The sequence below is a fragment of the Mustela erminea genome, chromosome 20 (genome assembly GCF_009829155.1).
Source record: "Mustela erminea isolate mMusErm1 chromosome 20, mMusErm1.Pri, whole genome shotgun sequence".
Taxonomy (NCBI): domain Eukaryota; kingdom Metazoa; phylum Chordata; class Mammalia; order Carnivora; family Mustelidae; genus Mustela; species Mustela erminea.
The window spans coordinates 19,793,129-19,865,217 of NC_045633.1; the positions used below are offsets into that span (position 1 = coordinate 19,793,129).

At 43.0% G+C, this 72,089-nt stretch overlaps 1 long non-coding RNA gene across 1 annotated transcript; it reads left to right on the forward strand.

Annotated features, from left to right (window-relative positions):
- The first annotated feature begins 8,557 nt into the window (after nucleotides 1-8,557).
- Nucleotides 8,558-29,567, forward strand: LOC116580475. Its single transcript, XR_004281667.1, has 7 exons — nucleotides 8,558-8,635; nucleotides 9,700-9,753; nucleotides 16,566-16,636; nucleotides 25,175-25,311; nucleotides 25,453-25,665; nucleotides 28,036-28,121; nucleotides 28,796-29,567. It is a non-coding gene; the product is annotated as an uncharacterized LOC116580475 (long non-coding RNA).
- The last annotated feature ends 42,522 nt before the right edge of the window (nucleotides 29,568-72,089 follow it).

A 72,089-nucleotide genomic window follows, 5' to 3' on the forward strand; every position in this document is an offset into this window, starting at 1 on the left:
CTGAGTCCATCTGGAAGAAAGTGATACAGTCTATCAGTCACGGTAGGCTGGATAAATGAAATACTGACAAACGCTCCTCAAATCTTAATAACCATAAAAAAGTATCTACCCTGTGGTACATGTTAATGATGGGTCAGCTGAAGCCACTGGTCCACTCTACCTTCACAGCAGAACTTGGATCTACAAAGCAACCACCATCTTCAACATTGTCACCACTTGCCATGGCAATGGAAACAAAAGATGGCAAACCGTACAAGGTCTCTTGAGTCTTCTGCTCATATTCCACTGGCCAAAGAAAGTCTCTTGGTCTTACCTAAATTCAACAGGGACAAGAAAATTTCAAGCCAACCACAGTCCAAAAAAAGGAGGTAAAGAGAAATCTTGAAGACAAACAGAGAAAAAGGACACATTAAACACAGGGGAAGAATGATAAGCATTACAGGAAACTTAAAATTAGAAGCCACACAATCTAGAAGACAATGGAGTGACCTCTTTAAAATGCTAAAAGAAACTGTCAACTCTGAATTCCATACCTCCATGAAAATATCTTCCAAAAATGAAGGTCTCCAGTCTAGCAAAGAGGAGCTTATAAGTCATCACTTCTGTTCAGACAACATGGGAGGGAAAAAGAACTGAAAATCATCAACTCATCTCAGATCCATCAAAGAACTGAGGTCAAAAGCAGAGAAAATGAGTATGTACAAGCATGTGTAATGACTGACTATAAGATAGAGGGTAAGTGCAGGGTCTATAAATTCAGGCTCCCTGCGAACATGCGTGATGTCAAATGACATCCTTCCAGCATCTCAGTGTCCTCAACTCTAAATTGGGAACCCTAAGTGTCCGGAGATTGTTGTGAAGATTCAGTGAGATGATGAAAAAAAGCAGCTGGCACAACGAAGGCCCCACGTCAGCACTCACTGAAGTAGATCTACAGGTGTTTCCCAGTAAGAATCAAACTTCAGCACTGCCCTCCTTAACCACAGTCAAGCCTCCCTTGTCCAAGATGTTCCAGAGAAATCCCCTTATTTGCCACAGTTAGTGCATTCCAGCTCTCAACTCTGCCAGGGTGGTCTCTAAGTGCCCCCACTGAACACACACACAGGAGCACTTGGCATTTAACTTCCTGAATGCCCAGATGATCCATCTATGACATCCTTTGCCGTCATAACCAACAAATGGCCATGTTTCAGCCTTAATGGAAGATCTGGGGTATGCCCTTGTCACTATTTTTGCCACATCCACACCACCTTCACAATTACTTACTTCAATTTTTATTTAAATAGAATCACTTTTTTTACATAAAGTACGTTTACTTTTAGAGGAAACTTTCATGGCTACTGTAAGTAGAAAACCAATATCATTCCAATTAAAAATAAAAGCAATGAAAGCAGTGATACTGAATGCTGGCTAAGTGCTATTGCCTGGCAAGACTGAGCAAAGGCCTCATCTCTTAGGTCTCTTCTGTTAAAGATATACCACCCTAATGAACAGAGCCAGTTCTAGAGTTGGAGTCCAAGACTGGAATCTCAGCTCTGTTGCTCAGTCACTTTATGACTGCACATTATCTCAAACGTCTGACCTTCCACTTGCTCGTTTGTAAAATGGGCATGATAAATGCGGCCAACCCTACAGGGTTGTTTTAAGGATTGAGATATATACCAGGGCATATGATAAACACACACAAATAAAAGTGATGAGACAGAGGGAATAAAAGTCTCCACCAAGGGTAAAGAACAGGCATGAATTATTGCTGCAGATCCCATAGTCCTGGTGTTCCTGGGTGGCTTGTCGGTTAAACAGTTAAGCATCTGCCTTCAGCTCAGGTCAAGATCTCAAGGTCCTGGGATCAAGCCCTGCATCTGAATTTGAATTTAGATCCCTGCTCAGTGGAGAGTCTGACTATCCCTTTCCCTCTGCCCCTCCCCACCCCTCCCCCACCCTCCCACATTAACACCCCAACTTGTGCAAGTGTGTGTGTGTGTGTGTGCGCACCTCTCTCTTTCTCAAATAAATTAATAAAAGTTTTTAAAAATCTAATTAAAAAAAAGAAGAAGAAGAAGAGGGGCACCTGGGTGGCTTAGAGGTTTAAGCCTCTGCCATCACCTTGGGTCACGGTCTCAGGGTCCTGGGATCGAGTGCTGCATTGAGATCTCTACTCAGCGGGGAGCCTGCTTCCCCACCCCCGCCTGCCTCTCTGCTTACTTGTGATCTCTCTCTCTCTGTGTCAAATAAATAAATAAAATCTTTTTTAAAAAAAGAAGAAGAAGAAGAAGAAGAATCCATGTTCTTTGGCTGAAACCATCTCCCGGCGTTCTGGCTCCATAATCCCCTCCAGCAGAATGTCATCCAGGATTTTGATTGTGATGGGCCACCCTGAGCTCCTTCTGCCATGGTGTGTCCAGCCAGTTACCAACTTCATCCTCAAGATCTAAACAGTAATTCCCTACTTGGACTGATGGTGAATAAGTGGCCAGAAGTCATTTCAAATATCAGTGTCTGGAGATAAGAAAAAATCGACTCAAATGGTAATATTGGGAGAAGACATTGGAATCCATCTGCCCCCTTCATCTAAGTTCTCTGGAAGTTAAACACCAAAACCCATGCAGGAATGATGGGAGACACCATGCCTGGAGCAGCCCCAACAACTCACCAACTCACTTTTGGAGCCCTACCTGAAGGCAGACAGCATTTCCACTATAACCCATCATTCTGTTGGTTAGAGATAAACCTCCTCTCATCAAGGACAAGTCACTGGCATTGCCACTTGTACTTTAGGCAAGCCCATGAAAAGGGAAGTATCAACCCACAATATTAGAGGATAGGAGTAGGTCAAATATAAAACCACTAATTCCTCAGTCACTGAGTTGTTACTGGGAGAAAAGCCTGTGGTTTGGAATAGAAACCCCTTCATGGCAATGCTCTCTCTTCCCCCACAGAGAAGTACCACCCTATGTTCACCAGCCTGTGGCCAACCAAGGGATCACCCTAGCTTTTTTGTTCTCTGAAGTTCTCTCCGTTTTGTCACCAGGCGTTGCACATCCCCAAACACAGAAGGGTCTGCCATGCTGGGGATGGCCTCCTCATTGCCCTGCATTCAAAGCAGACACAGCCCGAGCCAAGGATTCAGTGAATGGGCTGAAAGCATGAGCTCTTCAGGTCACGGGGCAGGAGGGGAGTTTGAGGGCACCTCATGTGTGCCTTCCCCACAACTGTCTGCCTATGCCCCCCAGTCATTATTGCTCTCCTTTCCTTGACCCGCCCTAGTCTCCTCTGGGACTCTTCACGTTCTACAACTACTATCTCCATGACTGTCTTACCCGTCGCGGAGGTTACTTTATGAGGGAAAAGATTCACTTTTCCCTCTGGCACACAGCAGGTGCTCGGTTAATAAGAGCTAAATGAGTACATGAATGAAAGCTCTAGACCAGGATCATCCACGAAAACTTTTTGCAATGATGGAAATGTTATATATCTGTGTGGTCCAACATACTGGTCACAAGCTCTTTGTCATATTTTAAGTATGGTGGCAAATGAGCATTTGAGATGTGCTACTTCAACTGAGAAGCTGCGTTTTAATTTTATTTTAATTAATTTAAATTTAAAGAGCCACCAGGACCCATATTGGCTGTCACAGGCCCAGACCAAAGCAAAGAAGATGGAGTCCCTTCAATAATCAGGAAAAAGAAGGGAAACAACAAAGCCCTTTCTGGGAGAGAAAAGACAAGAATAAGAAGCATGGCTCTCTCTGGGGAATGCTGTGGATGCCTTGTTAATATTATAAGAAGCTCTAACAGTTGGGGCTGTTGGTAGAAAATGCCAGGTTTTTTTCTTAGTTAAGAGGCACCCCACTTTCTGGAGCATGAAGCAATTTGGCAGCTGCACTGAGGACTCCTGAGGCTCAGAGACCAGAAATGAAGAAACTGTAAGCGTCGTGATGGGAAACATCAATAACACTGCCTTTCTTCTACACACCCCCTAGGGCAGCCTCACTTCAAAACACCCCTGAGTGGCTTTGTCCAGAGCTGTCTCCAGGAAGGGGCTGCCAGCTCCATTCCACCTTCCTTCCGCAGCAAGTGAGTAAGCTGTGTTGTTTCAACCAGAAAGCCTTGTCCTGGGAAGGTAACACCTCTCCCTGCGGTAGGACAGCATTTGCTCCCAGCAGGGCTACTTAGGAGCCAGAATCTTGAATATGAAGAATGTGAAACACTAGAGGCAAAAAGGCTGGGTCGGTACAGCCTCCTTGGCCTTTGATCTCCCCTTTGTCAAATGTGAAATGTTAACTCCCACCCTGCAGAGAGCCATTAGGCATAAGGAGCCAGCAAATCCATACAAATCCCTTAGCAAAGGCAGGCACAGAGTAAGGACTCCATGTTAGTTATTAAATGTTAGTTATTAAATAGAGCACTTCACTGCCCTACTCAGAATCTTCCCAGGGCATCCTCCTGCCCGTCCCACTATAATCTTCTCCTCCATAATGAATCCATCATGTGTGTGCTCTGCGGAACAGTAATCCCTGAGCAATGATGTTCCAGGTTCTTAGAACACAGCAGCCACAGTCCCTGAAAACCCAGGAATCACACTATAACAGGCACAAGTCCATGATCACGATCACATCAGAATAACAATAACAATGGTAATAATAATTACCACCACCATTTGTCCAGTATTTGTGCTGGACATGTGCTGGGAGTTTTATATGTGTTGTTTCATATACCCTTTATGATAACTCTGAAATAGTACTGCTCATTTATAAATGAGGACACTAAAGATTGGAGATACTCAGGTAGTCACTTCCCCATCCTCTCACAGTAACTCAGCAGCCTGTCCGGGATTCAGACCCAGGTCTGTGTAGGTCCAGAGTCCAAGCCTTTGACCTCTAAGTTGTATCAGACTGCCAGTCTGTGTCATCTCTATAATGCAGGCTACCTTAGATAAAGGAAAAGAAAGAATTCCCATGCATCGGGGTGGCAAATGGAATGTAAGGAAAGTGCCTATGGCTTTCATGCTAACCAGAAATATTGAACAGATCATTAATAACCTCAGTGGAATATCTCAAGTGTATCAAAGGAAAAGCATGAATCACTGAAGATGAGTGTGTATTAATTTTCCATTACTGTTATAACCACAAACCCAGTGTTTTTAAACAATACAAGTTTATGATCTTATAGCACTGTAGATCAGAAGTTCTGAAATGAGTCTTACTGGGCTAAAATCAAAGTATTGGCAGGGCTGACTTCTGTAGGCTCTAGGGAAGAATCCGTTCCCTTGATGAAGTTCTAGAACCTAGGTGAGGTTGGGTGGGGCGAGGTCCAGAGCCGATGACCAAGAAAGAATTCTTGAGACATCTTTGGTGCAAAATGGTGGTTTATTAAAGCACGCAGACAGGACCCGTGGGCAGGGAGAGCTGCTGCCCCGCTATCCTGAGGAGTGGCTGATTATATACAAAGGAGTTGGGTAGGTGAGGACAAAGGGGATGTTAAAGAAGGGCTGTCACGGTAAAAAAGACTGTCAGGATATTGGAGGCCTGGTATTTGTCAAGCCAAGGCTGTTTTTCCCTCTAATGAGGCACTAACATGAAGACAATTGGGAGTTTCCTGGTGGAATGTGACATTCCTCCTATCAAACATCCTTGTCAGTGAGTTTTAGGTTTAGAAGAAATTTAACTTTATTTACATTTCCTTCTGCCTCAGCCTCCTTCAGTTTTATGGAGGGGAGGACTACATTAGGGTTTGAGGAACTGAGTTATTTGTCTCTGGAAGTTGGGCCATTGATAAGATACCTTCTTCTTTGTAAATCACTAGGATATTTGTAGACCGAGGGAGACTCCTGTCTTGCAGGATTGTGATCTCTGCAAGTTAACTATTTGTTTTTGTTTTAGGGCAGCCAGGGGTGCCTGAGGAATGTCACACATGTTACCAAGGGGAACGGGTGGAGAGGGGGTGCAAGGTGCCAGCTTTTGCTTTGTCCTCAGCCAGCCTTCTGCTCCCTCATCATCCTCACTTTTTCCAGATTTTTCCAGCCACTTGGAATCCTTGGCTTACTGCCCCTTCTGCCATCTTAAGCCAGAAGTGAAGTATCTTCCAACCAGTCTCTGACACTGACCCTCCTGTCTTTCCTTTATAAAGATTCTGTGACTTCACTGAGCCCACCCAGATTATCAAGATAATCACCATCTCAGGATGTTTAACTCAAACACATCTGCAGAGTCCTTTTGCCATGTAAGACAACATATTCACTTCCCAAGGATTATAGTATTGGCATCTTTGCGTGCCATTTTTCTGCCATCACATTCATGTCGCTGGCCCCAAAACATTCATATCCATCCCATGTGTAATATCCTCCAAAGTCTGCACCCTTCACAGGATAAAATAATGACCACTCACGGTTAACAAATGCTTGCTCTGAAGTAAGCACTTTGCTGCATTAACCCACTTAATTTCATACCAACTCAGTCTGGAGATGAGAAAATCAAGACTTGAAGAGGTCAAGTGATTGACCCAAGTTAATATGTGAGCCAGGATTTGAAACCAGGTATATATCTGACTCACTTTGAACTAGGTTCAAGCACTTTCACTACTTACAGTTGAGTTTTGAAGAGTGGATAGAATTTAGAAAGGCAGGAGAGGGGAGGGCATTCTAGACAGGCAGAAGGGCTGGAGCAAAGACTCAGAGGCAGGAAAGCACACTCCATGTAAGGAAGTCCATAAATAGGCTTGGTTTGACGGGAACATGGAGCTTGCGAAGGGAAGGAGTGGGGATAACAGTTGAACTTGGAAGTCAAGGTCATATTAAAGACCTTTAGTGACAAGCCACAGGAACTGACCTTTCTCCTGCAGAAACATGCAAGAATTGAATTTCAGACTGTGCCGTTTTAGTTATTTTTCAAGAAATATTTCAGTTGAATGAAACAAAGTGGTATCTTAAAAGTAGTCATATTGTGCCTTTCTGTTTCACATCTCCTTATTGAGGACCTGCCCCTGGTCAAGGAGACATCCGCAGTTTTCTATTTCCCCTGATTAGAACATGAACTTCACAAGGGCAGGGATGTCTACTTTACTCCCTGCTATATCCTCAGCACCTAGAACATACCTGGCACATAATATATGCTCAATACCTATTTGTCAGATGAATACAAAGAAAAAAAAATTGTTCTTCTTCTTCTTTTTAACTTTTAAAGAAGTCTTCTGATGCTATATCACAATCATCACTTGGTAGTTGCAGCTTTTGATTTGCAAAAGGGCATCTGGTCAAGACAAGAAAAGTGTCCTGAGACTTAAAAGTCCATAAAAACAAATTGGAAAGGGTTATTTAAGTTGAAAGAGGGTAGAGAAGGGAATGAGATGCCACCTAGAGGGAGCTGAGTAGGTTCTCTGGGAAATCAGACTGGGCAGGAGGGCTTATAAGGGGGAATCTGCATGGAGAGGCAGCCAAACTCCATCCACCAGCCCCGAAGCAAAGGGAAGCCAAGTCAGTGCCTCTTGTCTATCCATGGCCATTTAAATGGACTTGTCACACATCCCTGTGCTAACGGTCACTCTAACCATTGCATGTGCTTCTGTTGAGAGCATTCTTCCTGCTACCTTCTTCTTGCTGCCTGTAGACTGTCCAGCAAAATTACGTTCACCCATCATGACACTTTGCACAACCCCATCCAACAGGTCCAACATTGTGGGACGTTCATAAGTTCTACCTACCCACCCGAAGCCAGAAGACGAATCCCCTATGCCGGAAGAGTGGTCTGTGAGGAAGAGAAATCCCTCAGAAGCCAGACTGGGATAGGATACGCTCCAAACACACTCCATCATAGATTGCAGGCTACAGCTTGAGGCCTATGAATATTTCCAATTCTTTCCACACCCCAGTGACCTGCCATTCCACCCACAGCCCCCTTCGATTTTAGGACACGCATTCAAAATATCGTGAGCAGTGGAAGATACAACACCTCTATCCCCAAATGAAAGCTATAGAGGTGAATAAAGTTGAGAAACAGAAATCTTCGCCAAATCAAAGATAATTCTAAATAAACAACCAACTTAATCACACTAGCCCATTGAGATCCAATCAGGGGCCACAAATGGAGGCAGAAAAGGGCTCACAGCCCTGCAGTGATTTCAGTGTGATCATTGTTTGGCAAAATCCTGTTACAGTTTTTTCAACCCAAATGGTGTTCTGTACAGCGATCTTCCCAAAATGCTGCTTAAATGGTTCCCAGAGGTCTGAGGTAAAGCCCTAAGATCTTGGTATGATACCTAGGACTTCATGTATCTTGCCTGCCTTCCCCCCTCTCTCCCCCATTTTATGTGTCAACTTGACTGGGCTAAGGGATGCCAGATAGCTGGTAAAACATTACTTCTGGAGTATTTGTGAGAATGCTTCTGGAAGAGATTAACACTTGAACCTGTAGACTGAGGAAATAAGATCAATCTCACCATTGTGGGTGAACATCGTTCAATCTGCTGAGGGTCCAAAAAGACAGAGGAAGGGCAAAGGTGCTCTCTTGCTTGCACTGGAACATCCATCTCCTCTGCCTTGGGTTTTCAGGCCAGTGGATTAGGACTGGCACTACACCAGCTCGCCTGAGCCTCTAGCATACAGATGGCTGGTCATGGGACATCTCAGCCTTCATCATTGTGTAAGCCACTCCCCCTACCTAAACCTCTCTCTGTATATCTGTGTTTTCTATTGGTTCTGTTTCTTGGGAGGACTGACCAACTCACCTCAGTGATCCATACTCCACATACCAGGACTTCTTTACCTACCAATATCCCCAATTTCCCTCCCACTGCGTGGACTCTGTCCTTGTTTTTAGTCTCCCTAGAGCACATCCCTTTCATCATCCTCCCTACTAAACAAACGCTTACTCTTCTTTTAGACCACACCTCAAATGTCATTTCCTCAGGGAAATCACCTGACCTCCTTACAGGACTAATCCCCACATCACATGCACTTACATCACCATTTACTCAGCCTACACCACACTTGTCAAGCTGGTGAATACCCACTGACCTATCTACTTGATTGACATCCGCCTCCCCCACCTCTGAAGGGTGTGCTTCTGCCTCATTCCTAATGGAATTCACTATGGCATCCCCAGTGCCCAGCGCAGGACCCATCATGTAGTACATGCACAATAAATATTTACTGGATGAATGAAGGGAGAAAGGAAGGAATGGATTTCAAATACAGATTGTACGTTCAAATGCTTTTAGTTGCAAGGAAAAGAATTCCCATATAAAAATAGCTTCAACAATAGGGGCTCCTTATCTCCTGTAAGAAGTGTGCAGAGAGAGGCAAGTCCACGCATGCCTCTGGGTCTGCCTTATACTATTTCCTCCCCAGTGTCTATGCCCCACTAACTGTCCTCCAGCCTGTGGAGAGAGGACGTGCAACACTCCAGGCCACACTTTCTTACACAGCCATGCTCAAAGATAGGAAAGGAGGAAAACACTCCCCAGAAGCCCAAGCAGATATCCACAAGTCACATGTCCACTCCTAAACTAATCACTTCCCACAAGGAAGTGGGATTATCCTAATTAGCTTGAACCAATCATTCATTCATGCCCTCAAGCCAGCCCCCCCAACCCCGCCGTGAGCACACTGCCACCCACAATAGGAATTAAACCGGGCTTCTATTAGACATGGAAAAGGAGAGAGATGAATTAATTCATTAACTCATTGTTTCACATTTGTTTTCAGCATCTACTATGGCATACTGTAATGTGCAAGGACTCTGGGCAGTATAGCATGGAGGTAAGGAGCCCCAACAGCCCAATTCAAATCCCAATTCAGCCATTTAGTAGCTGTGTTTAGTGAGCAAGCTACTCAACCTCTCTGTGCCTCAGTTTCCATATCTGTAACATTGGGATAATAATAGTCCCTAACTCACAGGATGAATTACTATATTCCAAACAGTCCCTAGTATACAGAAAGCTCTAGAAATGTAGTTCCTATGACAATAAGTCTAAACCCTCCTATGACCCAGAATGTACTCTTCACCATTCTAAAGACTCAGTGGAAAAGCTTTCTCTCCCTGGTTTTTGAGGCGTTGATGGTTTCTCCCTCCATTGGTCCCAGCTCCTTTAGAGTTTATCAAGCACCTGTGACAATTGTCTGGCTCCTCATTTTTCTGAATGTAACCATATCTTGATCTTGGTAGGTTCCAGAGGGCTGAACCATGTAGTAGCCATGCATGAGCACCCCTATACCCCCTCTCAGGTACCCAGGACAGCTGTTAAGCACACAGAAGAGGTTCAGAGATTTCAGATCAACTTGGGGCTAATGTCACCTCTCTGGGAACCATCAAGTGAGGGGACAAGAGCTAATAGATGGGAAACAAGCTCCACAGAGCTCACGGGTCCTCAACCCAGTTACACCCAAAATAAGTTTGCATACAGATAACTTCCTGAGACCTAGCAAGGGGAGGTCAATGGAGATTGCAGCTGGAGGAGTCTCTCAGTTACAGGGAAATGTCAAAGTAATAGCTCTAGGACATGAAGGGAGGCATAAAACCTGTCTCCTCCCCTCCATAACCTTCAGGGGACTCACCATTTGTAGGGACTCCTTCCAACATCCTGCTAATTCAATAAAGTTCTGTGCTCCCCAAGGGCTCTCTCTCCAAATTCAGTGGTAGATGGAGTTCCTCTTGAAATAAAAACTAAAGTAGCAACCCCGTTACTCTTTTCCATTTTACTTCTCAGCACAGTACATTACATTGACTCAGTGTTCTTGAAACTACAAGTTGGGACCCAAGAATGGGTCATGAAATCCTCTGAGTGAGGAATAGCCAGTAGGGTTTTGGGTTTTGATTTGTTTTGGTTTTTTGTTTGTTTGTTTGGTTGGTTGGTTGGTTTTTTCCATGTCTTTCTTTTTAAATAAAGTGAATCAGAACAGAAAACATCAGAGCATGTTCACACATTGCCTTACATACAGTAACGGATAAATGAAACTTCTGTTTCAATGCATATGTGTATGGAGGGCCTGGGACACATTGCCAAATAAATTTCTTGCTGTAGAATTAGTTCAAAAAGCTTGAGAAATGTTTCTCTGTTATTTTTATTGTTAATTTTGTTTGTTTGCTTACTCTCTTTCCTGTTTACCACCACATGGCTCAGGGCTTGAATGTGGTTGGCCTTAATATATGTATAATGGATGGATGGTTGGAGGGAAGAAGAGGAAGAGGAACAGAGAGAAGAGGAAATAGACCAAACCATAAATTTCTCATGACCGTCAAAAGCTGAAATTTAGGCTCTTAAAAAGCCTTTTTTAAAACCACATGTGCTTTTGCGGCAGGCTAAGCTCTTACGATAGGACCAGGAAGTAAAATAAGAAACACAACCATGGGAAGCAGGAAGATAAAATAATTCCTTGTAGATCAGAGGACTACACACTTGCAATACCAAAGGGAATCAACTGGAAAATTCTTAGAATTAGCAAGACAGCAAGTATTTAGAAAAATGTTTGAATAGGAGAATGAAGATATAAGCATCAATTGTTCCTGGATATGCTGACAAATACCAGCTGGCGCATATAAATGGGGGACAAGAATGAGAGAAGGTAGCTGTGTTGGATACCTTTCATCTGTCTCTCTCGCTTCCTCCCCTCTCTTTATGGTCAGTTTTTACATTTTAAATCCTAAATATGTTTGGAATTCATTCTGATGTCTGTATGAGGATCTAATTTGATTATATTCCCACAAATAACCAATTGTCGAGAAGCTGACATTAAAAACCTGAAGAAAATCTAGATTAAATATTAGGTGATGTTAAGATAGGGGAAGGTTTTTCTAAGTACAAGATAAATTGGGTGAAAATCACCAATGAAGAGAATGAGTAAACTCATTACTTCAAAATAAAAAGCATCTCTATTTCAACGTCATCATCAACAAAATTGAGAAGCAAATGACAATCTCGGAAAATATCCACAATTAGGGTAGATTAGGAGTATCTTCCTTAATATATAAAGAACTCTTCCAAATCAACAAGAACATCAATAAAAAAATGAACCCTGAACATGAATGAAGGATTCACAGAAAAATATATAAATAGTCAATAAACACATGAAAATGTTTAATACCATACTTCCCATTACAAATTGGCAATATTTTTAAAAAGATCTGTTAGGGGTAAGGAACACAGGAAGGCAGAGAATGAATTATTTTGCAGCCTTTCTTTAAAGCAGTTTAACAAGTGGTGCCTGGCTGGCTTAGTCAGTTAAGTGTCTGCCTTCTGCTCAGGTCATTATTCCAGGGTCTTGAGATGGAACCTGTGTCAGGCTCCCTACTTAGTGGGGAGTCTGCTTCTCCCCTCTCTTTGCCACTCCTTCCACTTGTGCTCTCTCTCTCTCTCAAATTAAAGGAAAAAAAAAGCTACTTAACAAAATATACTGAGAATCCTTCAAAAGTTTGTACAGTATTATTTGTAAAAGAAAAAAAATCAATCAAAGATGCCTAACTGAAAGGGAAAAGTATATATAAATTATGGTATGGAATATTATGCAAGCATTACATTTTATATTCCTAGAGACTTTTTTTTTTAAGATTTTATATATTTACTTACTTACTTATTTGGGAGAGAGAGCAAGCAGCATGCAAGCAGAGGTGGGGAAGAAGCAGAGGGAGTGAATCTTCAAGCGGAGTCCTCAAGGAGTGCAGGGCATGATCTCAGGGATCATGAGATTGACGACTGGACACTTAACTGACTGAGCCGTCCAGACACCCCTATTTCTACAGATGTTTTAATGAAAAATGGATATGTTCAAGCGATAACATTTTTTAATCCAAACAAAAAAAACTGTGTATAGTACGACTTCAATTTTATTTTGAAAAAAAATTATATGGGCATAAAGAAAACTAGAAAGAAAAACATATGTGCTTTAAAAAACACTGAAAAAATTAAATTAAATTAAATTTTAAATTTAAAAAAAATAAAAATACATATAGATGCAAAAACAGGAAAGCAACTAGTGGGATGGTGAACATTGGTTCCAGGTGATGGGTACCTGGTGGGGAGGAGGACCTGAAGGACAGGATGGGGAGAGGGGTACTACACACACAGTTAGACAGAGATCCTTACCAAGAACATAGCTTTTGTTTGGGGTGGAAGGTTCATGGGTTCTTATTACATTATCAAATATAAAATGAATATTAAGATAAGCCATATAAAATTACAAATAATCAACTGCTTTTAATCTTCCAAAATGGAGATTTTTAAGAGTTCACTTTAATGAATAGATAGATGACAGACAGACAAAACTGGCCATGACTGTACCAGTGCTGAGATTATGTCATGACTAAGGACTGTGATTAATCCGATTTTGAAAGAGAAAGATTCAGGAGACAAATCACTAAAATGTTACTGGTGTTCATCTCCTAGTGGGATGATTAAGAGCAATTACTCTCTTCTCCTTTATGTTCTATGAGGAAAAAGGAATATTTTATAAATGTCAAAATACATGTTAGTCTCCTTGCCTTTCTATTCTACTCTAAGAGCTAATCTTGGCTCAAGAAGACATAAATCTAGGTCCACGTCCTTGACCCACCTATGGCTAAAGTTCAACCCCTGGAGTTGTATAATGACTATTTCTTAAAGATTTATTTATTTATCTTAGAGAGAGAGAGAGAAAGAGCATGAGCAGGGGAAGCAGAGGGAAAGGGAGAGAGAATCTGAAGCAGACTCTATGGTAAGCATGGAGCCAAACGCAGGGTTCGATCCCATGACCCTGTAATCATGACCTGAGCTGAAACCAAGAGTTGGCTGCTTACCTAACAACACCACCCAGATGCCCCTCTAATGACGATTAATAATAAAATAATATTGGCAATAATAGCACATGATTGCTAGACATACCACATGCCCCATTTACCTCATCAGCTCCTCCCCACCACCTATGAGGGAGAGACTGTATTTGTCCCCATTTTACAGATGAGGAAACTGAAGCTCCAATCAGTCAGAGAACCTATCTAAGGTCACAGAAGAAGAAAATGGCATTCCTGGGAGTCTAATCATAGAGTCCAGAAACCACTCTCCCCTGGCACATAGACCTGCTAGTCCTTGAGAATAAATAAAAGACAAAAAGAAGTTTATTCTTGTCAAACACCACAGTAAGAAGATGCTTTGAGGAAGGGGCTTCACTCCTCAAATAGCAGGTGTCATGAGGACCCAGAATGTGGACTAAGAATGAGAAAGCCCAAGAGCAGAGAGCAGGATGCAATGTTAAACACCAATCATAGCAGCCTTTCTGGTTCAGAGACTCCACTGCTGAAATGAAGCATATAATAGGGTCCCTGGACGCTGTGAGTCATGCCTGAAACATTTAACTTATATCGGACTCAATTCAATTCCTCAGAAATGAGCCAGCATTCTCAAGATACTGCTGCTCTCCAGAATTGTACCAAATATCTTCCCTGAAACCCCTGGCATCATCTCTCTAATCAGGAGACCCAGAGCCCTCAGCCTGCTCTCCTTGCCCATCTTCCCCCACTGCCCTTCTGCTGCACCCCCACAACTTTGAACATGTCTCCTACCTTTGCACAGCTGTTATTCTGTCTCCTCACCTTCCTAATACACATAAGCACACATGTGCACAGGTATGCATGCACACACACACGTGTGTACACTCACCTATGTACCCATACAAACATATACATATATTTCTCCAAGCTACCACCCTTCAAGTCTTAGCTCAAATGTCAGCAAAAACAGAAAGCTTTGTGATGCTTTTTGTCTGGGTCTGCATCAAATCTCCCTGTTACAAGCTCTTGCCACACTGTGTGGTTTTCCTTTTAGCACTGACCACAATTTCAATTAAATGCTTCCTTGAGCAATGGTCTATTTAACATCTGTCTTGCCTAGCAGTCCACGAGTTTCATGGGGGAAGGGCCCTTCTGTCTTGCTCAGTAAGCATATAGTACATGGACTTAGGGTACGTGGAAGTCACCAAATAATAGTGGAAGGGAAGGAGTCACACCCATTTTAAAGATGGAGAAATTGATCCCACCATAAACTAGCAGTCACCAGGACTTAGCCTTCTAATCCCTGGAGGGTGACATACATTTAATTCGTTAACACTTTTTTTAAAAAGATTTTATTTATTTGTTGACAGAGTGAGAGAGAGACCACAATTAGGCAGAGAGGCAGGCAGAGAGAGGGGGAGAGCAGGCTTCCCACCGAGCAGAGAGCCCAATGCAGGGCTCCATCCCAGGACCCTGAGATCAAGACCTGAGCTGAAGGCAGAGGCTTAACCCACTGAGCCACCCAGGTGCCCCTTGTTAACATTTCTTATGGCCATTTTCAAATACACCCACAGAAGAGCAAACACTACCAGACCCCACATAGCCATCACCTGGCTTCAGTTGCTACTCATTTCCAATAATTCTTGTTTTATATCCCCACCTTTCCAACATTGGTTGGTTGGTTATGTTCATAGAGTATTTTAAAGCTAATCCCAAACATGATGGCACTTACTCATAAATACTTCAGTGTTTATTCCTAACAAGTAAGAGCTTTTTAATATAGAACCACAATATCATTATTACCCCAACATAATTAACAATGATTGCTTAATAAAAACCAAATACCCAGTTTATCTTCAATGAATTCAGATCTCAAAAATATCTTTTAATGGTTGTTTTGCATGAATCTGTAAGGTTCACACATTACATTTGGGTGATGTGTCTCTGAAGTCTCCTTTAATCCATATTGATTCTCCTTTTCTTCATGCCCTTCATCCACTGAAGAAACTGGGTCATTTGTCCTTCTGTATTTAATTTTCAGAAATGACTTTCCCATCTTGAATCTATGTCTTTAGCAGGGGCCTATGATGGGATGCTACTGACATGGCATTCCCCCCCTGCCTGGACTCCAGGGCACTCCCCTGCCCTCTGAATTCAGCAGGCATCACAGACTTTATATCTATGCATGGTTTCAGTTCAGTTAAATGCAAAGAACACAGACAAATAACTGCTTGATCCTCTCCTAGCAAGGTAGATCCCAACACTCAGAATCTAAGAACTGTCCAGAGCTGGGGACGTAAAGGGGTTCGCAGCTCCAGGAAGAAGATAAAGTATCTGGGGGTACAGAGAACACCATAAAACCAGAATGGAGCAAAACGCCTCAATAAGAAGCCCTTGGAGAATCCTCTCCCTTTCTCTGCCAGGGGTTAGAGAGTTTCCTCCAAGGGTAGATCTACATGATTAGACATCTGAAGATTGACTTTGCCCTGTTGACCCCCCACATGCCCTTACCTACAGCCCTATGTGGCTTTGGAAATGGACAGCCCAGAAAAGCCGCACAACTTGGTTTTCAAAGACAAGAAGCTACTAAAGGCTACAGAAGAGGTGGGAGGTAGGAACATATGCAGGGATGTTTGCTAGCACTCTGGACAAGGTGGCTATCCAAATGGCCTTCCAGCTGAGGATCTCTATAAATCATGGTAGAAGTTTACCTCTTTGAGACAAACAAGCTCAAAAAATCAATCTATTCTCTCCATCTCTCTCCACTGGAGTCTTCAGACTTCTAGGAGATAATAAAATGTTCCAACTAAATAGAAATCACATTTATCTTTAGTTTTTCTAGGTTAATCCAAGACCCAGATGAGCCACTGACTACAGGGGCAGAGGTCCTGAATCTAACATTGGGTGAAGTATATCTGCTCATTTATTCATCTATTCAGTCCCCTACCAACCATCCTGATTGTCTATTATAGGTTTGGGTCTAGTGAATGTAGGGATAATGGTAATCACAATGACATCTAACCTTCATGCATCTTTTACCATTTGGTATCATTCTAAATGCTTCATTTCATTTACCTATCACAGTGAGAACTGCCCACTTAGGGTAGAAACTGATATGACTGTTGTATTAGTCATTTATTGCTACCTCACAGAGTCTCATAAACTTAAAACAACACACATTTATTATCATGTGGTTTCTGTCATAAGACTAGGCACAGCTTAGCTGGGTTCTCTACTTCTGGGTCTCACCAAGCTGCAATTTAGATGTCATTGGGGCTGTGGTCTCATCAGAGACTCAAATGAGGAAAGATCAGCTCCCAGGTTCCTTCCAGTTATTGGTAGAATGTATTTCTTTGTGGCTACAGGACTGAGGGTTTAATCTACTTGATAGAGGCCACCATAAGCTCCTAGAGGCTGCCTGTAAGTCCTTGATATGTGCGTTTCTTCAAGTTGGCCACTTGCTTCACAGCAGCTTGCTTCTTCCAGGCCAGCAATGGAGAAAGAAAATTTGGTAGCAAGCTGGAGTTTTATAGAACATAACCATGGGAATGGTAACTTACCATCTTTGCCACATTATACTCACTGGAAGCAAGTCCGGGGTCCTGTCCACATTCAAGAGAAGGTCATCAAACATCAGGAGACAGGATCATAAGGACCAATGGAAAGTCTGTCTACCACAAGCATTATGCAAATAATAATAATAAAAATCAACTAAGTCTCAAACAGTAGAAGAAACTTCCCCTGTCGCATAGCCAAATGGAAGACCTGGAATTCAAAGCCAAATCTGAAGAACTCTAAGGCCCATGATCTCATCCATAAGTGCATTATTCAAAGAAGCATCACTGCCCTCAAGGAGTCATGGTCTCCCTCACCTAGAATAGAGACAGCAACAAATCCTTCTGATCAAATTTGGCAAGAATCTAATAGATGAATATACAAAAATCCTGGACTGGAAGTAAAGTTCACTCTGCCTGGCAGCCCTTTGTGCCTGGTCTTAAGATGAGTTAGCTGAAAAGAGAAAAGATGTGAGAGAATGCCAGGTGGGAGTGACCACAAGTGCAAAAACAAAGTGGCCAGCATCAGGTGCCAGCATGCTCCAATACCAACAGAATGTTTTGTGGGCTAAAATGAAATGAAGGAGGCTTAACAGGACATAGAGCAGAAAGGGCAGACTGGAAATAAGCTCTACAGGGTGCTGAACACCCAGCATGGGATTTGGGGCTCTGAGCCATGGGAGCTGGTAAAGGGGGCAGGCCATAGGGCAGCACCATTACACTATGAGTGGCTCTGACTGGACTCAAGGTAGCCAATTAGGATGTTACAGCATTTGTTCATGCAAGAGATAGAGTAGAGATGTGCTGACAAGAAAAGGCACATTTGAGGTATGTTTTGGGGGGAAAGTCCCAAAGTGAGAGTTTTGGTAGAAACTAAAACCCAGTTCCCTTAATGGAGGTTGGGGGTGAACAGGGGGAACGCAGTGATTCCTAGAGTGCCAGAGTGCTTAGGGAGGGCAGAGAATGGAATGCTATGGGCTCTCTGGAAATTGTTTAAAACACACTATTAAATGTCTGTACTAATGAAAAGAGCCACCCAAAAAAAGACAACTACTGTGTGATGCCACTGATATGAGGTCCCTATAATAAGCAAATTCACAGACACAGAAAGTGAGTGGTGGTTACCAGGGTCTGGGAGGAGGGGGCAGGAGGAGCTAGTGCTAAATGGGTATGTGGTGTCTGTTTGGTAGTTGAGAAAGTTCTGGAAATAGATGGAGATCGTTACACAGCATTGGAAATGGGTTTAATGCACTAAATTATATGCTTACAAATGGTTAAAATGATGTTTCATGCAACATGTATTTTATCACAACCATTATTTAAAAAAAAAAAAAAAAAAAAAAAAAAAACTCCTTTCTTTGAGAGAGGCAAGAGAGGCACTGAAAGCAATAGCACACCTAAGCATGCCTAAACACCAGTACCCTGGTCTGCTCCACTCCAACAGAAGCCACGTTCACAAAATGAAACCCTCAGGTGCCAGCCCTCAGACAGAGCCATTTATCAAAACTGACAGTCAAATGGAAGTCCCTGGTCATCAGCTCCTTACCCACTCTCTTTAAACTTCATCAAAATCAAAATCAAGATGCATTTGCTTAAGAGACAGGAACAAAAGCAGAAAAAGAGAGGGTCACCTCCTTGCAGGCTCTCTGGCCAGGCTGCGTGGACCCTATAGACACACTTTGGCAGCCAAGTATTGGCCCTGCTCATTGAGGGAGCCAGGTTCAACCCCAAGGCATTCATCAACTGACTGATTCATTGGGTGAATAACTATAGGGCTCTAGGTATATCTGTGTCCTCTGCTGAGGGTCAGCCACAGCTGGGAGCTCACAGACAGGGAGTGGGAAGACAGGAACAGAGCAAGAGGCCCTTTCCATCACTCTGGAAGCCATCTCCATGCCAAGACCTTCAGATTCATGGCCCCACACTGACCACTGTCCTGGACTGTGGGCCCACAGTCCAGCTGACTTTTTGTATCTCTCCTTGAAGTAGTAACTTGCACCTCAGGGTTGCTGCCTCCCAGTCTGTACCTCTAGTGTTCTATTAAATCTGGGAAATGAAAGAATGAGTCAGCCTGGCCCATGTCTTACAAAATGAGTGAAGTACAAGGGTGAAAAGATTCTGGACAACTAACTGTCAGGCAGATGAACATGTGTGGTCCCTAAGGCGCTCCAGCAGTTCGCACAGACTGCAGGACAATTCCCCAGCAAACCCACAACACACAGAAGTTGGGCTTTATTTGCCCATACGGATGCCTCTGTTTCTCTCCCGAAGATAAAATAAATCAAGGAGTGAGGGAGCTTAAGAAACATCCTGAGATATATCCATCCTCAGTGCAGTAGACAGGCCTCCTGCAAAATGTTGTGATAGGTTGAATGGTGTTCCCCCCAAAAAATTCCAAGTTTTAACCTTCCATGCTTGTGAATGTGACCTTATTTAGAAATAAAGTCTTTATGATCAAGTTAAAATGGGGCTATTAAGGGACTCAAATCTGGTATGACTGTACTCTTATAAAAACAAGAAATCTGGAGAAGGAGACAGATACATGCAGGAGAAAAACGATGTGATGGTACAAGGAGATGATCACCTGTAAGCCAAGGAACGCCAGAGGCTCCCAGAAGCTAGGAGAGGAGCATGAAACAGATTCTTCCTCACTGCCCACAGAAGGAACCAATCCTGCCAACACCTTGACTTTGGATTTCTGGCCTCCAGATCTGTGAAGGAATAAATCTCTTTTGTTTAAGCCATACAGTTGATGGTATTTTGTTTCATCAGACCTAGGAAACTAACACAGATGTCCACGTATTAACCCCCAGAGTCTGTGAATACGTTAGGTTATACAGCAAAGGAGAATTTATGGTGCAAATGGAATTAAGGTTGCTAACTGGCTGATCTTGAGATAAGAAAGTTATCCTGGATGATCTGGGTGGGCCCAATGTCACAAGGGTCCTTATGTGTGGAAGAGGGAGGCAAAAAAGAGAGAGATGTGGGAGAAAGACTTAACTGGCCATCACTGGCTTTGAAAATTGACATTGGAGCCATAAGCACAAATGCAGTGAACTCTAAAAGTTGAAAGGACAAGATAGATTCTCCACACTATAGACTGAATATCAGCACCCTCCTCAAATTCAGATACTGAAATCCTAAGGCCCAACGTGCTGGTATTTGGAGGTGGGGCCTTTGGGAGGTGATTAGGTCTTAAGGGGGGGAGCCCTCATGAATGGGACAGGTGCCCTTCCATATAAAAGGAAAAGTGAGATCTAGACATGTCTCACTCCTTCTCCCACACAAAAACACAGCCATCTGTAAGACAGGATATGGGCTCTCACCAGATACTGAATCTGCCAGTAACTTAATCTTGAACTTTCCAGCCTCCAGAACTGTAAGAAACAAATTTGCTTATAAGCCACCCAGTCGATGATATTTTGTTATAATAGCTTGAATGGACTAAGACTAAAAATGGTACTGAGAAGTCAGAGTGCTGCTGTACAAACACCTGAAAATGTGGAAGAGCTTTGGAACTGAGTAATGGGTAGAAGTGGGGAGGGTTTCGAGGTACATGCTTTCACTGTTGTGAACAGACCATTTAGGGCAATTTTGGTGAAAACTCAGAAACAAGAGGAGGGTTTTGGAGAAAGCCTCAATCTTCCTAGGGAATACTCATGTGATCTGGAACAGAACGTTGGTAGAAATATGGGCTGCAGAGGCCATTCTGATGAGGGCTCAGAAGGAAATGAGGAGCGTGTTACTGGAAACTGGAGCAAAGACCAACCTTATTATAAAGCAACCTGGCTGAATTGTGTTCACATCCTAGTGTTTTGTGAAAAGTAGAACTTCCAAGGGGTAAGATTGGTATTTGTCTGAGGAAATCTCCGAGCAAAGTGCTGAAGAAGTGGTCTGGTCCCTCCTGACTGCTTCTAGTAAAATGTGAGAAGAAAGAAATGACGTGAAGATGGAATGGTAGAGCAAAAAGGAACCAGCACTTAAAGATTAGGAAAATTCTCAGCCTATCCACATTGAAAGGAACGGGAAGCAAGCTCAGAGACAGCACCAGGGGTGTGGCAAGTTCCCCTTGGGTAAGAAGACTGGTAGAGAGCAGCTGCCTCAACAGATGCCATACGTTCTCATTCAAGACAATGGAAGGATGACTGCATAGGAAATTCAGAGATCTTTAGAGCTGCCACCCCATAACAGGTTGCCAGTCTGTGGTACACTTGTCCCCCCTTATCCACAGTTCCACTTTCTGAGTTTTCAGAGACCATGGTCAACGATGGGCTGGAAGCAAATGATCCTCCTTCTGACACATCATTAGAAGGGGAAGGTCAGTGGTAGCCTAATGCTAAGTCACAATGCCTACATCATTCACTTCACCTCATCTCCTCACGTTGGCATTTTACCATCTTATATCATCACAAGAAGAAGGGTGAAGACAGGACAACCAGATATTTTGAGAGAGACCACATTCACATAACTTTGAACTGGTATATTGCTATTTGTTCTATTTTATTATTAGTTGTTGTTAATCTTTTACTGTGCCTAATTTATAAGTGACTTCTGACCTCCAGAATAAGAGAATAAATTTGTATTGTTTTAAGCTGCTAAGTTTGGGTAATTTTTTTAAAAGATTTTATTTATTCATTTGACAGAGAGAGACACGGTAAGAGAGGGAACACAAGCAGAGGGAGGGGAGAGGGAGAAGCAGACTTCCTGCTGAGCAGAGAGCTCAATGTGGGGCTCAATCCCAGGACCCTGGGATCATGACCTGAGCTGAAGGCAGATGCTTAATGACTGAGCCCCCCAGGCACCTCCAATTTGGGTAATTGTTTACAGCAGCAATAGAAAATGAATGCACCAAGCATGATACGCTCTAGTTCCATCCATGTTGTCGCAAATGGCAAGATTTCATTTCTTTTGACGGCTGCATAGTATTCCATTGTGTAAAAAATAAAAAATTAAAAATAAATAAATAAAATAAAAAATAAAAAAACCATAAAATAAATATTTAAAAAAAAAAAGAAAATGAATGCACCAAGCTTCTTTAAAACCTCATGTAAACTGGCTTTCCAAAGGGGTAAAAAATATGTATGTATATTTGGTTTTGTAACTAGGAAACATTCCTACAGTCTAATTGGGATGGTATAAGGGGCTAACAAATGGCATTAGTGATACGAGTTTCTCACCAGCCAAAATCCTGGATTGAATGCCCCACGGCAAGTCTAGCTTCAGGAAGAGCTTAATTAGGCCTTAAAGGTGCCACCAGGATCCAGTCTTCTCTCCATGCCTATGCCTTGCTCCTTCTAGGTGGGCCCTAGCTTCCCCTTATAGTGACAAGATGACTGCTTCAGCTCCAGCATCACATGTACTCTCCTTAAAGTCCAGGGAAGAAAAGAGTAAGCATCTCTTTCCAGTCTCCATGGCTTTGTTTGAGCCATGTGTCTATTTGGAACAAGTCATGTGGTCTGGGATATGCTATGTGGTAACTGACTGAGGAGTCAGTCATCCTTGAGGATGCAGGAGTGGCGCCCCATCCCAGCGAACTTCAAGCAAAAATGAGGAAGGATTATATGTGCTAATATAGAAACATACCCACAATTTTGTTAAATTTTAAAATGATATATAAAATACATATTTGTATATTCACATATCATTTTATATATGTTTTAAGATATTAAATAAATAATATCATATACATAACTCATAAACATACACTGTTAAATAAAAAGTTGATGAAGGCTAATTTCTTTTAAATCTGGGTACTAGTTCATAGCTGTGATTAGTTTATTAAAATTCGTAACCAGTCCCCTTGTTATTTGCACACTTTTATGTATATATGTCATACTTTAATAAAAGGGTTTTTTAAAGTAAGTTGCAGAATAAAAATGTGTAATGTATGATGCTATTTTTATTTTTTATTTTTTAAAAAATTTTATTTATTTATTTGACAGAGAGAGAGATCACAAGTAGGCAGAGAGGCAGGCATAGGGGAGGGGAAAGCAGGCCCCCTGCTGAGCAGAGACCTGGATTCCAGGCTCCATCCCAGGATCCCAAGATCATGACCTGAGCCGAGGCAGAGGCTTAACCCACCGAGTCACCCAGGCATCCCATGATGCTATTTTTAAAAAGAAGGAGAGGAGTGGCACCTGGGTGGCTCAGTGGGTTAAGCCTCTGCCTTTGGCTCAGGTCATGACCTCAGGGTCCTGGGATCGAGCCCTGCATCGGGCTCTCTGCCCAGCGGAAAGCCTGCTTCCTCCTCTCTCTCTGCCTGCCTGTCTGTCTACTTTTGATCTTTCTCTCCATCAAGTAAAGAAATAAAATCTTTTTTAAAATAAATAAATAAATAAATAAATAAAAATTAAAACATAAAAAAGAAGGAGAGGAGGAGTAAAGGAGAAAAACATGGCAAGAGGGGGAGAAATTATAAATAAACATAGTGAGAACAAGAGAAATACCCAAAATGATCGCCCCCAACTTTTGAGGGAGAACAGCAGTTTTCAACTAGACATGTGGCAATGTGTGAAGACAGTCGGAGTTTTCACAACTGGGGTGGGGGGTGCCAGTGCTATTGGCACTGAGTGCCAGAGGCAGAAGAAGTCACTATGCATCGTGTAGTGCATGGGACAGCCCCACAACAAAAGAAACAAGGAAAGATCCAGCCCAAAAAGTCAACAGGGCCAAGGTCAAGAAGCCCTGTTACACAGGGACAATGTAAGGAGGGAGAGGAGTAAGAGAGGATTTTCACACTTTTTCCTCTTTAGTGCTACATTCTTTAGAATTTTTACAAAAAGCATGCCTTACCTTTATCATTAAAACAAAAATAAAAACAAAACCACTCCTCGCGGTGACAATGTAGATCAGGGGCCAGCAAGTGAGTCCCACAGGCCAGATCCAGTCCACTGCCGTCTTTGTATAGCCCACCAGCTAAAAGGGTTTTTAGGTGTTTAAATGACTGCATTTTAACTGGCTGAGCACATACCTACAAAACGTGCTTGACTTTGCCCACTGGCCCACAAAGCCTAAAATATTTACTATCTGGCTTTTTACAGAAAAAGATTGCCAACCTCTGACATAGACCATCACTTTAAGTTTCCCATAAAAAGACCCACCCACCCCATCCCAACCTCTGTCCAAACTAAGCATGTGTTAAATCTTTGAGAGACATTCTGTAGAGAAGGAAAGTAGCAGAAACCACTAGGTCCCTATGCTGGTGTATTAATCTCCTATTGCTGCTGTAACAAATTTACAAACTTCGTGGTTTCAAACATGAATTTATTATCTTACATTTCTGGATGTCAGAAGTCTGAAATGGTTCTCACTAGGCTAAAATCAAGGTGTTGGCAGGGCTGGTTCATTTCTGGTGATTCTGGGTGAGAATCCATTTCCTTAACCTTTATCAGCTTCTAGAGTTGAATTCTTTGGCTTGTGGCCCCTTCTCCCATCTTCAAAGCCAGGGATGCCCAGCAGTGTCCTCACATTGTGTCCATCACTCCAACTCTGATTCTCCTGCCTCCTCCTTCCATAGTTAAGGGCCAGTGGGGATTACACTGAGCCCCCTCAAATAATCCAGGATAATTTCCTCATCTCAAAGTCATTAAAAACCTCAATTCCTTCCACAAACCTAATGTCCCTTCTCCATGTAACATAGCATGTTCACAGGTTGCCCAAATTAGGACATGGATATCTTCAGGGGCAATTATTCTGTCTGCCACATCAGACTTCTATTCATCTACCCCTCTAAGAGAACTCTAGCCTCTCCTATAGCTATCTGCAGCTATGAGATTATGTATCAGCCAGTGCGATATAAACGAGTTGTTTGTGCAATTTTCAGAAAGTCTCCTTAAAAGGAGGGGACACCTCCTTAATAATACTTTTCAATTCTACTGCCTAAAATCAGATGTAATGGCTGGAGCTGCAGCAGCCATAGCAGGCCAGGAAAATACCACCTCATAGGGCATGACAGAATGGATAGCTGAAAGGAGCCTGGGTCTGTGACAACTTTATGGAGTCACCATTTGGATCTACTTCTATATGGTAAAATAAAAGTTTGTATGTTTGAGTTTCTATGGGGGTGTGGGGGCAGTTCTGTCACTCACAGCAAAATAAACTTCCTAACAGATTCTGAGGATGAAAGCATTAATTTATTCATTTATTCCTCAACATGCATATACGAAGAGCTTTCAGAGTGCTAGATGACGGATATGCAAACAGAAACCTACCACAGTCCTTGGACACCCAAGAATTCATGGCCTCGTGGGAAGATAGTTCAAGCCTAGACTGCAGTGCAATATGGTGCTTGCTTTCTAGAAGTATGACATTTGGGCTGCAGAGGCATCAGCTCTGCCTGGGGGAAAAGAGAGAATGTGTAGGAGTCTGCAGCTGGTCAAGGTAAGAGAATATTCCAGGTTGCAGGAATATCGTAAACAATGGCAAAAATCACACAAGAGTACAGTCAGGGGAAACAATGAGATAGTCAGTTGATCAACATCCCAATGGGCAAAGTGGGAAGGAAGAGCAGGGGACATAATTTTGGGGAGCTCACATGTGTGAAGCTCGAGAGTTCATCTTATATGCTGGGGGGCAACAGGAAAATCCAGCCGGCCAGCTGAGCAGTGAGGGGTGAGGTGTTGAGTATCTGAGCCCCTTTTCATATGCCCAAGAGCCCTCATGATGCAAATGTACTCAGGACCCTTCCCCAGCCCTCTCACCCCACCCCAGGTCTTTCAGTGAAGGAGGAAGACAGGCCTGGCCCCCTCAGGCTTCCAGAACCTAATTCTTGTCTCTACACCTTGCACATCACTGTGCTAATTTTAGTTACTATTTAATTTTCCTGTTGTTAGCTTTGACCTCTTAGCTGGTGATTATTAATAAACCTAGATAGAGTAAACTACTTTGCACATACCCTCCCAAAAAAGTTGCAGACTTTCAAAGTTCAAAATAAGATCTATAAATTATTCCATCTTGGCAAACACGGTACCTCCCCTAGGCAACGTGAACTGTTGGCAGAAGCTTAAAAGAGGCATTCATTTCCTCCTCTCTTTGCATCTGTGGTTTAGATGTGCAAAAATATGGTTCAGCATTTTTACTCTAACACGGATCTATCCACACTCCTGCCCCCACTTGTCTCCCCAGCAGAGGAGGAGGCCAATCAATCCGGCATTATATCAGTCAGGCTTGCCTCGACAATTTCAATAGTGGTGCTGATTGAGAGATTCACAGAAAACAGACAAGGTCACTGCTGAAGTGCAGGATCAAGGTGACCCTAACAAGCCGCCCATTAAATGGGATGGTACTCACCTCTTTCTTTGAGCAGGGGACCCAAAACTTAGAGAGAAGCTGCAACTGCACAGATAATGGGATATATGGGATCCATGTCACTTTGGCTTGTAAAGGACACTGGCAGCCCTTTAGGCAGTTGATCCAGGTAATTTAAGGCAGGGAAAGCAGTGTGGCTCTTTGAGAGGAATGTCCTCTAAGTTATCTTTGTCCATGCCGTTCTACCGATGAAGACTTTCTCTAATTATCATTCTTGCTGTCAAAGGACACTGTTCAGAGGCTGGTGTTCAAACCTCGTAAGATGTACTAGGGGTGAAGGAGGTTTTAATTCGATATTTTTGGAAATATTGTATATTCTCTTCACTGGGAAAGTGGAAATTTTCAGCACATGTAAAGGCTCTGAGAAGATCTGCAGAAAAGCAATCAGTGAAGCTCAATATCCAGAGTGAGTTTTGATTTTAGCTTTGTCACTTCCTATTGTATAACTATGTAGGGTATTTGTAAGAGTAAAATTAGAGGGGGAAAAGGCAGGTAAAGCACACGGTTAGCACTTAACACAACACATATTTGCTCTTATTATTATTACTATGGAACCCAGCATTTATCAATTTTGACTGTTCTATTCTCTCATGGAAACACCTGTTACATCCTATGAAATAAATGGTTTTCCTCAAAACACTGTTTGGGAAAGATTGCAGTAGATCATTTTGTTTTAATCTGACAAACAGTTATATAGGCCATCTTATGAGCCAGGCACTATTCTAAGTGCTTTATTCATACTAATCCATTTAATCCTTACAACCACCCAATGCAGTGAGACAGGTATGATGAATATACTTATTTATAGATGAGGAAATCAACATGTTGAGGGATTGAATACTACATACCTTACCCAAGGTCTCACAGCCAGTAAGTGGCTGAACTTGAGGGCTCTAATTCATGCCTTTTAGGTGGGAACCAAGAAACCCAACCCCTGGGAACCTACTGAAGCTACTTTCCTATGACCCATCTTCTCTTCTCCCCATATTGTCATAAGACCTCATTTTTACCAGGTTCTTCTTCTGCTCAGTAACCTAGAATGCCTCCTCCTCATCACCACATCAAATTCAAATTCATTCTGACTCTATGCCCAGATGATCCTCAGTGGCCTGGGGTGCAAGTTCCAAATTCATTCTGATTCTAGACACTCAAGTCTGCCCTTCCTTAATTGTTCCTGTGCTTGGCCAATCCCTTTCACTTCCTGGTAAACTTGTATTCATCCTTCAAAACCCAGCCTAAAATTCATTGCTTCTGAAAGCTCTCTCTGAGTGCCTTCACCCAGGACAGAGTGACTATGCCAAGCTTTATATGCTCTTTCAAATTTGGAAGAACCTCTAGTAGTTGGCATTTGGCAGATCTTAGTTCTATCCACTGTAGTGGACAGAAACCCTTCCCTCTTCTGGCACAAGCCCTGACTTTCCTTCACAACTCTCGTCCTTACAGGGGCTAAATTTACTCCACCCCATCCCCTGGAATGAGTCTGTTACCTGTGTGTGGCTACCACCCCTGGCTGCAAGGATTGCTGAGAGGTGATCATCTGACCCAATGCATAAATCCCAAGACTCCTGATGGATTGCCTGGACAAATATACTAGCTTTCTACAGGACATAGGTGCAGGAGATTGAAAGCCTGTTGCCACAGTCTGTCCAGTGGAAAGGCACTCTTGAAAGCAAAGCCAGCAAAGAGGAGAGTGGAAAACAGGAAAGGGGGGAAATAGAGAACAAACATGAGTCCCTATGACATTAGTCAAGCCTCCAGTGTGAGCTGCAGTTCTGTTCTTCAACTTTTCAACTATGTGAACCAATAAATTTCCTTTTCAGCTAAGTCTTCTCAGTTGAGAGGCAGGGCAGTGGTTAGAGTTCGGGTGTTAGGGTTCTGTCACTTATAACCCAAGAAGCCCATCTAGCACAGTCTCTGGACCTTGACTAGAGTTCTCTAACACCAATCCCATCTAAATCCTCTCACCAGGGCCTGACTCATTATCTAAAATATCCTACAAATATGTGTTGCAATGAAATTCTATTTGGGAGTTTCAAAGTGTTTTCTTGAGCACAAGCTTAGTTGATCCAGAGGATTGAGTATACAATCTTAACCCCATTCCACAGATAAGAAAAGTGAGACTCAGAAAATTTAAGAATCTTGCGCCAAATAATAATAGAGCCCACCCATTCCATGTCTTTGATTATTCTAATGTTTTTCACAGTGTACACACAGTCGGTGCTTAATCAGTGCCAGAGGACCAGGCTTAACTGGCCCGAAGATCCTGTGCTGGCATTCTGCTGCCCTGCATTTGAAGAGATCTGGTGGAGGTCCAACAAGGAGGCAGTATGGCTCAAGTCTGGATGGCCATCATCTTCCGGCCTGAGCACCTTTTCCTTCCATCTCACCTCCCTGGCAGACCTACATCCTGGATGAACACAGTCCACTTTTACTTGAAGACCACCAGTCCCCACCCCCAGGGCCTGAGCACACTTGAGAAAGATTCACATCCATGCAGACTGGTGCCACTTACACATCCACGGGTTTCAGATTCTGCCAGACCCTCAAGGTTGCCTTGTAATCTTTCCATTTCCCTAAGAATGAATGGAGACTTGGCTGTGTCTCCATAGTTTTGGAAATCCAGCTATTTCTCAGCATTTGGAGTGTGAAATTAGGCAGATGGAACATCCAGATTACCGACTATACTGCATCTGGAAACCGTGGCATCAAACAGACATTTGGGGCTGGTTGCTATACAGCGTGTGGTCAAAGAAGGCATTAATTCCAGTCCATTCTTGATCCCTAAATGCAGCCCAGCAAACCAGGAAAGAGCATGAACCCTGGGGACTTTCGCCTCAAATCCCACCCCCTCCTCTTACTCTGTGTGATCTTAAATGTAGACTTAAGATTTGGGCTTTCTAACCCATAAAATGGGCATAAAATACCTCCAAGAAATGTTTAAAGGATTCAGAGAAATAAACCACAGAGACACACCATAAGCTCTCAATAAATTATCTGATGTTTGCTCTTTAATTTCCTTAAACATAAAAAGACACCCAAAACCTTGCCAACTGAATCGGAACACAGGTTTTACAAATAATTAAATGAGGTCAGCACAATTTCATTGAAGCTGCTCAGACAGCTTCAGTGATAAATAAGGCAACTTTTTACAAGCGCATCTATTAGAACATTAAATTAGTCAAACATAAGGAAGCGCACAAGAAAAATACAGACTAGGAGGTGACTCCTGTTTGCAAATCAGAACACTATAGAAATGGCCACAGATTGCAAATCATAAATTCCACTTTCCAGAAGCTCTGTTATATGTAGATACCAGAAGGCAAATAAAAGCATACTTAAAGATGGTGTTGGCAACGTCTCTTAAGAAAAAAAAAAAAAAAGACGAAAATGGCATGATTTCACAGCACCAAACTCAAACAAGGGATAATATATAATATCAGACCCAAAATTTTTCAAAGAGCTGAATAATGGTTGAATAACAGCTGAATTGGAACCATTCAAGCATAAAAAAAAAAAAAAAGATAAGAAAAAAAAAAAGATGTGACTCCTTTGGTCATGCATTAGAAATGATTCTTTCAAATACCATTTGAGTTTCAGTTAACTCTTAAATGCCCTGAATGACAATATCACATCTCTAAGACACTTTGGAGAACAGCCTGAATCTTGGCAGGAACACATTTAGTCTAGAGCAAGTCTTCTCAACTGTGGGTAGGGAGCGGGGTGGATTTTGTCACCCCAGGGGCATTTGGCAATGTTGGGAGACATTTTTGTTGTCACAACTGGGAAAGACAGGGACGCTACTTACTGGATAGAGACCAGGGATGCTGCCAAATCTCCTAGGGGCACAGGATAGTCCCCACTACAAAGAATGATTGGGCTCAAGTATCAAGAGCACTGAGGTTAAGAAGACCTGCGCTGAAGTTAACCAGGCTACTTTCTACTTGCATGAGCCTACTGGGGCTCTCCAAGCCTCAGATAAGGGGGGGAAACCATAGGATCTACCTCTTAGGGTTATTGAAGATTTTGATGAGATAGAAATAATAATAATAACACCTACCATTTACCAAGCTCTCATAATGCACCAAGCATTGTGCCAAGAGCCTGGATGTGTATTATTTGAGTCAATATTTATAATAACACTATGAAAGAATAACACAACTAAGATTTCGCTGCTGGAGCGGGAATGGGTTTCAAACCCTGGCAGCCTATGTCTTTACCTCTTCATTCTCCATACTCACAAGTTTGGTCCACAACCTGGTATCATCAGCATCTTGCTAGAGCAAAATCTCAGGCCACATGCTAGACCGAGTCCAAATCTGCATGTTAGCCAGATCCCCAAGGGATTCATGGACATATTAGAGTCTGAGAAGCAATATGCTAAGAACAGTGCCTGGTTCCAAAATATACAATAAATAAAGATTAATTAGGGGCACCTGGGTGTTTCAGTGGGTTAAAGCCTCTGCCTTCAGCTCGGGTCGTGGTCCCAGGGTCCTAGGATATAGGCCTATATCGGGCTCCCTGCTTGGTGGAGATTCTGCTTCCCTCTCTCTCTCTGCCTGCCTTTGCGATCTGCGATCTGCGATCTCTGTCTGTCAAATTTAAAAAAAAAAAGATTAATTATCTGCATTGTCATCACTGCTTTTAGCCTACAGAGAGACTCGTTAGAGTAAAATTCAGACTCCGAGTCATGACATATATGGATGTGGCAAATATTTCATGGAGGAACTTTGTCAACACCAAACATCCCCAAGGGTGTCAGGTCTGCCCTGCCTCTTTGAAGGATTCTATCAAAATTGATAAAAACTAGCTGTCAAAAAAGGAAGAGCCACTACTGCCAATCTAGCTCTTCTGATTCTTCAGCCATTATTCCTCCTGCAGCATCTTCTGTCTCTCTCCGTTGCTTATCTATTTCATACTAGAGTGTGAATGACTCATGGCATGTGCTGCTTCACCCAGGGATGTCTGCATAACTCAAACCATGTTTTCTGTCTCTCTTTGACAGAAGAACCGAGAACTCTGCTGCCAAACCTCAAATGCTGAGTATGTCCTCCCCATATTAGCTGGTCTGGGGACATAAGATGGTGATATCACAAAGCACACTCTGTCTCTCTAGTATTTCCTATTTTTTAAATTATATAAATAATGCATGAGTGCATCCCTGGCATAAAATATTCAAATTATATGGAAGAAGTATATAGAGTACAAAGCAAAAGTCCTTTTCACCACTGAAGCCATAGAGTGTTCAAAGCAGAGACTCTGGACCCAGTCTACACTCCTTAGTAGCTCAGTGTCCTGGAATACCTTAACTTCTCTGTGACTCAGTTTCCTCATATGCATCTCAAATGTTTGAGGATTAAATGTGACAATGCCTAAGAAATGCTTAGCTCGGATCCTGGCACACATTAGGTATTAGCCATGACTGTTGCTTCCATTTCTCTCAAAAGGAAAGCCCTATTATCAGCTTGGTGTGCAGACTTCCAGACCCTCTGTTAAGCACCTGCCTACATATGAACCCTGAAAATACAGGTACGCTATTAGCATGAAGATGACTGCACTTGGCCTTGCTTCTGCAACTTGCTTTACAGTTGAACCAGACCATCCGGATATCTTAATATTAGTCACACAAATGTATCCCCATTCTTTTAACAGCTCTTTTGGATGGGTGTACCTTCGTGTGTGGAACCATCCTCCTGCTGGTGGGCATTTAGGTAGTTCCCACCTTTTTCCCCACTGGAAATAAACTGGATGTGCAGAGGCAGCCAAGCTCCAAGCATGTCAGACTTGGGAAGTGGAGCAGCCAGGAAGCAGAGCCAGGCAGAGGATGGTCTCATCAGAGTCTCTGCCAAGGACGGGAAGGATGACGACAATCTGGGGCACACTCAAAATAAATAATTGTCCTTAACCCTCTCAAAATTGGGAAGTGCATCGTTAGTCACTGGCTTCCTGTCACAGCTGGTAGCTGTGCCCTTTCCCTCCCCACCAGTGCCCTCAAACTGCCCAGTGTGAGGCCATGCCCAGGCCCACAGGTTCACAGAAAACAAGGGCACCTGCTCTGTGGTAATTTCTCCCTCCTCCAAAGCCCTCAATGTTCATTCCCCAGGGAAGAGGCAAAGGAACAGAGCTTCCTCTAGCCAGCAGAGACATGAAAGACAACCCAGTACAGCAGTTCTATGACTTGGTTAAACAGCAGAACACTGAAATCTTACTCAGAATCCCAATTTACAAAGCAGATAAAAGGGATGGCGCTGAATGAACAGAGCTGGGTGGTTGGAGGGGGAAATGTACAGCTTCATCTTCCCCCAAGATGCCCGTGGTCCTCCAGAAAAATTTATAAACCATTCATTCTTCTGATCCTATTTGTTTTTTAGATTTGGTATCTAGACCTCAGAGAGGGGAAGTTACTCACTTAAGGCCACACAGAATGTAAGTAACAGAATCCAGGGGAGGGCTTTGGTCTCCTCATTCCTGACTTCCAGACCACTGTGCTTTCTGCTAATTTCTGCAGCTTCTCTAATACCTCTACTTGTTTAGACTTAAGTGTGAATGACTGTCTCATTCAGAGCCAATTCTCTTTCCATTAGAGCCAGACTTCTCAAACCTATAAAGCCCAAGTATAACTCACAAAGAATAAATAATGCAGATCTTCCTCAATGTTTCACTGACATTTTTGGATGTGGAAAGCTACACAACAACTAGGAAAAAATTATAAACACTGCTACCTATTTTTTTAAAAAATTGACAGAAACTAGGGATGCCCTGCTGGCTCAGTCAGTAGAGCATGCAACTCTTGATCTCAGGGCCATGAGTTCCAGACCCATGTTGGGCATAGAGTTTACTTTTAAAAAATTGGCAGAAATCAGAACTGAGTGTGAAATTTACCCGGGCTTTTTGATTACACTGGAAACTTCAAGTAAATCTTGCCCCTATAGTCAGACTAATCCTCCATGACAGTCCTCCAGCCATGGCCCCTCATGACATGAAGCCACAATCCCCTGCCACTGAGATACTTTGGTGGAAAAGCTGAAGTCTTTAGTTCAAGGAATGACTCATTATTGACAAAACTATAGACAGCAGAGTAAGGGAGAGATTTTCAATGGAAGAAAGGTATTGTCAAGCCCCTGAAATCTCTGCTCTGCCTAACACAGAATTACAAAAGCAACATTTATTGAGCACTTACTGCATGCCCAGCACTATGCTAAATACTTGGTAAGAATGACAGGGACATGGCTCAGTAGGTTAAGGCCTCTGCCTTCGGCTCAGGTCATGATCTCAGGGTCCTGGGATCGAGCCCCGCATCAGGCTCTCTGCTCAGCGGGGAGCCTGCTTCCTCCTCTCTCTCTGCCTGCGTCTCTGCCTACTTATGATCTCTGTCTGTCAAATAAATAAATAAAATCTTAAAAAAAAAAAAGAATGACAGGGACATTACCATTATCTCCCATTTTACAGATGACAAAATTGAGGCTCTGGAAGCACACCTGAGGAAAATAACCCAATTCACTGGTGGCAGAAACAGGATCTGGAAACTTTTCCCTTTTTAGAGGGTGACCAACTGTTCCAGTCTCATCCAGGGCTGTCTTGGTTTCAGTAATGAAAATACTGTGTCTAAAAAACTGGCATTCTCTGGCACAAGTAAGATAGCAGGTCAGGTCACCCTACCAGAGAGCTGGTAGAGGCTATTCAGAGGACACCGATATTTAATACTGATGGTTTTAAGTTCTTTGCTCTGGGATGCCTTTAATAGGGCTAACTAGGGCTTTTTCTGGGGATTTAGAAGAGATGCTATCTCCTCCTTCTGAGTTGGATAAAAATAAAGACTGTGAGTATGGATGCAAGTGTTGGAAAGTGAGGGTCCACTTAGGTGACTGTTCTAGACAGCACATTTCTGATACATTCCATTGTGCTATTTTGACTGGAGTAACTAGTTAGTCCCCTCAGGCCAAGGACGTCCCCAGCTTAAACTCTGCAAGTCCCACAGACTCCCTTAGTATCAGGCATAAAAACAGCTGGTCACCCTACTTCCTTATTAGAAACTATGGCTTAGTGTTTGCTTCGGCAGCACATATACTAAAACTATGGCTGAATATTCCAGAAAATGCAACTTTAGCAACAGCATGCTCCTTGTCTCTTGTCTACTCCCCCTACCCTTTTTTTTTTTTTTTTTTTTAGATTTTTAGTTTTCTCCCCCCTCAAAGTGGCAGGCAACATGACACTGTGCTGTTGTCTTGCCCTCACCATGGAAGATTATAGAAAAAAAAAAAATGTAAAGGTCATTGTGCTTGAAAACGAGTCTTTAAAAAAAAAAGAAAAGAAGAAGAAGAAAAGAAAGGAAGGAAGGAAAATTGCCTGAATGGGTTCCTATTAGTGAGAAGTAAGAAAAGGTTCCAAATGGAAAACTGCTCTCAAGAGAAAGCATGTTGACCCTGTTATTGTGTTTTAAACTTGTATTTAAAATGTTCTCTGAATGTTTCAAAAGTCTCTTTTGCATATTTATTTTCGTTCTGCTGCTAAGAGTCAGAATTAGGAGCACTTGTTGACAAGTTGGAAGACAGAAGGTCCATCCTGTGCCCTCTCTGATGAGTATTATGTCCTCCTTAGGGCGGCAAGCCTCGCCAGAGACTGGGACTAGGACTGGAGAGGCCCCACCATTAACCGCCTCCTCTCTGTTAGAATTCGGTCCCAGGGTCTCCCTCCCTGTCTCCTTCCCTACCCGCCCCCCCCTTCTCTCCTGACTCCTAGTCTTTCCTTCTCCCTCCATTTCCTTCTCCCTCTCTGTAGTCTACACCGGCTTTCTCCCCCTTCCTTCTTCTCACCAAGCTTCCTCTGGCCTTAGCACCTTTGTGCTTTCTGCTCCCTCAGCTCAAAGGCTCTTCCCCTTGCACTTTGCCTGTTTCCTTCTCATCTTTCAGGTCTCAGCCTTGGGAATCCATCCCCAGAAGGCCTCCCTGACCTCTTCAGAAAGAACTCCACCTCCACCATCACTACCCCCCATCCCCCACACTCTGCCCCTTTCTTTAGGCACTTACTCTACTCCTTGTAGCTATTTCATGGGCTTTATGAGTATGTCTCCAACACACCCACTAGTCTTGGGTTCTGGGATTGGTGAGGGTAGGCACCATGACACTTACTCACACTTGTCTCCCCAGGGCCTATCCCTATGATTGACAGACACAAAAGGTACTCGGTCATTATCTGCGACAGCATGGGGCACCTGGGTGGCTCAGTCACTTAAGAGAGGCCTTCAGTTTAGTCATGACCCTGGGGGTCCTGGGATTGAGTCCTGCCTGAGGCTTCCTGCCTCTCTTCTCCCTCACCTTCTGCCCCTGCCCCAACTCATGTGCATGCTCTCTCTCTCTCTCTCTCTCAAATAAACAAAATCTTTTTTTCCCATTTCTTATTGTTCTTTTCAAATAAATAAAATCTTTTAAAAAAAATTGTGACTGCATATTTGAGTGATGGACTCCCAGCCTCTTTCCTGATGTTGTTCTCTAGATGATTACGGGTCCCTTAGCTATGGTTCCTCCAGAAGCCAACTATGAGACAAACATACGAGTGATCCCAGAGTGGAGACGGGAGGCGGGAGAGGGAAAGAAGCCAGTACAGATATGTCATCAAGCAGGCTACCAATGTAGGCTATCAGGACTCAAGCGGGAGAACTCAGGGAGATAATGTAGAACATGTCTCAGAGTTACCTGGTCCCCCTGCCAAGACACAGCACCACTGGCTGAGAGCTGCTCTGGGGACATTATCCCTGGCACTTCCTGTCTACCCTGTACTTGGGATGAAAGAGAGTCTTGGGTGCTGCCAAATAATCCCACTAGAATGGGCCAGAATGGTGAGTACCAAGGGGATGAGAGTGGACCATCTGCTATGTTTGGAAACCCCAAACAGCAAATCCACTAGAGTCTTAGAGATCCTGCTCTTACTGAAAATGTGTTTCTGCAACATTTAGTCTGTAGACCATCTCTTCTTCCTTAAAATGGCTCCCCCCTTCCTCCTTTGGCCTTGCCAACTCTCCTACCACCATCCTGCCTGCTCATCCCTGGGCTCCAGCCCTGATTCCTCTCCCAGCATTCTCATCAATGAAGGCGCCCCATATACGCACCCTCCCCTGGGAAATGAAGCCAAGAATATAGCCACACAGGTAATTCCCAACCCCATGGTCCCCTCATCTAGGCTCCTGCCTAAACTTACAACCACCTGCCAGAAATAACAGCCGCAACAAAACAGTAGCACATAAGACTTTAAGCAAGAGTAATAAATATAGGAGTTAACGGTGTGCTCTTGGTGAAATAGACAATGAAATGTATTATAACCTGGTAGTGGAAAATGATAAGTTGATATTGTTACAACATGCAAAAAATAAACAAATCAACAACAACAATGAAAGACAGCACTCTTGGAGTCGACTTGCCCAGGTTGCCGCCAAGCTGTCACCGCTCCTGGCCAGCTCTGAACTTGGACAAGTCACCTGGCCAGTAGAGGAATTTCCACCCCAAACGGCAGTTGTGGGCTTTGAGGAAGTTCAACCCCAGAACTGCTTAGCATAATGCAGGGGTGTGAAACTACAGCTGGCAGACCAAATTCACAGCTTGTTTTTGTAAATAAGGCTTTAGAACCACCATGCCCCTCAGTTTACAGATTGTCTGTGACTGCCACTGCATTACTATGACAGACGTGAGTAGCTAAGATAAGACCATATGGTCTGCAAAGCTTAAGATATTCACTATCTGGCCCTTTATAGGAAAAGTTTGCTGATCCCTGGAATAGTGCCGAAACATGATTGGTTCTTAATACATAGTGAATATTACCATATTAGTGTTACTATTATTTGTTTGCTTACTAGTATTTGCCTGGCTCTATAAGCTAAGCCGTTACATATGTTGTCTTATTTTTATCCCTCACAACACTGAATGTTGGGAAGACTTGTTACCCATTTCACAGATAAGGACCAATGCAGAGGGCTCCACATATATGCCTCACACAATCCTCTCCTCCCTCTCCCTCCGGCTTCCCTCCAGAGCACCACCTCCCCCATCACTGTCACTGTCAGCAGCCCCAGAATCTCAAGCTGAAAGCCTTGGGTTCCTTCTTGACTCTTGCTCCTTCCATATGTCCTGGCGACTCTACAGCTGCACTCCTTGGCCACATCCACACTCTTCTTTCCACACTTACTGCCTCTCCCTAGACCAACATTTACCAAACTGTGCTCCCCAAAACACTGGTCGCTGGAAAGGGGGCTCCATGGTCAATTAACTTTGGGAAAAACTGCATGCTATATGCTCTTCTCAAATAGTCACAATGAACATATTAACATGGTAAAGGCTCTGAGAAGTCCTGCAGTGAGATCTGCCTCATTCTATGTTAACTGAACATTTAGAAGACACATACTCTACAAAATCCTTTTTTCCCATTTAAAATCTGTTTCCACCACAGGACACAGATTGGGAACCACTGCCTGGGTCTCTCAGAATGGCCACCCCTCTGGAATTCCCGACTGGGCTCTCTGCCCTGTCAACTATTCCAAGAATTTGTAAACTTCTTTTGTAAAGGCCAAATAGTAAATATTTTGGGTTTTGTGGTCCAAGAGGCAAAACTGAGTATATTACATTGATCCTTATGTAACAAGAAAGAAAACACGTTTCCATAAAATTTTTACTGGCAGAATTCAAAACTTCATTTATGGGCACCAAAATTTAAATTTCATATAATTTCCACATGTCACAAGATATCATTCTTTTTTTTTTTTTTTAATTCAACTCTAAAAAAATGTGAAAGCCTTTCTTAGCTCACAGACCATACATAAACAGGCTATGGGCAGGATTCATAGAGCAAGCTATAGTTTGCCAAGCCCTAATCTCACATACAGCACGGATAATTCACATCTCCTAAAGTCTGGTTTTTACCACTCCTATGTTAAAACATGTTCAGAAACTTCCTTTTCCCTTCTGGAGTAGCATCAGATTATCCTCCAGCATTCAAAACCTCTTAGCCTGGGGCACCTGGGTGGCTCAGTCATTGGCTCAGGTCATGAACCCAAGGTCCTGGGATTGGACCCCTGTGTCTTGTTCCCTGCTCAGCAGGGAGCCTACTTCTCCTCCCACTCCCCCAGCTTATGTTCCCTCTCTCACTATGTCTCTCTCCATCAAACAAATAAGTAAAATTTAAAAAACAAAACAAGACCAAAAAAAAAACCTCTTACCCTAACCCCCAGCCAGTCCAAGAGGCTGAATGCTTGCAAGAGTCGTTCATTTTTACTTACCCCTTCACACATACTGTGTTTTATCCAATTCAACTTGTTCTTTGCTCCTCATACAAAACCCTATCCTTCCCCACACTTGCATCTTTGCATACACAGTTCCCTTCACCTGGAATTCCTCCTCACATTTTCTGCACATCCAAACTCTGTCTGTCCTTCAAGGACTGGTTCAAAGGCCACCTCTGCCAGGAAGCCGTCCCTGAACTCCCTAGGTGAAGCTGATATTTCCTTCCTCTCAACTCCAGGCCTCTGTATCTCTGTATCACAGGAGACACAGGTCATTACTGATCTAAAACTGTGGATATATGTCTCTCTGACCCAGTAAACTGTGTATGCCAGGATACCTTGAAGCTGCAAAAAAATAGGCACCCACAAGTAATGCCAAGCCTTATTATGAAGCTTTATCTTGACAGATGTGTCCCGATCTGTGGACAGTTATATATGCTATTTTATCCATTAAAAGCATGCCATGAGAAAGGCCATATCACTGTGCTCAAGGTAGGAAAGAAAATTTTCCTGGTGAGAAGCTTTCCATTTCACCAACCTACTGTGAACTCCAGTTCATACTGAAGGAGGTCACACAGGCCCAAATAACAGTGAATTAAATATAATGGAAGTTTGTCTTTCATATAAGAGCCGGGGCATAAGAGTCCATGACCAATGTGACATAGGGGACATGCTTCTTCCCCAAATTCTAGAAAACCCTTGCCATGTGGCCAAGATGGATCATGAGCAAGCCTACTTTCCATGAGAAGGATGGAGCAAAGGGAGAAGATTGGGATATGCCTTCCTTTTACATAAACCATCTAGAACGTGCACATACTCCCCTGCTTATAACCCCCAACCAGCACTTAGCTGCATGACCACGCTTGGCTGCAGAGGAGACAGTTGTATTTGTTTTCTAGGGTTGCCATAACAAAGTGCCACAGATGGAGTGAATTAAATAACAGAAAGTATTTCCTCACAATTCTGGAGGGCTGAGATCAAGGACCAGCAGGTTTGACTTCTTCTGAGGCCTCTCTCCTTGGCTTGCAGATGGCCACCTTCTCAGTGTGTCCTCATGTTGGCCTTGTTCTTCCACATGCATCCTTGATGTCTCTCTTGCATCCAGATTTCCTCCTCTTATAAGGACACCAGCCATGTTGGATTAGGGTCCATCCTGATGGAAGCCTTAAAGGTCCTATCTCCAAACATAGTCACATACTGAAATGCTAGGAGTAGAGCATCAACTTACGGATTTGGAGAGACAATGCTGTCTACAACAGCAGATAATGAATGTGGTCTTGATCCTGGTAAGTCATGCGCCCACTAAAAATTGGGGGGGCAAGGGGATTTATGAAGGGGAGGATGGACCGGGAGGTCAATTAGCATCTTTGCTCAAGGCAGTGTCTTCTCCTTGTTCATGTCATCCATAATTCATAGCATCTGACACAAAGGAGGGACTCAAATATTTGAATAACTAAGGAAAGGGAAAGGAAATAGAAACTCATGTAAGTGCCTCTCAGTCTTGAGCTCAGGACTTGGTCTGTTGCAGATCTGGTTCTCCATGGTTAGGCTGTGTTGAAAATTGAGAACACAGCTGGGCCATTTCCACATTCTGCAGAAGTGACACTGGGAGCGTGACCGGCAGAGTTTAGATTCTCAAAGTGGGCAGGAGTGTACTGAGCAGTAGTTTCATTGATTGTGTTCTCTGCTGTCTCCTTAGCACATAGAACAGTGCCCAGCCTGTAGTAAGTGTTCAATAAATGGAATGAATGTATAAAATGAAGCCCACAGGAGGAAACCATATCCAAGTTCAGGGCTGCATGGATAGGAAACTATTCCAAACTGCCCAGGATCCTGTCATGCTGTTTTTCCTCATATTTACAGCCATCTATATTCCATTATTTGAAAGAATAGCTTCTATAGAGCAGGACTATCTCCCTAATTAGAAGATAAGGTAAGATATAAGGGAAGGAAAATGGTGACTCCAACCAAACACAATGCTCTGACTGAGACCCACCTGTTAACCTAGGTGTGCTCTGAAAATATCTGTAGCTCTTTTAAAGGGTCCAGAAGTAGTTTCACCCACCTTACAGGGGTGGGGGTTGAGGGAGGGATTTTGCCACAAGGTTAGGAGCATGGATTCTCAGCATTAGCACCTTTTTTTAAAAGTAGGTTCCACACCCAGTATGGAGCCCAAAACAAGGCCTAACCATGACCCTGAGATCAAGACCTGAGTTGAGATCAAGAATCGGACACCCAACCAACTGAACCACACAGGCACCCCTCAGCATTAGCATTTTCTAAAGGTATAAACATGCAGGTGTATTCCGGAACATTCTGTGCCTCAGTTTCCCTCTTTATAAAAGGGAGGATCACAGCATATACCATAAGAGTATCCACAGTGTTGAATAAAGCCATCCATGAGGACACTCTAGCACAGTGTCTGGCACTCTGTTGGTCCTCTGTAAATGCTGTGATCAGGGCAAGTACATTTATCTGTCAGCTGCCTGTCCCCAGTTATTTCCAAGGATCTTTATAGACCTTACGAGGATAAAGAAGGCTGAGATAGAGATGGAAAGGTGGTTCACTTAAAATTGTAAAACCCCTGTGTTCCTTGTTTCTTCAATGCTCTTGAGAATACACAAAAAAACATAAACTGAAGTTACAGCAGAAAGAATTGAGGGTAGAGGCAAAGGAACTCTTCCTGGCACGTATTATGTAAAAACTGGAATGAACTGCCATGGGATGGCCTTTCTTGACAAGACAGCATGTGTGGAGGTCAGGAATGGACGAGAAGAGCCCAGAAGACCCTGGATTGTATTTAAAGGGAAGGAGTCCATGCCGCAGCCTCCTGCTTAGAGAAGTCCCCCATGAAACCATACCACTAAGGGCCAACTTCTCCCGGCCCCCTTCAAAGTCCAGAATTCTTTGAAGGATGGCATTTGTGCTTTCGTCTCTTAAATGGAGTTCAGAAACGTGCATGATGGTGAGAGTTTTACAAAACCAGGTACTGCAGCTCATTAAATCACTGAAGATAAAAGCTAAGCAAGAGCTGCTGAATTAGATTACCCAATACGGAGGAAGCATACTTTCACCTAAAGTTCCCCTAAATAGATGTTATTTTACCTTGCTGTAAAGGTAGGCTATTTGCTTTATTACTCTTTACTCAAGAAAAACAAGGAAGGAAGGGGGGGAGTGCGAGCCCACATCGGTCAGTTGCCTCCACATTGCAAAGCAGTTCTTATCAGCATTAATATTGCAACAGCTAAGGAGAAGAAATTGGGAGGTTCTCCTTGTACAAGAATAGAGCTGAGAGGAAAATGCAGTCGCAAGCGTAAAGAAAGTTATTATGAAATCTGTTCAAGCCTCATGTTTCTCCAATGATTCAAGATAATCACATTAGCAGCTTCAAACATTATGCAGTGACATCATTCAAACAGATAGCTCCCAGAGGTTGGGTATGAGACCAGGGAATTGCCATCTGTCATACGTTTATGACAAATCTAATGGTCTGACCTGATTTGTTACCAGTTGAAGCTCGTGTGGGTCTCTCTGACTGTGGCCAACTTTCTCATTTAATGATCCTCCTTGCTTTAGAAGGACCCTTATGAAACCCATACATTTCATTGGAATAAGAAATGGGGAACTCCTATAAGCCAAGGTCAAATGAGTGAGGTGTGGATCTTCTTGTTGTCCAGGGTTCTATCGAAGAGCATGTGGGGGGGGGGGGCGGAACCCTCTCCTTATTTCAGACTGATTTAAACCTCACTAGACTGGAGGTTGAGTATTACAACTAAGGAAACAAGCAGATCCAAGTTTTAGACCCTGCTGCGCTACTTTCTGTATGTGGGACCCTGCTTATCTGCAACATCAAGATATTAGTCTCTAACTCATGGGGCAGTCAAGAGAATTAACTGAAATAATGTATATAACTATTTAGCATGATGCTTGGCACAGATCAGGCATGTAATAGATGTTAGATAGGCTGTAATTATTCCTTGTATAAGATTTGAAATATTATAGGAGCATCTATCAGGGAGGGTTTACAAAAATCTAATACTCCAAAGATACTATTGATTTCACCCTGGGTTCTTTCTTTCCCCTCCCCATCCCGCCGTCCACATAGCAGATGTGCTTGAAACCCATACCCCTCAGGCAAACTCACCAGTCACCAGAAGCTTCAGGTGACAGCTCCCCCCAACATCAGCAGATCCCTACACCAAGCACCTGCATCTCTCTGCCTGGGAGAATGCTCCAGCCCCAGGAGAATGCTCAGCCTGTGTCCTGGATAGGCTGGGGGTTGCAGAGAATGACACCCTCCCCGGAACGACCCTCAACCAGTGAGAGATAAGAACCAATGGACATCAGATGGGAAAACTCTAAGGGTGTTCTGTGTCACTTGTACCTCCTCCAGAGCCCTACCAATTGAGCACCCTTAGCTTACACCTTCCTTCTTTCCTTCCTTCTTTCCCCATCACTCTTCCCCTCTCCTTCATCATAAGATCACCCCAAATAAACCCTTCCCCTAAACCCTCATCATAGAGAGTCTGCTTTTTGAGGAATCCAAATCAACACAATCCAAATGAAGCTTCCTCTTCCTTGGCATCTCCCCAGATTCTTATATGACTCCATCAGTCAACATGGCATAATGCAGGGACTTCAGGAAATAGCATTGACAGACTGGGTTCAAATCCCAACTCTGCCACTTACCAGTTGTATAAGCAAGTTAATTGCCCTCTCTGGGCCTCCATATTCCCACTGAAAATCAATATCTACCTCATAGGGTTTTTAGTGAGGATGCTAACATGAAGCAGGCTCACTCTTTGGAGTCTTTACTAGTTGGAGTTTCCTAAGGAGAAGTAAGTGCCAAAGGTTTCCAGAGATGCCTGGAGAACATGAATGCTTGGTAGCAAGGGAATGAGTTCCAAAAAGCAGAATTTCAAGGATTTGTTGGGGAGATATTTTTAGATAGAGAATGAAGTGACTATCATCATGTAGAACAAAACCTTCTCTAGGAACATAAAATACTGGTCCTACTGCCAGACCCTTGGCATTGGGGGCCAAAGAAGCTGCTTCCTTGGCCAAGGCCATACTTGCCATTGGCAGCCTATAATTGGAACTAGAATACTTCCTAGGTATTGCCAAGTCAATCAGCGACCAGTTTGGGTTTTTTCCTAGAAAATGAGTGACAGCTGCACAACTTTTCAGTTGTCAAGAGAAGGAAGGAAAAAAGCACAATGGCTCTCTGCTTTCCCTGTTCACCCTAGAGGCTTACTGGTACATTCTCATCTCAAACCAGCACAAATTCAAGTAAAACCTAGCACTCAGTTGGAACTTCTAAAAGGAATTATCCCTAAAAATGTGAAGGAAACTTAAAAATTAATGAAGCTATGGGCGACCTGAGCACTGACATTTTTCAAAACATCCTCCAATGCCTTCCTAATTAAAGGGATCAGGCAGCTGTTTTCCACTTCTGGTATCCTGAGTCGGGGAATTCCTGAGGGAGGGAGGAAAGAGCTACCAGCTCTAAGTTGGTTTTTCCTTCTCTTGGAAAAATCAACAATTCAGTTCTGAGTTCGGTTGTGGATTCTAGATGAAGGCTCCTACCAGGATGGCAAAGGAGACAATTTGAGAGCTGTGATTCCAGGGGAGAGCTCTGTCGGCATTGCGGCCCACTTGAGCAAACACTTTCGAGGAGAAATGAGTGGAGAGACTCATCAAAGCAATCCAGAGATGAAGTACCTTGGGGGCCCCCAGCAGCCAGGGGAGATACCCCTGCTTCTTCTGGTCCTGGTGAAATAGCAGTTAGAGAGACGAGGCCCGTGTATATAAGAAGAGCCACAATTCAGCAATACAATCCTAGTTGTGAGGGTTGGGAAAGGTCAGATCAGCGAAGACCCAAAGAGTGAGGAATTTTCCAGGTAAGGGAGAAAAGGGAAGAATGTTCCAAACAGAAAAAAGAAGCTATGTTAGAAGCCCTGAATTCCATGGTACTTTTAAAGAACTAAAAGGTTCTCATGTCTGAAGTTGGAAAGAGAGGACAAAATGAAACAAGATAAATTTTGAAACATACCTGCACATAGTAGATTCTCAATATTAACTGAGATGTTAACTGTGGTGATGTCTTTAATTTACTAGTTCTGCTAATGAAGTGCTACTCTGCCATTATTCACCTGCTGTTGAAACTACTCTAAGAATGGTCAGGTGATGTCTGTGGTCATTCATGAACTGCGTGTTGTAAAAAGACCCAGCCTTCAGACCCAGAAGCACCTTCTCTGTGCCTTGGTGGCCTCTCTAGCTCTGCGTGAAGACAGGCAGGCTCACCTGAGAGTGACTCACCTGTGTGCAGACTAAGCAAGGAAACAACCTGGCACAAAGCAGAGGAGCCCTGCAGGTAACTAGGATTGTCCTTCTTCGCCAAGAGTCCAGCCACAAAGCAGAGGAGCCCTACAGGTAACTAGGACTGTCCTTCTTGGCCAAGAGTTTGGCCACCATTTACCTTCATTCCAACCCGGGGCCAGCCTTGCTGGTGTGAAACCTGTACAGTCACACAGGGATCCACACTCAGTGCTCTGCTGTTGCCACCTTGGAATTCTTAATTTTTTAAGAAGAGGCCTCACATTTTATTTCACAGGCCCTGCAAATTACTGAGCTTGCCCCTGCCCCACCCCAAGCAGTTATTCAAAGTGTATCCTTTCTAGTAGTCCCTGACAGCCCCTTTTACAAGAGAAATGATGGATAAAAGAACAAAGCTGTTTCCTTCTAGTAATACCTCTGGGGCTGTTTTATAACCTGGCCTTCTGGGCAGCTACCCAGTTGGCCCATTCCTTAACCTATTTCTGGGGCCAAGAACTGCTGGGATCCCTGATCAAACTGTACTCATGTTTATAGCTCTTCTTTTTCACCATGTTGGGCAAACTGGCAGCAACAGAAGACAGGAACACATTACCAAAAAGAGCAATACTGCTGGGACCTAGACAGACTTGGGTTCAAATCCCAACCCTGCCTTTGACCCCCAGGGTGACCTTAAGTAAAACACTTAACCCCTCCCTGAGCTTCCATTTCCTCTAAATCTCTAAACCTAAAAAGATAATAGAGCCACAGTGGTGGAGAACCATGGATAGAGTGTTCTGTATACAGTAAGCACTCTGTTTTAGCTACTGGCCTTTCTCTCCCTGCCCTCTGTGCAGTCTTGGTATGGCTATCAGTCAGAATACACACCTCGGGGCTACAGAAGCCAAAAAGGGCTCTGGATGTTTCTGCAGGTCTCCCCTGTGAAGTGCTTACATTACTGGGAAAGCAGATCCATGATATAAACTCAGCCAATCATACTCTTTCCTAAACTCAGCTGGGACAGGAAAGATGGCAGATTTTCATTCATTTCTGTATCTGTTGATTCCAGACAAGCCTGTTGAACAATATCAGCTGTTGAGATCCTCTGGTTCTCCAGCTTTCCCTTCAACCCTGAGAGTTCCCCTACATCCTCCCAAGCCCCCTTTCTTGCTTACATTAGTCATAGCACCTTCTCTGGTTTGCAGACAGAGATTCTAACTCACCACACCATTCTTGGGGTGGGGGGGAAGTGTGGGCAGATATCCAGATTTTTAACTCATTCAGGTCATCAGACCTAGCCCAGGGCAGCACAAAGTTGATTACTGATGCAAAGAGGGATGCACTCTCTCCTAGCACCTGTGCAGGTGGGAGACGTGTGTGTACCCAACCCAAGGGAAAGCTCCTGGCAAGCCATCTAGCCCAGAGCCTTTCCTCCCACAGGAAAATACTTGTGCATTCAGTCTTGAGCTGCAGAATGCAGAAAACAGACAGAGCTGCCTGGCTGATGTGCTCCCCAAGCACAGGGGCCCTCAAGTCTGTAGCACTGATCTCAGAAGGGGTCTGTCCTCTAATTATCCCTTGCCCTCCGGCCTTCCCACAGCATGTCAGCAGTACATGAGCTGGCCAGGTGGAGCCCTCCCTAGGCCTGCTGTGTCTGCAGATGGAGGAGGCAGCTGCAGATGTGGAATGATTAGGAGGCAATGGGGCATCATCCACAACCGCCCCTGCCCCCACAGGAGCGATTTGTTCTGCGGGACAGTATTTACTTGATCCCTCTGCAGAGTCCTGTAAACAAGCAGAAACCCATGAGAGATCGTCTTACTAACCTTTAATGTAAATTTTAGATTGCTTTCCCACTGGAACAATGACTCTCTAGGAGGAACAGAGAATATTCAAAAAACATCAAATGTGACAATCAAAAACCCTTTAGAGATCATCCATTCCAGCATCCCCATTTTACAGGTGAGGAAACAGGCCCAGAGAGGAAATCATTTACTCAAGATCCCTATTAGGGGTTGAACTGTGTCCCCCCACCTCACAAATTCCTGTTTTGAAATCCTAACCCCCAGTACATCAGAATATAACCTTATTTGAAAATAGGGTCATGACAGACGTAATTAGTTTAGATGGGTCATACTGGAGTAGGGTGGGCTCTAATTAAGTGTGACTGATGTCCTAGTAAGAAGAGGAAACTTGGAGACAGAGAAGCATACAGAGAGAATGACATGTGATGATGAAGGCAGAGATCAGGGTAATGCTTCTACAGTCAATAGATGTCAAAGATGGCCAGCAAACCACCAGAGCTAGGGAGAGGCATGGAACAGATTCTCCCTCATGGCCCTCAGAAGTAACCCACCCTGCCAGCTCTGTGACCTTGGACTTCCAGCATAAATTTCTGTTGTTTCAGTCACGCAGTTTGTGGCTATCCTAGGAAACCAACAAAGTCCTCTAGCAATTTGTAATGTATTCTAAACTCATTATTATTTTTTATTGCCATTTTATGGGGTATATATCCCATTTCATTCCATCAAGGGTTTCAAACAGCATTTAAATAAGAGATAAAAAAAATACATACTAAGTAAAAAACAAGAAAAAAATTTAAAAAGAAGTAAGTCAAGAACAGAGGGTAGAATGAGATCCACAAACTCACACTCAACCACTACATAAACCACAAACTGGGCTGTAAGTTTCCTATAGCCCAATATAAATAGAAATATAATCGAATGAGGAACTTTTTCTTAGTGCTGAACAATAAAGACACAGGATCCTGAGAAATGTAACAGATCAAAGACTCAACAGCAACCCTATAACAAATGGAGTAATAATTTTATAAGGTAAGAAACTCAGCTAGAAAGTCATTGCTGGAGCTGAGGCTTGCCCTCAGGACTAATGCATTCCAAGGATGTTCTTTCTTTTATTCACTCAACAAACCTGTCTTGAATGCCACCTCTATGCAAGGTGCAGGGGACTCAATGATGACCAGGATACAGTCTGGCTGCAAGAGGCCCATGACATGGTCTCTGGAATGTAGTTAGGGAGGCATACATAAAAACAACTATCATGTCCCGAGACAACAGCTGTGGGTCCCTGACCCCAGCACAGAACTCCCACCAACTACCTTGTGGTTAGGAATCTTGACTTCAAGTAATAGAAATTCCCTGTGGTAGCTTAAGGAAAAGTGGCAAGTTCAGCTAAGGATACAGATGGACCCTGTGTCTGACAGAATCCAAGGACAGGGATGCTGCCAGACTGTATGACTGAGCTGGAACAAAAGACTAGGGTGTGGTCCATTTCCACAAGATCCCAGGAGGCTCATATGCACTGCTATGGGGAACCCATAAGTTCTCTCTTAGATCTGAACATGTGCCTCATTCTTCTCTCTCCCTGTAGGCTGCTTTCTTCTGGTATTTTTTTTTTTCCATCTACAACACAGAAACCATGGCTACTCAGCACCTGCCTACATCTCAGAGTAAGATACAGCTCCCTGCTTCTCAGTCCCAATTCTGAATCACTGGTAGAGGCCTTGATTGATCGGTCAGGTGCTCAATCCCTGGATCAATCATCTATGGTCAAGGAACATGACCACATAGAACAGAATTGGCTGCTGGGAAACCAACCACTGTATCTTGTGGCAACTCGGGGAAGGTGAAGTTCCCAGGAAAAGGAAGAGCTTAGATAGCCACCCAAGAGGTACACAATAAATGCTCATCGGTGGTAGCAGGGCATGGTGGTAAAAAGCACAGGCTCTGGGGTCAGACTACCCACATTCCACTACTTTCGAGTTGTGTGGCCTTGGGCAAGTTATTGAAACCACAGCCTCAGTTTCTTCATCTGTTAGATGGCAATAAGTAATAGGATCTACTTCATCGTGTACCAGTGAAGCTTGAATGAGATCATGCAAAGAAGACAGTTAGGCAATGCCTAGTAACAAAGCAATCACTCAATAAATATCAACTATCATTATTACCATTGGTGATGAAGGCAATGATGATGACCTCTAGACAGCATCAGTGTAATCAAGCCACTCAATTTCCTCCTAACAGGTCTGGTGGTTTCTATGGAAATCCAGACCACAGTCTTTGAATTCATCTTACGGTACTTGTTAAGTATGTCATTTTCAACCATAACCAATGGAAATATATTCTCTCGCAGTTCTGAAGAACAGAAATCCAAAATCAAGGTGTCAGCAGGATTTGTTCCCTCTGAAGTCTCTGAGGGAGAATCCATTCTATGTCTCCCCTCCAGCTGCTGGCAGGTTTTGGCATCTCTTTGTTTATAGACAAGTTGATCCACTCTTTGCCTCAGTCTTCACATGGCCTTTCCTTCTGTGTGTCTGTGTCTCAAATACCCATCTCCTTCCTCTTATAAGGACACCGAGCATTGGATTTAGGACCTACACTAAATCAAGATGACCTCATCCAGAATCCTTAACTTAATAACATCTATAAAGAAGACCTTATTTCCAAATAAGGTCATAATCTCAGGTATCCTGGGTTAGGATTTGAACACACCTTCTGGTAGATACTGTTCAATCTACTACAGTGCCTTTCCAACTCCCCTTTCATCTTCCTGATTACATCAAGGAAAAAGTATCTATCTGTGAATGCAATGTCCTTAACATCTCTTTCTGGACAGTTTCCAAGTTTAAGCCCAGCTGAACTCTGGCTCTGATCCTTAAGCTGGCAAAGGTACCTAGCTAGGATTACATATGGCTTTGTTTTTATATTTCTTTTTAGTTACCTTCCATTTATGGCTAATGAAGTTGGTTGAGATCTTTTTGTTGTTTCTTTTGAAATAGATATAATTAAATTTAAAAGAACCATGAGAAACTATGGACTCTGAAAAACAATCTGAGGGTTTTGAAGGGGCTGGGGGTGGGAGGCTGGGGGAGCCTGGTGGTGGGTATTATGGAGGGCATGTATTGCATGGAGCACTGGGTGTGGTGCATAGACAATGAATTCTGTTACACTGAAAAGAAATTAAATTTTTTTTAAAGTACATTGGTTTAAAAAATAGCAAACAATTAATAAGTAGAGGGAATATATCCAACAGAATTTACAGACTTTGTGTGGGGAAAATGACCTATGTCTCCCATTTGTCCCCCAAGATCTACCCTTCATCCTTCTCTATTCTGTCCTCTGGCCCAGAAATGGACCTTAATAAATGCCACCAAGGGGTTCCCTTTCCCCCAGGCTTCATAATAATGCAAACAGAGGGAGAAAGAAGTGAGGTTGGGAAATTATACCCCATTCTCTCTCCAAGCCACCCACATCAATTTCCTTCAGGATTCCACCAACCGTTCCTTCCCTCACATCTCTAGACCCATTTTCCTTATACCCTGCCATACCTGTGTCCCATTATTAAAGCTGCCTTGAATTATCCTAACATGAGTATGTCATCTATTTCCTGCTGGGGCCCTATCTGATATAGAGAATGACTCAAGTGTGAGAAAACTCATGAAAATTCCATATTCTCTAAGTTTGATGTTGTCAAAAGCAATAAGGGCACACCTTTTCTGAGCTGAGAAGATCCTGATACTGAATTAATCTCTCTCTCACACACACACACACTCTCTCTCACACACACATATTCTCTCCCTCTCTCCAACACACACGTGCATGCGCGCACGCACACACACCCACTCACACACATCTTCCAATCTCTACTGATCACAAACAGACCTACAGAGCCCTTAATGACCTTCTGTCTAGGTCAGCAACTGAACAGATAAGACATTCCCAAGAAGGCTGCCAGAACCAACCCAATATTATCCATGGCTGCCTGGCTCACGCTGACAAGTGACTCATGTGACAGGAGTATGAGAAGTTCTCTTGAGATGGGATTGGGGTTTCCACTCCTTCCAACCTGAGCTGGTACTTTCAAAATCAATGACACTGCCAGGGGTTTATCGTATGGGCAGGGCAGCACCTAAGACAGCCCGCTGTAAAAAGAAAATAGATGTCCTACACAAAGGGGGCATCGGAATAAGGGGGATGGACAGTTAACACTTTGTGCAGAGGATAAGGCCTGAAAAGCAGCTTGAGATAAAAATGACAATAGCTCAAATGTAGCGATCCCTCTTCCCCCAGGCCCTGCACTGCACATCCTGTCTCACTAAATGGGTGCAGTGGCCCAGGTTGGGGAGGTACTACTATAAATCCATCACACATGAGGAAACTGGGGTTTGGCCAAGGTCACACAGCCCAAAAGTAGTATAGGCAGGGTTGTAATTAAGTCTATCCCTTTCCAAGATAGGACTGGACTGCAGAAAAAGAGAATGAAAAACAGTGGGGAGAGAGACGGTGGTAGATACAAAGCCAGTCTTAAGGGTCTGACGAAGAAAGAAAGACTCTTCCTCCATTGCCAGTAATCATCAGTAATGCCACCTGGATCAGCACCCGCAACTCCTTCATCCGTCTGACCCTGTGCACACCCTCCGTCTCAGCACTTGTCACGCTGCTCTGGGATTATGTGTCCTGCAATTTCTCCCTCCAGGTGCTAGCCCCTTTGAGAGCAAGGGCCGTGTCTGTTCACCTTAGTGCGCTAGCACCTCACGTAAGCATGCAAGAGTGGGCACAAGCAGGCACTCAGCATCCTCGGATGTCCCCCAGGATACGACAAGGCATTTTATTCGTCAATAGGAAATCCGCTTCCAGGCTGGGTTTCCAGCCATAAGTGACTCTTCTCACCAAAGTGACTTTAAAATGTGTCTCTCCCTTAACATCATGAATGATGGCACAGGCTGACATCACGACATCTTGGTGTGATGACCAAAAAGGACACGGCATCACGTGTATAGCACTCCTGCCAAAAATGGCTGGTCTCAATCAAGTCAGGAGGTGCAATCAGAACAATCCATCTCGCATTTGCATATGGGGTGTTCTGCCAAACATCTGACCTGGACGTTTTAAAAACGTGAAAGGCATAAAACACACACAGTCACACACACACACACATATATGCATATGCAAATGAAGACACCCCCTCATACACATACACACACATACACTTCTTCTCTCTCGCTCTCTCTCTCTCACACACACATAGTCACACATATACATGTGCATATACATGTATACACTCACATAAAGGCTGGGGAATTTCCTTACCATAAAGAAGTCTTTAAAATTGTGACAAATGGGGGTGGCCTGGGTGGCTCAGTGGGTTAAGCCTCTGCCTTCGGCTCAGGTCATGATCTCAGGGTCCTGGGATTGAGTCCCACATCGGGCTCTCTGCTCAGCAGGGAGCCTGCTTCCTCCTCTCTCTACCTGCCTCTCTGCCTACTTGTGATCTCTCTCTCTCTCTGTCAAATAAATAAATAAATAATCTTTTTAAAAAAATGTGACAAACGAATGTAATGTATTGTCTTTGACTGATTGCTAGAATCTTTAAAGCAGCTGTATAGAATATTAGGATAATTGGGGAGTTTGACTATGGAGTGTATATTAACAGGATTATATCATCATTAAATTTCTTTTTTTAAGATTTTATTTATTTATTTGACAGAGAGAGAGAGAAATCACAAGTAGGCAGAGAGGCAGGCAGAGAGAGAGAGGGGGAAGCAGCCTCCCCGCTGAGCAGAGCCCGATGCGGGGCTCAATCCCAGAACCCTGAGATCGTGACCTGAGCTGAAGGCAGAGGCCCAACCCACTGAGCCACCCAGGTGTCCCATCATTAAATTTCTTGAGTGAGATCACTGAATTGTGGTCATGGAGTAAATGCCCTTGATCTTAGGTGATACGTGATCAAGTATTCAAGGGTGAAGTGTCATAGTATCTGCTACTTACTCCCAGTTTAGTTTACTAAAAAGTGCACATGATTGTATGTGTAAAGAGAGAGAGAGAGAAAAATCCAATAAGGGAAAGTATTTAACAATTGATGAAGGGTATATGGATACTCACTGAACTGTGTTTGTAATATTCCTGCAGGTTTGAAATTTTTTGAGAAAGAAAGTTGAGAGAAAGACACCTAGGCATGGAATTGCTAGGTTTTATGGTAAACAGATGCAAAACTTTTCTTTCTTACACCAGACTGTTTTCCACAGCAAGTATGCTATTTTACATTCCCGTCAGTAATGTATGAGGTTTCAGTTTTCCCAAATCCTCACAGTACTTGATGTTGTCCATCTTCTTTATTACAGCCATCCTACTGGTATCTCAGTGCAGTTTTTTTAAGATTTTATTTATTTATTTGTTTGAGAGAGAGAAAGAGTACAAGCAGAGGGAGCAGCAGAGGGAAAGAGACCAGCACAATCCCCGCTGAGCAGAGAGCCTGATGCAGGGACTCAATCCCAGAACCCTGGGATCATGACCTTAGCTGAAGTCATATGCTTAACCCACTGAGCCACCCAGGCACCCCCTCAGTGTGGTTTTGATTTGCATTTGCCTCATGAACTAACAATGTTGAGCAAATTTTCATGCGCGTATTAGCCACAGGTATATCTCAACAGAAATGTCCTAAAATGGGACTGTGGCGATGGTTGCAAAATCCCATAAATTTACTAAAAGTCATTGAACTGTGCACTTACAATGAGTGAATTTTAGAGTATGTAAAGTATACTTCAATAAAGCTACCTTCTTTTTAAGGAGGAAGAAATAAAACAGTTAATACCACTCCTATTGCGGTAGAAGCCTAGGCACTGATAATGACAATGTAATCACGGAAGAGTTCTCAAAAACAACAACGGTGCCACCAAAAGAAATAGTGAGGGTCATGCAAATAGAGTCCCGATAGCCTGGGAGATAAAGGGGTGCAAGCTGACTTCCTCCTTCTACCACATTAGCCGGAGGTTCTCATCAGTTCCTAAGTTCACAGGCATGAAGTAAATTGCACACAAGTCTCCACAGAGGGGAGAGCCTCAACCATGTCAACAAAATCTTTTGTCACCATTATAGCATTCTAGTTGATTATATGCCATCACCCAAAGTCCAGAGGCTGTGAGACCCACCCTGAATCCCACCACTGATGGAAGTTTGACAAGATAGTTGAAATGCTGGTGTCAGACACCCCTAAGTTCAAGTCCTGCCTTTCCCTACCACTAGCCATGTGACCCGAACCACTTAACTTCTCTGAGCCTCACTCTCCTTATCTCTAAAGGGAACATAATAAATGAACATACCTTAGAGGGTTGTTGGAAGATGAAATGACATCATACATGTTAAAGCTCTGGCAGGGGACTTAAAAGATAACAACTATTATCATTTATTGAACTAGTACCTATAAAGTGCTTGGAGCAGTGCCTGGACATAGTAAGGTGAAATAAATCACTTATGAGTAATTGATGCAGTCAAGATCCTGACTCCCATCTGGGCAGAATCAGGGCAGCAGTCTCTCTTTAGAGACTCTCATCTTAACAAGGCTTAGACTTGTCTGGGTCACCTTCTCCCACCAGCAAGGCACCTGGTTCAGGGCTGATGCTTAATAAATGCTGGGTGGGTGAGCAATGGCTTTTGCTACAACCACAAATAATGTTTCTATAGTGCCCACCATGTGTGGGGCAGTCTGCAAAGCTCATTTATTCTTCAAACTCAGTTCTGCAAGGTGGTACATTTTACAGAAGTGGGACTGAGGTGCTGATAGACAGAGAAACTTTCAGAACACACACATCTACCAAATGGTAAAGGTGACATGAAAACCAAATGGTATTAGACTAACACTACATGCTTAACAATCACAGCCAGTCCTGGGAACACCTCACCCCCAATCTTTGGAATGTGTCTGCTTGACACACCCCATGTATCATCGAGAGCAGACAGCATTTACCAGAACATGCCCACGGAGGAAAGAACCCATGTTCTGGCCACCAGACAGCCAACAATATGCTTCGCGCCCCATTTGGCTCCAAAATTATGAGCTTCCTGACAACACTCAGAGTCGGTCTGAGTTTCTCATGACAAAAGGGCTCCCAAATTATTCTCCTGACCAGACAGCTGCTGTTTCCCAGTTAATTCTAACAGCAAGTGCATACATTATGCACATGGAGGGAATCAAAACCCCCTGAAAAAAAAATGATTTTTCTTGAAAGTTAAAAGATCCCACTTCTACCCGGGGCTTTCATTTGCTCTCCCTCAAACGGCAGTTCTATTAAAGCCAAATTACACCACAGAAATGACTGTGGAGTGTACATCAGCAGATCAATTTATTTAATTAGCCTGGGTAATTATAGAGGAATGAAAAATGCCTTGTGGTGGGAACGAACACAGATGAGTGGGGACTGGAGGACGGTGAAAATGCGATCCCCAGTCAGGGAGAAGCGCCACGTGGCACATGGCTGGGCGGCTTCCCGCAGCCTCTGCAGGCACTGAGGGGCATGCGCCAAACTAGCCTGGCTCCTAGGGGTCCCACCAGACCCAGAGATCCACAGCCGTGGTTTTTAGACCATTCTGGCTGGGAGGTTCTCTTTTCTTTCTTTGTATATGTGTTTGTGGGGGAGGGGGAGATAAGAATACATATCATGCAATCAACCCTTTTAAATTTTTGTGTACAATTCAGTATTGTTAACTAAGACACAGTGTGGTCCAGCAGGTCTCTAGAAAATACTCATCTTGCATAACTGACACTTTCTACCCATTGAACAGCAAATTCCCATTTTTCCTTCTCCCAGCCCCTGGCATCCACCATTCTATTATCTGCTCCTAAAAGTCTGACCATTTTGGATTCCACTTATAAGTGGAATCATGGGGCGCCTGGGTGGCTCAGTTGGTTAAGTGTCTGCCTTCGGCTCAGGTCATGATCTCAGGGTCCTGGGATCGAGCCCGCATTGGGCTCCCTAATCAGCAGAGAGCCTGCTTCTCCCTCTCTCTCGTCCTGCCTCTCTGCCTACTTGTGATCTTGTGTCAAATAAATAAATAAAAATATTTATAAATAAATAAATAAATAAATAAATAAAATTTTTAAAAAGTGGAATGATCTGCCATTCATCCTTCTGTGAATCAGTTATTTTACTTAGCATGATGTCCCCCAAGTTCAACCATGTTGTTGCATATCGCAGGACTCCCTTCTTTTTTAAAGCTAAAGAATATTCCACTGTAGATAAGAACTGCTGGAGGATAGAGAGAAATTGGAACCTTTGTACACTGTTGGTAGGAATGTAAAATGGTGGGGCTGCTTGTAAAACACTATGGAAGTTGCTGAAAATTTTACAAATAAAACTACTATATGATCCAGCAATACTGCTTCTGGGTATATATGCCAAAAAACTGAAATCAGGATCTCAGAAAGAGATCTGCACTCCCATGTTCACTGCAGTATTATTCTCAACAACCAATGTATAGAAACAACCTAAGTATCTGTCAACAGATGAATGATAAAGAAGAGGTGATGAGGTTTTTCAAACAGCACTTGGTATAGGTATTTTTACAAACTGGTTCTCCCCTCAGAAAAGGGATCTTCATTCTTAACCAACACTCAGAGAGCACACGTACATTAAATACATTTATTGAGGGCGCCTGGGTGGTTCAGTGGGTTAAGCCACTACCTTCGGCTCAGGTCATGATGTCAGGGTCCTGGGATCGAGTCCCGCATCGGGCTCTCTGCTCCACGGGGAGCCTGCTTCCTCCTCTCTCTCTCTCTGCCTGCCTCTCTGCCTACTTGTGATCTCTCTCTGTCAAATAAATAAATAAATAATCTTTTTAAAAAAATACATTTATTGAGTGCCTACTGTTTTCATAATTACTTGTTCCACATGTGTCTTTGCTGTCAGGCTGTAGCCTCTGTGTGTACAGAGAAAGGCAAGGATCGAAGGCAAGAACAACAGAGATATATGGCCTGAGTCTGAGCCTAAGCTCCACCACTTCCAGGATGTATGAACTTGGGCAAGGTGCTCAACCTCTCAATGCTTCAGTTTCCTCCTCTGTAAACAGATGCAAATGTAGCAACACAGTGTGTGGCACATAGTGAGATCCAATGGTTGGAGATATATATAAATATATATACATACATACATATACTTGTTGGATGGATGGGTGGGTGGATGGATGGGCAGATAGATGACTGGGAGGATAGACGGATGGAAAGATAAGTGGATGGATGGATGGATGGGCAACGAATGGGGCTGCTGGATGGGCTGATAGGTAGACTGATGGGCAACAAATGGGGCTGCTGGATGGGCTGATAGGTAGATTGATGGGTTGATGGAGGGACATGGGAAGAAACAGGATAAAATGAGGGAGATGAGACGATGGATGAGTGGGTGATGGATCAAATAATGGATTGATGGACAGAGAGATGACTGGGAGGATGGACGGATGGATGAGTGGATGGGTGACTACCACTGTGGGTGGGTGAGTGGATGGATGGGTGGATGGATGGATGAATGGGTAGATGGGTAGGTGGGCAGATGAATGATTGGGTGGATAAGTGACAGGAAGTGTGGGTGAATGTGTACGTGGGTGATGAATGAATAATAGTTTCTAGGTGTATGGTGTCGATAAGAAGACATACGACATGATCCTTACCTTCAGTGATGATTATTATCTCTTCTATGTGTCAAGGGTATCTTTTATAAAGAGGTTTCTTTGTACTCCAACAGAGACTAATAGTTCCATTTTATACAAGATGAGAAAACAGCTCAAAAAATATGGGGTTCATGCATTCTTTCATAAGTATTTGTTGAGCCCCTACCATGTATGAGACACTATAGGCACGGATATAGCACCAAAAAACAAACAGAAATCCCTGCCTCCAAGAAGCCTATACTGTAGTTGGGAGAGACAGACAATAAAAGACAATAAGGAAAATATATAATATATAAGACAGTGAGAAATTTTATGAAGAGGCAGGAAGCAAGTAGAGGGAATACAAGGTACCAGAGGCAGATGGAATTGCAGTTTTTAATAGGGCACCCAGGTATGGTCTCACTGCAAAGGTGTTGCTTAAGCAAAGGTCTGAAGGGGGTGAGAGAGCAAGCCAAATGGGTGTCTGGGGAAAGAGCTTTCCAGGCAAAAAGAGCAGCACATGAAATGCCAGATACCAGTGAGAAGGCATGAACTACATGCCAGGTCCTGTTCTAAGTGCTGAACATACAATCAGATATTTAACCCTCACACCAGCTCCTGAGGGAGGTGGTATTCTCATCCCCACCCTGCAGAAGGGAAAACTGAGGAGCAGAATGATAAACAAACTTGATGAAAGAACTGGGATTGGGCCAAGGCAGCTCACCTCCAGAGAACATGTTCACCATTATATCCTTCAACAAGTGAGGGTCAAGCCTTAGAAAACAGCACAACCAGGACTAGATCTAATTCCTCTCCCAAGGTACGTTCCACTCCACTGTGCTGCAGTTAAAACCCAGGAAGAAGGCAAGACATGCACACAGGAAAAAAGCAAATGACAAATGCAAGGGTCAAGCAGGAGCACCAGATGAAGCATGACACGAAGCATGACATTTGTTGAAAAAACAAAAGGCCTTTGCTCTAGTTATCAGCTCTTTCTGCACACCACCCTTCCCTTCTCATCCATCACATGAAATCCTATTCAACCTTTGGGACATGGTTCAAATGTCATCACTTCTTTGTAGTTCTCTACAAATTAATTCTTCCCGCAATTTTTCTCCCACGACAATTTCTATAATGATAATCATTTACATCAGACACTTTTTGGGCGCTAAATATGTGCCAGGCGTGTGCTCACAAATTCTGATCACAACGCGAGAAGACAGGCACTGTTTTATTCCCCATCTCATAGCTGGGCATCCTAAGACCAGAGACTTGGACTGACACAAGGACACACAGACAGTAAGGCAGATTCAGGATTTGAGTTTCCATTTGCCTCCAGAGCCCGTGAGCTTTGCAGAGGTGATGCAGTTTGATAGTTATCGGTGTGCTTGTCTTTTTCGCCATGTTGCCAACTCCTGCAAGGCAAAGAGCCTTTGAGCTTCCAACTCTCAGCACAGATCCCAAAATGCACTAACCAAGCATTTGTTGACTGTCCTCTGCAGCACGCTGCTTCTATGTCTCAGAGGAAGCAAGTTTCCCCAGTATTTTCATATGGGCATAATTAGCAGGATTTCTTCCTCACAATATGGTTGGGGAGCTTCTGGAAGGTCAAACTATCCTAAAATATCACCCTGACAGCCCCCCCAATGTGTCATTAATATCATCCATGAAAGTCTATGCATTATGTTCAGAAGTCCCCTTATTAAAATGTGAATGGAAGTGGGGTGGGAGTGGGGTGTGATATATTAACCCAGTGGCTTCCATGACCATCTCATGCACTGAAGGGAACTCCCTCCACTGAGTGGGTGCCCTAGAAGCCCCATAGGCAGGGGCAAATACAGACTCAGTGGTTACATCGTCTTAATGCTGCTGCTTCAAAAGAACAAAAATCCTCCACTGAGAGTCAGGGACACATAGTTGTGGATTGTGGAACCACAAAATATGATCCGAAGCTCATGGCTTGGTTGTTGGTGAAAGTGGAGGAGGGTTAATCAACCCTGGCAAATTCTGCATGGGTAAATATACATGAGGACTTCAGTTTGGGTCTGAACAGGATGGTTTGTGCTATCTTATTTTGAGGGGCACTGTGGGGAGGAGAGAAATGAGGAGAATAGTGGGGAGGAACTGGGCCTTTTTCTCAAGGAACCCCTGGCCTGTCTTGGATTTGTTAAGACTTAGCCCCAGTGGAGCTGCTGCAGGGCCTAGAAAAAGTACAATGAAAATTAGGAACATATCCCCTCTTAGTACTGAACACAGCCCTGCCTCTCACTTCAAGGATGGGCAGTTTGAGGAACAGCAAGAGGCAGTCCCCCTCAAATGTGGACAGAGATATGCTCACAATGGTGACTGTGATGAGCAAGAAGGTGAATGGGCATTTGTAAAGCCCAAATACTGGGAGAAAGAGGAATTTTACAAAGGGTGACCTGGATGTGCCATGTACGTAGATTGAGGCAAAAATACGAACTTGAGGTTACTGATATTAACATGTCTCTATCAGTATCATCGGTGACAAAATCTAGAGATAGTGTATAATACTATTTCATTAAAAGTTCATGTGCTAAAGGATACAATACTATGTGAAATAATACTATTTCATTAAAAGTTCATTTACCCAAAGGATACAAACATAGTGATCCAAAGGGGAAACTGCACCCCAATGTTTACAGCAGAAATGTCCACAATAGCCAAACTATGGAAAGAGTTCTGATACCTATCAACAGATGAATGGATAAAGAATACATGATATAATATATATATAATATGCACACACACACACACACACACACACACATACATATCATGGAATATTACTCACCCATCAAAAAATGAAATCTTACCATTTGCAATGACCTTGATAGAACTAGAGGACATTATGCTAAGTGAAATAAACCAATCAGAGAAAGACAATATTTCACTCATATGTGGAATTTAAGAAGCAAAACAGGATCATAGGGGAAGGGAAGGAAAAATAAGATGAAATCAGAGAATAAGAAATTCTTAACTATAGGAAACAGAGGGTTGCTGGAGGGGAGGTGGGCGGGGAGATGGGGACAACAGGGTGATAGGTATTCAGGAGGGCACTCAATGTAATGAGCACCGGGTGTTATATGCAACTGATGAATCACTGAACTCTACCTCTGAAACCGAAAATTACTCTATATGTTAATTAATTGAATTTAAATTTTTAAAAAAGCTCATGTAGCTCAATTGCTTTTTAAATACAGTTGGATATTGTTGTTTACTTTTTTCAATAAAGTTAGATTTTGCCAACAAAAACTATACAAAAGCTCAATGGCTATAATTCGGAATGCAAATAAAATCCACATCAAAGTTGGGGATTCCGAGCAAGCTTCCCCAATACAACATGCTGTGAGGATGTCCTCATGATGGAGATAAAATCTCCATAAAGGAAAATAGCCTTTTAGGTATGAAATCTATAAATCTAAATGAGAAAAAAATATCAGAGGACACTGAACTGATAAGTTTTTAATTGATAAGGAGGTGGAGGTATTTAAGGAGGAACAAGATGGGAAACAGCCAATGGATGTGATTCAGCTGGGCACACCACACTTTTACTCCATGGGAAGATTTTTTTTTATTTTTAGCTTGATCTCCACTCAGGTCATTTGTGGACCCAAAAGGAATGAGTCTTACAAATCCTTCCAGTGACACAGATGATGTAGAACATGGAGCTGTCCAAAGGATATGGGCACTTGGGTTAGTGAGAAGGGAAGGTGCAGGCCATGAACACAGAAAACCCAAACCTAGTGCTAGGTAAATAGCAGTAGATGTTTGCAGACAGTGTTCCATTTTGTTTTGTTTTTTAAAGATTTTATTTATTTATTTATTTATTTGACAGAGAGAGATCACAAGTAGGCAGAGAGGCAGGCAGAGAGAGATGGGGAAGCAGGCTCCCCGCCGAGCAGAGAACCCAAAGCGGAACTTGATCCCAGGACCCCCGAGACCATGACCTGAGCCAAAGGCAGAGGCTTAACCCACTGAGCTACCCAGGCAGACAGTGTTATAGGAAAACAAACACCCACAGAAATACTGATGATAAAGATTCAGTTCTTACAGTGAATCTTGGAACAAGTGACTGATACAGATACCTTTATTTCTCTGAAAACAGCAATAGGATCCTGACATAAACATGTGCACCCCACTCCCGCATAGATGAGCATGCGGAAGAAGAAGGCTGTACTGTAAAAGGTGGAGCAGGACACACCAGACCAGACCTGAAGAAAGACTAATCTCTTAGTTACATATGCACAGGAATTTTTACCATTTCCCTAAAGAGAAACAAGCATACATTTATACTAAAAATCCACTGCATAGAATACACACTGTAAAAGTAAGTGCCCCTAAGTGAACTATTTAGTAAAATGTATGGGTTATCACTCCAGGATATGAGTGTTATTATTATCAAATAACCCTTTTACTATATCTAAAAAGTTCTGAGTTGAATAATCCTCCAAATACCATTAGATACAAATATAGGAAACATGTAAACCTTATTTCACTATTTATTTGAAAAACTGGCACCTAGAGCATATTTGTATCAGTGGAATTCATTTGGATGAAAGTAATTTTAAAAATCTCAGAAAAATTATAATATTAAAGAGAATTTAATGACTCTTTAACTGAAAAATATAGACATAGGACTGCAGGTATGATTTGATCAAACAACTATATCACCAAACACTTTCCTCTCTCTACCCTGCTTCTTGGGCACCAGATGGATATCAAAAGCAACTAGGGCCACATGCTTCCTTACTTTTGCCTAGCAGAGAAAGAACAAAGTCCTAAGCCAAGCTCTGATTGGGCCATTCTAAGTTGTATGTCCACTCTTTATCAATATGATCATGGATGCCACAGACTGGTATGCCCAACCCTGGAACTAATCACTGGGGTACAGGAGAAGGAATTACCCATATTCTTGGTCCAATCAGAACTCTTCCCTAGTTATGGGGTTGGGGACACACACACACACATGCACATTGCATGTGTATGAAAGAGGGGTAGTAGGTGTTGGAGAAACAACCATATGTCCATAATAAGGAAAATCAAGGAAGCACCTCACAGTGCTGGAGGTTGCTTTACCAATTCTAATTAGGGCCTAAACATACACCAAGGAGGCCAAAAGAAATGAAATGAGCTCTGCAAGTAGGTGACAGCTCAAATTTTTCCCCACAATGCAGTCTAGGTCCAGCTTCCCCAGGACAGAAGGGAGAACTGTTCTCAAGGGCAAGTAGGAGCATTTAGCATCTTCAAATCCCTTCCTTATTCCAGAGCTTGAGTGGAGAGCTCTACAGGCAATGCCTCATTTACACCTTGCCAAAATATTATAAAGTAGGAAATGTTGTTATCCTTCTTTTACAAATATACCAAGGTCCACAGAGGTTGAATGAAGTTCCAGGGTCTCAGAACAGGAAGGTATGGAGTATAAGTCTTCTGTATCTGGAGTCTAAGGCATTAACCACAAACCCCACTACCTGCAGGGAGTTTCCTCTGCAAAAAGCTATACCAGCCCTTTGCCTTGAGCAGAGTCACACAAAGCCTATGACTTGTCACCATGGTAGATCCAAGTTTCTAAAGCCAAGGCTGCTTGAGTCTTCCCAAATCTCAACAGATGGCTATAGAGCCCACCTGTGGAGCTGGCGGTCCCTGAGTATTAGCAAAACAACTGTATGAGGGGAGGAGACAGATAAGAACAAAGCAATTGGGAGGTGAAAAATTGTGCCTGTTCATTAAATCAATATGTACCATCCGTCCCAAACTTTGAAATAAAAATTAAGACAAGGGCTCCACTAAAGGACATAAGCAGCACCGTGCCCACCCACCACTAACTCATTTTCCATGGAAAGGGAAGGGACAGGATTTGACATGTTTTCTTACTGAAAGACCAATTCAGATCTCACCTCCTTCAGAACATCCTCTATGACTACAGTTCAGGTAGAGAAGCTTCACCTTTTGAAAAGTCTTCTAGACAATTCACCCAGCAGCTCCACTCGGATGTCAAACTGGCCTCACAAACTGAATGTGGCCCCAAAAGAACTCCACATTCCCCCTGCCCTAAATTGTCCCTCGTCCAGTCTCCTCTATCCCACTGGCTCAAGCAAGACCAGATGCACAATGTGCAGGACCCAGGGCAAAATGAAGTTCAAGAGCCCCTTAATTCTTCAATAATTAAGAATTTCAAGATGGCAACAGCAGAGCATTAAACCAAGCACCAGGCCTTCTGAGAGCTAAAGCCCCATGCCACTGCACAGTTTTCATGCCATGAAGCTGGCCCTGGGCTCAAGTCAAAAACCTATGAGATATGTCAGTTTCTTCCCCCATCCCACATCCAATCTATCAGCAAGCTCCAATTCTAAATATATCCAAATCCAACCACTTTTCCACTTGTTCCATCACGACTGCCTCATTCTAGCTACTATGAGTCACTCCTGGACTGCACTGCAACAACCTCCTAAGTGGGCTCCTTCGTTCTCTCCTGCCCAGCAGCCAGTTTAATTGTTCAACATGAATCAGACCATGTCATTCCCTACCCAAGACTCTCCAATGTCCTCTCATTGGGCTTAAAGCCAATCTTAACCTTATCATGAGCTAAGGGGCCCTGCACAATCTGCTTCTTGCCACCTTCTCCAGCCTCATTTTATCCCATGCCTTTCACTCACCCTGCTCCAACTGTATTAGCCTCCTCGTTGGACCCCCAACACACCAAGCTGGCTTCTGCCTCATGGTCTTTGCACTTGCTGTTCCCTTCCACCTAGAAAACTCTCCCCCCGATATTCAGTTTTTTCAGAATGGTTACTTATTTCATTAGTTTGAGGTTTTGGGTGTTGTTGTTGTTGTTGTTAGTTAGTTGCCTTGTAACATATAGGTCTCTGTTCAACTGCCATCTCCTCAAAGAAGACTACCCTAAAACCTTTTCTAAAATAGCTGCTCGCCTCTCTCTTTCTTCCCACCTACCCAGCTTTGTTTTTCTCCTGAGCACTTACTACTAACTGGATTTGTATGATTTGTCTGTTGTGCTTGTTTGCCATTTTATGTCCCATACTTGAGTAGGAATTTGACCGGTCTTGTGTATTTATTCATAACTGTGTCTCCAGTATTTGGACAGTGCTTGGCATATGGCAAACATATAAATGAACTAAATAAATTAATTATATACTACTTTAAATTATTAGTTGCTGTTCCATGTCTACATGCCTTGATTTATATCAACTTTAGTGGAAGCTATCTGTGGGCAAAGGAGCAGTTCAAATTTCTAAAACCTTCAAAACAATGAACTCAATTCCACCTACAAACTAGATGCTTCATAAATGTGTTCATTAACAATTACCAAAACTCCTATTCTCCTAGTTCAGGAATAACAGATTTCATAACTCCCAATTATACACACATGGCAGGCATCACTAATAGATCACAGAATTCTTTCCCACTAAGCCAGGACACAACCCTCAGAATCTTTCTCCAAACAACCTTTCTTTTTATACATATATATGCTTTATTTATTTATTTGACAGACAGAGATCACAAGTAGGCAGAGAGGCAGGCGGGGGGTTGGGGGGAGCAGGCTCCCTGCTGAGCAGAGAGCCGGATGCGGGGCTCAATCCCAGGACCCTGAGTTTATGACCTGAGCCAAAGGCAGAGGCTTTAACCCACTGAGCTACCCAGGCGCCCCACAAAACAACCTTTCAAGAAGTTTCTGTTTAAGGCAATATTGTTTTGGCACCTCTGTTTTAAATGATAATATGAGTAAACAGATCTGAAAATCACTAATCCAGGCCAACTGTCTCTCCTCACTCTTGTTTTTAATACATGGTCTTCATAATAGGCAGAGGACAGTACATTAAGGCAGCCATGCAATATGCTCTGCGTTTATGAACAAACAAGGACAACAAGCCTTAGATGTGGAAAATTACCTTTTGTCATGATTCAACCTACAGTAAGTTAGACTTCTGCTGAAGAACTCCACTTAAAGAAAAATGCCAGAAAAAAATAAATGGGTGGATTACAAAGCTCAGATTCCTTATCTCCAGCTTAAAAAAAAAAAAAAAGAAAAACATGTAGTTCCATATTGATTTTACTGGCTGATACTGCTTATTGGGAAAACAGACTATTTACCTTTGCCAACTCATTTCTGAACAGGTTGGAATTTAAACCTAGCCCGCTCCAAGATCTAATGGGATTCCCAGGGTTGCCTGAAATTCTGTGTGTGGGTCCTCTCCTTCAGCCTTTCATCAACCTATAGCCACCGTTAGTCCTGTGGTCCCTTCTTAGTCCTCAGGCAAGAAAGCTCTCCCACTTAGCTCCCAGGGCACCCTGAGTTTCAGTGCCTCATACTGGAAAGTTCATGTTCACCCCTGAACCATTCACTCTAAACATTTTTCTCTGAAGACTCACTGGCAGGGCTGGCTCCAGCCTTTGATGAAATCTAAATTCTTTGCCGTAAACTAACATGGGTCCGGTCTCTTAATGATGGTTGCCTTTTTAAGACCAATTGGTTAAAAGTGACAGAAATCCACCTAAACTGGCTTAAATTAACAATTTATGTTAATGACACACCTATAACACACTAAATATTATGTAACCGGAATATCTCATGCAACCCAATGGCATGAGGAGGCAGACAAAATCCAGGAAGAACTGGAAGGTGAAGCTGAAAAGCTGTCACAAAGGTTACTCTCACCATTTCTCTGATATCAAATGACCTTCAGTTTCTGCTTCCTCTCTCCAGGTCTCCTTCATTTTCTTTCTGCAAATCAGCTGTCCCAACTTCTAACGGGGTAAGAAACGGCCAACTCTCAGCTCTCAAACTCATACAGAGATGCAAGTCAGAAAATAACAAGCATCTCTACTTCCCAATTACAAATTCCCAGGAGGGAGAACTTACTGGTCCAACTTGGGTCATGTGCCCATCTCTGGTCTAATCAGCTATGGCCATGGAGCAAGCCATAGCTACCAAGGTATATCATAGGAGGTTATGTTCTCATAGAAAAGGAACTATGGCTTGAGCAGACTGTTCAGAAAAGATTAGCAACAACTATAGTAGCTACCACCATCATTCCAGAAGCTTCCCTGCCTTATGTCACCTTCTGTCCTTAGAGTAAGTTTATAAATTATTGATATTCTAAAAATCCAGGCCCCTTCTTGCCTTCTCAAAGTTTCTATCTTCAGTCAGCAGGCCACTGCCAGTTCTCAGCTACTTGCTCAGCCGCAGAGCCCATGAGTCAGAAGAAGAATTCATCTCTTCCAGATTTATACGACCAATTCACTCCATGGACTCACATAAGCTAGAGGCAAGATGATCATGGTTTCCAAACCAAACATTCAACAATATTTACTAAGCAGATGTGTATTGAGCCTGCTCTATGCTAGCTATTGTCCTAGGAACTAAGATACAATAAAAGTGATGGAAATATTATATTACATATTCTGATGAGAGGCTACTTTTGCATTTACTTATGTTAAAAAAAGGTTATAAAGGGCCTATAAATTAGTTCACGCACTTGGCAAATCACCTTGTCTGAATATATATTATGAAATCAAAACAGACTAGTTAAATCTGACACATGTGCTCATCAAAACCCAGGTGACACCTGCAAGGAAAAGGAAGTAATCTTTGGGAAATCTCATCATTACACTTTTACAAAATAGAAAGTACCTTAAACACATCCCACCAGGCCACCATCCCTGCATGATAAAAAGAGCTTCACACAGACCCAGTCAAGAGCTCCACAGGCCAAAGCCTAGTTAGGGGAAGTTTTTTCATCATCTGAACCATGCGTACTGTCTAAACCCCAGACTACTCCAGGCAGCTGTTCCTGGGTCAGCCATCTCCTCGGCTCTGCAGAGTTCTCCTCTGCTCCCCACCCACTAGGAGAATAAATATCAAGATCTTGGCTGCCTTTCTCCAGCTGCGTTTGGAACGCAATTAATTTGGCACCTCTTAAATTTCCCTATGTTCCAGCAAGGAAGGTACTTATGGCTGTAGGACATGGCCAATGAGAGAAAAGAGGGCATCTCATGTGTCCCCAGTGGAGAGAGGAAATCTATAAATCCATTAGCTGTGGCATCTGAGAAGATAAGGAAATCTTTTCAAAAGCCATGAGCACCATTTAAAGTCCACCTGAGAGAGGTAAGCTGAAGGCAAGGCTGGCCCAGGGGCTACTACCTAAAGGAGAGGGGGCCAGCTCCTCCAAGCACTGTGGGATCTGCAGACAGGTATACCCCTTAGGACGGTTATGTTCTTCTTCCACTCTCAAGAATGAGACATGACTATCTGTCTCCAAGGGCAGCTAAGCACACCTGATTTATAGAGGAAGGCAAAGAGAGAGATTGCCTGGCATGGGCCAGCAGGGAAGTTGAAGTACGCACAGAGGCAGCAAGGCAAACTGCTGCCAGCCCACACCACAAAGGCTGAAGAGGTCAAGCTGTCCACAGTCCTTATGTTAACAACCTATACATGCCAGAACCAGCTCTGAACCTATAGAAGGGATGGCACCCCCATATGTGATCTCATCCAATCTTCAGAACAAACCTGCAAGGGATGTCTAGTATCATCCCTGGTTTGCAGATGAGAATATTAGGGACTCAGAGAGGGCCCTGGTTCATCCAGTGTCACACAAATAATAAGGAACACACTCCAGGGGTTGCCTGAGCTGACAATTTGTGACCAGAGCACTATCTCACAAGTGAGTAAAATACCCAGGAAAAGAATCAGCCTCCAGCTTGCCTAATCTTCCCCCATTTTTAGGGTCTCAGTGCTACCTCCCTCTGTCAGAGAGCAGCAAGATGGCATTTTGTCCTTCACTCTTGAGACCCCCAAAATAAATTTCCAAGCATCTTAAAGGACAGATGAGCCCCAACCCAGAGAGCACAGTAATAAGGAGTGCAGATTCTAAGGCCACATTTCCTGGGGATAAATCCTCATTGCAGATCTTGGAAAGTCTGAGCCTTGGTTTTCTTACCTGTAGAATGGAGCTAATGATAACCTGCACATCTCAGCCTGGCTGGGCAGATTAAATGAAACAAGTAATGTCAAGGGTTTGGCAGAATGGCTTGGTAGAAGAGTCCATAAATGGCAGATATCATCATCATCATCATCAACACCCCCAAAGTTCCATAGTCTCAGAACACCCTATGATAGGATCCATTCGTTCATATGTACAACAAATATTTACTGAACACCCACTACATGCCAGGAGTAATGCTGTATCCAGTAAGTAAAGACAGATGCAGCCCCTGCCCTCACCATACTTACCGCCTAGTGAGAGAGAGAGAGAGAGAGGAAAAAAAAAAAAAAAAAGAATCTAATCTGGTTGTTCATACAATAGAGAAAATAAGAGGACAAAGCCCTGGCTCCCCAAGTCCCCAAATGATGGGGAAAAACAGCCCCCGTTTTTCTCTCTTTTCAATCTAAACCCCTGGAAAACCCAGGAACCCCCAGATCTTCACCTCTGTCCTGTATCAGCAAGCCTCAGACTCCAGTCCATTCAACAAACAACCCGACAAATAAGCCAAAAGGCTAATATCTATGATATACTATGAATCCCTTTCAACCTGTAAGAAAAAGGGAGAGAACCCAAACTTAAAAATTGCAAAAGAGGGGCGCCTGGGTGGCTCAGTGGATTAAGCCGCTGCCTTCAGCTCAGGTCATGATCTCAGTGTCCTGGGATCGAGCCCCGCGTCGGGCTCTTTGCTCAGCAGGGAGCCTGCTTCTCTCTCTCTCTGCCCGACTCTCTGCCTACTTGTGATCTCTCTCTTGTCAAATAAATAAATAAAATCTTGAAAAAAAAATTGCAAAAGAGTGGTTCAATATCCACAAATCAATCAATGGGATATACCACACTGAAAAAAGAAAGGACAAGAACTATATGATTATCTCAACTGAGGCAGAAAAAGCATTTGACAAGATACTGCAGCCTTTCTTGATTAAAACTCTCCACAGTGTAGAGATAGAGGGAACATACCTCAACATCATAAAAGCCATATATGGGAAGCCCACATCGAATATCATTCTCAGTGGGGAAAAACTGAGAGCTTTTCCCCTAAGGTCAGGAGCACGACAGGGACATTCACTCTCACCACTGTTGTTCAACATAGTACTAGGAGTCCTAGCCTTAGCAATCAGATAACGAAGAGAAATAGAAGGCATCCAAATTGGCAAGAATTCAAACCCTCACTCTTCACAGATGACATGATACTCTATGTGGAAAACCCAAAAGACTCCACCCCAAAATTGCTAGATCTCATGCAGGAATAAAGTGGCAAGATATAAAATCAATGCGCAAAAATCAGTTGCATTTCTACACACTAGCAATGAGACAGAAGAAAGAGAAATTAAGGAATCTACAAGTGCACCCAAAACCATAAGATACCTAGGAATAAGGGTGCCTGGTGACTCAGTTAGTTAAGCGTCTGCCTTCACCTCAGGTCATGACCCCAGGGTCCTGGGATCCCAGGTCCCTTCAGGCTCTTCTCTCTCTCTCAAATAAATAAATAAAATCTTTTTTAAAAAAGGTTATCTAGGAAACAGGGGCACCTGGGTGGCTCAGTGGGTTAAAGCCTCTGCCTTCAGCTATGGTCATGATCCCAGGGTCCTAGGATTGAGCCCCACATCAGGCTCTCTGCTCAACAGGGAGCCTGCTTCCTTCTCTCTCTCTCTGCCTGCTTCTCTGCCTACTTGTGATCTCTGTCTGTCAAATAAATAAATAAAATCTAAAAAAAAGTTATCTAGGAATTCACCTAACCAAAGAGGTAAAGGATCTGTACTCTAAAAAATATTAGAACGATAATGAAAGAAGTTGAGGAAGACACAAAGAAAAGGAAAAACATTCCATGCTCGTGGATTGGAAGAACAAATATTTTAAAATTTCTATGCTATCCAGGGCAATCTACACATTCAATGCAATCCCTATCAAAACACCATCACATTTTTCACAGAGCTGGAACAGATAATCCTAAAATTTGTGTGGAACAAGAAAAGATCCCAAATAGCCAAAGGAATGTTGACAAAGAAGACCAGAACAGGTGATATTACAATTCCAGACTTCAAGCTATATTACAAAGCTATAATCACCAAGACAGTATGGTACTGGCTAGAAAACCTGGGTGGCTCAGTTGGTTAAGCTGCTGCCTTTGGCTCAGGTCACGATCCCAGGGTCGAGTCCGTCCTCGGGATCCTTGCTCAGCAGGGAGGCTGCTTCTCTCCCTGCCTGCTGCTCTATCTGCTTTTGTGTTCTCCCTCCCTCTCTCTCTCTCTCTCTGATAAATAAATAAATAAATAGATAGATAGATAAATAAATAAATAAAATCTTAATTTAAAAAAAAAAAAAACCAGACACATAGAGCAATGGAACAGAACAGAGAACCCAGAAATGGATCATCAACTCTATGTTCAACTAATCTTTGACAAAGCAGGAAAGAATATCTAATGGAAAAAAGACAGTCTCTTCAACAAATGGCATTGGAAAAATTGGACAGCCACATGTAGAAGTATGAGATATATAGAGAGAGATATACATATATCATGAAGTATTTTATATATATATATGTATGTGTGTATACACACACACACACACACACACACATATGTATAAAATAGAATATTACTCAGGCATCAAAAAATTAAATCTTATCATTTGCAATGGCTTATAATATAGCTTGAAGTCTGGAACTGTGATGTCCCAGTTTGGGTGTGAGGAGATACCACCTCACACCAGTCAGAATAGCTAAAATAAACAACTCAGGAAACAATAAATGTTGACAAGGATGCAGAGAAAGGGGAACCCTCTTATACTGTTGGTGGGAATGCAAGCTGATACAGTCACTCTGGAAAATTTGGCTCATGTCATAATCCCAGGGTCCACATATCAAGTCATGCATTGAACTCCCTGCTCAGCAGGGAATCTGCTTCTCCTTCTGCCCTTCCCCCCTGCTCATGATCTCTCTCACTCACCCTCTTTCTATCTCAAATAAATTAATTAATTAAATAAAATCTTTTTTAAAAAGTTTAATATGTTCATTCACACAATATGATGCATTAACTCTGTAGAGAAAGAGATCTATAATATGTGGCTAAGTGAAAAAAAGGAAATGGCAGAACAATATAGAAGATATTCATGTGTTTCTGTAATTATGCATATGGGTATTAAGTTGGCAAAGAAAAAAAATCTAGAAAGTCCCTACCAAATTGTTAGAGGGTGAAATTTCGTGAAGAATAGAAAACTGCAAGTTTTCTCATTGCTTAGGTTTTTTTTTTTTAATTTTTACAAATTAACATGTAGTGCTCTTACAATGTGAAAAAAATGTGGTAAATTTACATTAAAAAATCACTGAATTATACACTTAAAATCGGTAAATTTTATGGTATATAAATTATGCCTCAATAAAGCTGCTTAAGAGAAAAAGAAGTTACATATTTGTTCAACATTCAACAATATTTATTGAACAACTACTATGTGTTAGGCATTCTTCAAGAC